This window comes from Thamnophis elegans, chromosome Z (genome assembly GCF_009769535.1).
Source record: "Thamnophis elegans isolate rThaEle1 chromosome Z, rThaEle1.pri, whole genome shotgun sequence".
Classification (NCBI taxonomy): Eukaryota; Metazoa; Chordata; class Lepidosauria; order Squamata; family Colubridae; genus Thamnophis; species Thamnophis elegans.
In genome coordinates, this window is record NC_045558.1 from 113,330,327 (window position 1) to 113,402,415 (window position 72,089).

At 39.3% G+C, this 72,089-nt stretch overlaps 2 protein-coding genes across 2 annotated transcripts; both read right to left on the reverse strand.

The window, feature by feature from the left end:
- Nucleotides 1-21,768: 21,768 nt before the first annotated feature.
- Nucleotides 21,769-41,845, reverse strand: LOC116521518 (vomeronasal type-2 receptor 26-like). The gene is made up of 5 exons (XM_032236180.1): nt 41,764-41,845; nt 28,397-29,229; nt 27,277-27,477; nt 25,987-25,996; nt 21,769-22,667 (listed from the first exon to the last, which is right to left on the reverse strand). Exons 1-5 carry the CDS (start codon nt 41,843-41,845, stop codon nt 21,769-21,771), a joined length of 2,025 nt encoding a protein of 674 aa, XP_032092071.1.
- Nucleotides 41,846-45,455: 3,610 nt separating this feature from the next.
- LOC116521519 (vomeronasal type-2 receptor 26-like) lies at nt 45,456-52,594 on the reverse strand. Its single transcript, XM_032236182.1, has 6 exons — nt 52,428-52,594; nt 50,841-51,132; nt 49,912-49,977; nt 47,989-48,216; nt 46,875-47,001; nt 45,456-46,369 (listed from the first exon to the last, which is right to left on the reverse strand). The coding sequence occupies exons 1-6, from the start codon at nt 52,592-52,594 to the stop codon at nt 45,456-45,458; spliced, it is 1,794 nt and encodes a 597-aa protein (XP_032092073.1).
- Nucleotides 52,595-72,089: the final 19,495 nt, after the last annotated feature.

A 72,089-nucleotide genomic window follows, 5' to 3' on the forward strand; every position in this document is an offset into this window, starting at 1 on the left:
AGGAACTAATGCTGCGACTGAACGTGTTTTTTCTACGGTAAATCAAGTGTGGACATCAGAAAAATCACAATTAAGTGTTGAGACTTTGAAAGCCATTTTATGTGTCAAATATAATTTAACAAATTCATGTGAAAAATTTCATGACCTTTTAAACAATGACAGCAATCTACTAAAAAAAATTCACTCAAGTGAGAAATATGCCAAAGAGTAAAATTATTCTGTACATAATTTTTGTCAATATATTTAATAAATATAAATGTAAATAAACGTATTATATTTGTACTGTACATAATTTTTGTCAATATATTTAATAAATATAAATGTAAATAAACATATTATATTTGTAAATTGTAGTTATGTTGAAATAAAAAAATATTACAATACTATTTTTGTGATGCATGAAAATTTTTGTTGCTCCGTATAAAATTTTTAATCAAGCCCTCCCCCCGTCCCCCCCCCCCCCCCGGTCAAAGGTGTCCCTCTTTTCCAATCTGAAAATCTGGTCACCTTATAGTAACCCCAGCAGACACGTGGCTGTACCAATACTATTCTCGGTGCCAGCACCATCTTGGTTTTCTTTTCTGCACATGTGCAGAACAATCTTCATGGAAAAATGTACACCCCCCTTTTTACTGTTGTCTGTATGCGGACCATTTTAAATGCAAATGCCCCATCCACTCGCCCCACCCAGTCACTCCTCACCTCCCAGGTGGCTTCCCTGTCTAAGCTGTCACATGGTGCCTATCCCTGCACCCCAATTGAGTTGCCTCCTCCTCCTGCCTACAGGTAAGTCTCTCTAGCCCCCCCCCGCAGCTTGCTGTGCCCCCCACCATCTCTACCGGCCTCGTAACCTTCCCTTCCCCCACCCCTTCCAGGATCCCCATTTTGGCTGCCAGCAGGCTTTAGGGAGGCCTGCAATGCCCAAAATAGAGCATGGGAGGGGGGCTGTACCCATTTTTGCTCCCAGCAGGCTTTAGGGAGGACCAGAAACCTGGCAATATACGCAGCTTTAGGGGATGCTTTGAAACAGCACAGTAATCCAGTGCTGGAAGCCTCATCTAGTCAACACCCTGCTGCAGCAGGAGACCTTGGTTATTTTAGTACCTCTAACAGAGGAGAAATTCCCAGAAATCCCCAGGCATTGCCAACCTCTCCCCCCTAGTAAAAAAAAAAACCCTAGAGCAAAAACTTCATGCAGGATTAAAAATAATAGAAAGGGGGGCTGCTGTGCTTAATGGACTGCTAAATTGGCAAATGGAAGGCTAAATTGGCCATGCCCACCCAGTCACATGACCACCAAAACACTCCCATCCGGTCACATGATTGCCAAGCCACACCCACAAAATAAGCCACGTCCACAGAACTGGTAGTAAACAATTTTGAAACCCACCACTGCCTGGAACAGGTCCTTCCACATATATAATGCTTAGATAAAACATAGCACAACAAAGTCAACTGTTCATAAGAGCCTGCTATACTGAATCTTGGAGGATTAAATTAAAAATACAAAATAATAAAAATACAGATTTTTTTCAATTAGTGTACTCACATTTGATATACTTAGTAAAAATAAGTTCTCTTTTAAAAACAACTGAACTTTGTTTAGAAACTTCTCTGAACTTAAACCACCTACTTATGACAGCTACTAGAACTACGCTGCAAAAAAGAAGATAATCACTGAATTGTAGCAAAGAGTTTCCTTTATCATTTATTAATCATATTTTTATAAAACAGATGACATTGTCTTATTATTGATGCTATACTATTGAGATGGGGGGGGGGAGAAATACATCACTTGGTTTAGGACACATATTTCTTTTTATTCATATAAGGTCATTGGAAACTCAGAAAAGATAAATATTAGGGGAGAACTACTAAAGCTATATTTCAAGATTCTGAAAACTATATTCAAAAGCCTGGAAGCGTCCGTCTGATTGAAACATCTTTTGTGGCAGTGACTGGGAAAAACTGCTGAGCATTTTGCCAGTAATAGAGGAAATAGGACAAGAATAAAAGAGAATTGTAATTGGAATCTAGTAAATTGAGAAGTAGCCTGTCTGGAATTTCCTTCATGGTGCAGAACTTGATACACACAATCTGTTTTTAGTACAAACAATACAAAGAAGCCCAGAAGAAAAGAAATTAGATTGCTTGTAGGTGAAATGAAGCCTTTTAACGATAACCTAGGACTTCCAGACAGAAACACTTATTTTGGCTTTACAAGCCTATTTTTGTTTTAAAAAGCATATTTTTAAGAAAATGCTTTCAGGGAAGGTTTTTGGAGTCTCATAGTAATTATAACATAACTGTCTATTTTTGATTCTCAAGTAATGTATGTTTCCTTTATGGATATGAGTAGGGAAGAACATGCTATCCTCAAAAATTGATTGATTATGATTACGTTAACTGATGCTTGTTAATCTTATTAGGTTAACACTGCAAATTGCCCAGAATATACAGAAATAGTGCATCAAATGATAGTAATATTATTAAGTTTAATGCATCATGCAATGCAGTCTAATGATATATTTATATATCAAATTTATATGGCAGCCCTTCTCACAAGAATTGACTCTGTATAACAATAAATAAAAACAGTAAATTGATTAACAATAAATATTTAAAACCAATTTATATACATTTATAAAAGTCCTTAACAATGAAAAAAAACACTTAACTAATGTAAAATATAAAAACCTCACCAAAACAACAGAACATCCACCACAACGGAGCCAAATAAGAATATCTCTGGTTCCTTAGGACTCTCAGGCCTTTTGCTATAACAAAGTCTTAAGGAATTTCCAGCATGATTGCAGGGCTGGGGTTAACCTGATTTTGTGGAGGAAAAATAATTGATAGGACAGATGCCAATGCAGAGAATTCATGTCTCTTGGGATCCACTAAATGTAGGTCCCTGGATGAGACTAATGGCAACATGGCTTCCATTGCCAGATCTAATGGGATGGACAAATGTAAGTGGGGAGAGGCCAGTGATGGGTTACGGATCCTGTTGCAACTGGTATGATGCAACAGGGCCCGCTGTCCACCACATAAACGCGTGCAGCGTGCGTATGCGTCCTTACCTCTTGCAACGCCTCTGCGAGCCTCTGCGATGCTCCAGCTGCTTGGCGGGGCATCATGCAGGTGCCGTGCGCTCCGTGTATGTGTGCAGAAGTGCCAAAGAGCTCAAATACAGGTAAGGAGCTCGGGTGGGCCATCTAGAGCACCGTACCGGAACAGTACCCGGTGCGCTGAGCAGGCACCGGTACTCCCATACTGGGGCGTACCACCTGCAACCCACCACTGGGAGAGGCAGTTCCTCAGCTAGCATATGCCATGATGTTCTTTAAGATTAAAATCAGCATTTGAATTGGATCCAGAAGCAAGTTGGCAGTTAACGCAGCCCACAGAGCAGAGATGCAACATGTGCTCTTATGAGAGCATATGTAAGTGTCCACATCACTGCACCCTGAACCAGTTGAAGTTTCTGGATACCTTACAAGGACAGTCTCATGTAGAGTTCATTAGAAGAGTCCAATTTAAAGGTACCTAGGGCGTGAGTGACTAGGAGTACTGCAAAAAGGAGATTCTGAAACTATGTGGGACAAATGTTAAGAAGTGCCATAATAACACATATTCACAAATCATTACGACTGTTTATTGGTTACAGCTTAAAATGCAGTGTCAGAATCTTATTACACGAAAGGGGGGGGGATAAGATTTTTTCTGCCAGAGGCAGAAGAAAAAGGAAGCATGTGGTCAAAAACTGCAAACAAAGGAATTATGTAGGAAACAGGGTCTGCCAGAAATCTAAAGTTTAAAATTGGTAGGACAGGAGGACTCCAGGCTAACAAGAAAAAGTTGACGGGAATATTGAAGTCTCTATGTCTATGGGTTCAGCCTTGTAGCTTGCTAACCAGGGCAAGTGGATGCTGTGCTCATTTTAGAAGCTCTACTCTTATCTTACTTACCTTCAGTTCATCCTATCACTTATCACAGAGGAAATCCAAAACTGTGTTTGTCTGTTCCAGTTAAATTTCCTAACCTAGTCGGTGTTAGTTGGGGGGCAGAGATCGACCCTAGGCCCCTAACATATGGGGTGCTGCAGGGTTCGGTCTTGTCCCCCCTACTTTTTAACATCTACATGAAACCGCTGGGCGAGATCATTCGGCGGCACGGGATAAAATACCACCAGTATGCGGACGATACTCAGTTGTATCTATCCGCCCCGTGCCAACTCAATGAAGCGGTGGACGTGATGAACCAGGGCCTTGAAGCTGTTAGGGACTGGATGAGGGCTAACAAGCTTGTGCTCAACCCAGATAAGACCGAGTGGCTGTTGTGTTTCCCTCCCACTAATTCGGCAAGTATTCCATCTCTCAGGCTGGGGGGTCAAATATTATGCCCCTCAGACAGGGTCCGCAACTTGGGAGTCCTCCTGGACCCACAGCTGACTTTTGAACACCATCTGTCAGCTGTGAGCAGGGGGGCATTTGCCCAGGTTCGCCTGGTGCACCAGTTGCGCCCCTACCTGAACCGGGAGGCTCTCACAACAGTCACTCGTGCCCTTGTGACCTCTAGGCTGGAGTACTGCAATGTGCTCTACATGGGGCTGCCCTTGAAGAGTATCCGGCGACTTCAGCTAGTCCAGAATGCGGCCGCGCGAGCGATTGTGGGTGCACCTCGCTTCACCCACATAACACCTATCCTCCACGAGCTGCACTGGTTTCCGGTCGATCTCCGGGTACGCTTCAAGGTGCTACTTATCACCTTCAAAGCCCTTCATGGTAGTGGATCTGGGTACTTGAGAGACCGCCTACTGCCAATTACCTCCACCCGACCAATTAGATCCCATAGATTAGGCCTCCTCCGAGTCCCATCTGCTGGTCAATGTCGACTGGCAACTACGCGGAGGAGAGCCTTCTCGGTGGCAGCTCCGACCCTATGGAACGATCTCCCCGTGGAGATTCGTACCCTCACCACCCTCCAGACCTTCCGCACAGCCCTTAAAAACTGGCTATCCCGTCAGGCCTGGGATTAAAGACTGTAACCCACCTGAATAGTATGAATGTCGTGCTTTTAATGATGTATTGTCTTATGTGTCAATTGTTTGTTTCCCTCCCTTTTCGAGTTGTAAGCCGCCCTGAGTCCCCCCAGGGAAAAGGGCGGCATATAAATAAATTACTCTAAACTCTAAACTCTAAACTCTATTCCAGTTTTTCCTTTTCTTCTGATACCAAGTCTTGATGTACAAATGGTTTTTATAATATCTCCCTTGCAATATTAGTGCTTATATCAGTGTTTCTCAACGTTGGCAGTTCTAAATCATGTGGATTTCAACCCCTAGAATTCCTTATCCAGCATTGGATTATGTAGTCAGGGACTAGGATATGTCAAATTTATATTGCCCATTTTAGTTGCTTTAGGCATGCACCCTTCTCCCTTGGCCATTGCCCTCCATGACCATTTTGGCATAGGCAAGTGGAGAAACCAAATAATTGGCTGTTGTAATGCTTATAATGTCCATGAAATGCCTGATAGGCATTAGATAGGATCCTTAATAAATAAAGTAAAATAAAAGCCTATTTTTACATACAGTACCTGCTTAGCAAGACCTGCTTTTGTCTTGTGTTACATACAATATAACATTCAGTATGTAATATTCAGATTTTCTATTGCTTCAGCCAGCAAAAGGTTTCACATGGTAGCTTTTTTATGGATGCTATTATTTTGGAGGACATGTGTGCCATTTTTCTTGCTTCAATGTAATTTTGAATTCTCTACGGATTGTTGCCAGGTGCTGCCAGTTGTGGCCACTCATTGCAATTTTCTTGAAGTTTGAGATAACTTGGAATTTGGTAGAATGGACAAATGCACTTTCTCACTTTGCAAACGACAAATGACAAGGACAGCCAAAGGTCATGAGCCAATGCCATTTATTGCCAGCATAGATATTCCTTGGTGATGTTTGTTAATTGTCCTTTTCTGTTTAGGCCCATGCTTTCTGTATGCAGCAAATAATAAAGGGATGAAATCCTCCTGGTTTGGCCCAGTTTAGCCAAACCGGTAGGGATAATTGACCCTGGTTTTGCGAACTGATAGTAAAAAAAAGCTTCCGAGGATCGCATGGCTCAGCTGTGAACTTCGCAATCGTCGGAAGCTTCCCCCACCCCACTTTTTAAAGCATTTTTCCTTTTATTCACCTGATCCGGAAGGAAAAAAATGCTTTAAAAAGTGAAAAAAAAAATGGCCACGCCCACCCAGTAACATGACCCCTCACTAAGCCATTTCCACAGAACTGGTGGGAAAAAAATTAGATTTCACCACTGAAATAATCCCCCTGTAATCTATCAATCAAGCTATTTCTGACATATATGTAGTACTTGTCTGGAAGAGTGCTAAAATTGTGTTAAAAAAAAACTAGCTAGGCCAGGCACATAATTAATGGATACTCCATGAAATGGGAAAGTGCTTGAAAGATAGAACTCCCTCATTCTTCAGGCAGCATTCCAACTGCTGGGTATGCAATCTGTCAGCTGGGCTAATATTTTTTTTAACATGGATTTAATGTATTTCCAGAAGAGTGCAGGTCAGGTGCTTAAACAGATTTAGCTCAGAATAATAATATATTGGTGTGCAGAAATTGCTGAAAGGAGAGGTCAGCAGCATGGAGAATGTCTGCACCTGTTCACATGAGTACATTATGTACAAATGTATGATGATCTATTAATCAGACAACTTGAAGGTAGTTAAATCTCTCTCATAGGCACCTGTCCCACACATAGTCACTCAATATGGTCCACTATATTTTTCAAAGTAGTTTTTTTTTTCCTGGTAGCAGATATCATTGGGCTGAAGGGGAAATGCAGTGGGAGAATTCACTAATTGCTAATTCATTGAATTGTTGCATATTAAAACTGAAAGGGTGGTATCATCATTGAGACAGAACAGGACCTGATCACTGGGGCTAGCTAGGCCAGGCACATAATGAATGTTTAAATTATAGTTTAAATTATACAGTATGTCAGGGACTGAAAGAATAAATGTTAACATAACTTTGAGAAACATCCATAAGAAAATGGTTGTTTAATATTCATTATAGCACAGTGTATGTGTTTACTGTGTGTTTATATGTAGATATAGTACAAGGGAAACAGAAGCTGTTTATATCAGAAAAAAAGCTTTTGAGATCTTTGACATCTAAAGAAATCCATAGTACTGTATATACTCGAGTATAAGCCTAGTTTTTCAGCCCACTTTTGGGGCTGAAAAAAGCCGCCTCGGCTTATACTCGAGTCAGTGAAAAATTTGCCCGAAATGGAGGAGAAAAAGGGGCGGGGCCATGCCGCTGGGTGACACTCGTGAATGGCCCAGTGCCCCTGTGAGTTTCCCCTCCCTCTGTGTCAGTTTGCCGCGCAGCGCGCACCGCACCATCCCCCCTCCTCACGTTCTAATGTAATGCAGGGCTGTCTTACGATTCCCCTTCCTCCCCCTCCTGCCGCTCTGCAACGATGTCCCACCTCCTCCTTGTTATGGCAAGCAGCCACATAGCGATGTCCCACCTCCTCTGGTACAGTGATCCAATGATAGGAATCACTGTGCCGTGTGTCATAGGAGGCGGGACATCGCTCCCGCGGCTGCACGGGACATCATCATCACAGCGGGACGTCAGCATCATGAGGTGAGTGAAGTATTTCATTGAATACACCGCTAGTTTACTGTTTTTCTTTGAAATAAATATTCAAAAACATTATTGGTATCTATTTTTATTTTTGAAATTTACCGGTAGCTGCTGCATTTCCCACCCTAGGCTTATACTCGAGTCAATAACTTTTCCAGTTTTTTGTGGTAAAATTAGGTGCCTCGGCTTATATTCGGGTCGGCCTATACTCGAGTATATACGGTACCTTGCGAGGAAAATTCCTCTGCTATATGGGTATTGTCAAGGAACATTACTGATTAAAAAATACACTCTTTCATAAAATTAAGTTGCATTAAAATCTGATGTTTGCCTCATGCCTAGATTGGTCAGAACACCTAAGTGTGCAATGCAGAATTGATTACAGTGGGCTGCATTGTGTTGGCAGGTGTGTGTGTGCATAAGTTAAACTGAACTATGCTTTACCTTTGTACATAACTCTTTGTGCAACAACACTTCTGTGTCTCTTCTAACAGCAGCTGTCACATTACTTATTGCTTTCATTAAACAACAAAGCAAGAGAAGGAACAGCTGTGGCCAGGGGATTTGAGAATTGGTCTCTGGGCTACTAATCAACTCCTTGTCAAAGTTCTATCCAAACTTAGTTTGCAACTCTGACTCAAGACATAATTGAGTATCTGGTTGTATGGGCTTCTCAATTATAGCTAATTATAGGATCTTGATTTGGAATGCACTATTGGGAGAAGCCACTTTGGGAATTGGCACTAAATAGTGAGAGTGATATTCAGATAAACAAGGTCACAAAAAGGCCATTCACTAAGTTAGAAAGTTCTGAATTGCTGTTTCAATACAAAAAATATACAATTAACATTGTTTGATTTAGTATTTTCTCTTTTGATTCTATTAGGCCTCTGATATGATGAGGGCACTGGATATTTTGAGCTCTTTAAATGCAAATCATGTCCTAAAGCAACAGGCATTTTTTGATATTAATAGCAAGACTCATAAAATCCAATTACATGTATATATAAGAGTGTTTTCTTTCCACAATAATTTAATGATTTTTCCCATCCCACTTTCTCTCCCTCTTCATGCAAAGATGGCTCTGTTGTGGAAAATACATATTATACAGCCATGAATAAAAAGTCACTTTATCTGTTTTCTCTGCCAATTCTCTATATGCTTATAGACAATTATATTCATTACTTTTAAAAGTCATATTAACTGACTAAATATTGATTTTAAAAAGTTGTCAGCTAGCACATGATAGTAACTTTTCTCTGTCACTCTGGCCTATTCAAAAGGCAGTTAGAGGTTCTTTATATAATGCAAAGGATACTACTAATGGCCTCTGGAAGATCCCTTTTCTCTCCTAATTTTGGAGCAAGAAATACATAGAGAAATAATCATTTGTTGTCACAGAAATGTGTCAAAATTGAGGCCTGGCACGTATAATAAATTGATTTATGTAACAAAATGCATGTTTCTGTTCCATGGAAAACAAAAGAATCCTTTCTAAAATTTTATATTTGTGTAGTCTTATTTTCTCAGTGATGGTAACCAGCTCAAAATGGTTCTCTAGATGGAAATCTGAAGTTTTCATATTGAATTTAATTTATAGACAATTTGCAAATTCTACATAAATGTGATTACTTAGCTTTGTTCTATATTCAACTGGGTAGTAAAATGACTGATATTTTCCCAACTGAGAGGCTTTAGAAAGAGATGTAACTTGTAGATAGGAAACAAATAAATTCATCACACAGATGAAAATACATTTGTGATTACACATGTGCTATAGAAAGAATACACTATCATTTTCAGATGGCTATTGTTGTTAGACTGATGAAAAAGTTATGAACCAGAACAATATTTATCCATTAAGAAAACTGGGAAAAAACCCAAACACCATTTAACACTTGTTAAACGTAAAAATCCTTATAATTCAGCTATGTTAAGACCTTTACAAAAATCTGTTTTATTTTGTTTTATTCTTCTCTTACATTTAATTGCTCTATCTTGTTTGCAAAATAATAGTTGCCTTCTTCAACAAATAAAAAAAACACTATTCACACCTCTCTTTACCTATGTATACTATTCAGAAATAAGTTTGATCACACCCTTGAATGTTTTAATTTGTTGCATAAACTGTATAAGACAGACATGAGTAGGGGTGGACTAGAAGACATCCAAGTTTCCCTCTAACTATTGTACTCTGTTCTATATAGTTCACTGAAATGATATAGCACTACTGTAGTGGGAGAAAAGTTACACATTTATTTCCTTCTTCAAAAGGCATTATTTGTACCTAAACAGTTCTGGAAACACACAATTTACATTTGTCCATCCTGCTGAATGATAATATACCAAGTTTGTTTTTGATTCATCTTGTGGTGTGAACTCCATCACAATAATTTTTGAACCATCGTTTACAAATTAAGTGACTACATATATTACTATTTGCAATTCACCTTTGTTAGACATGCCCTTGGTGTATTAGCAGTGTTTTGTTCCCAACTTTTCTTAATGACTGACAAAGGAGGGATTTTTTAAAAAGTGAAATCTTTTAGATTATTAGTGTCTCGTCTCCCCCCGCCGAACTCTATTCTTTTATAAGGATCAGAAATTTAATGGGGCTCTCTGTCTGTCTTTCCTCCTTGTCCAGCCTCAAATGTCCTTTATATCCATCTTTTTTGCGTCCTGCATTAGGCAGCTGGAAGTGTCACTCTGGAAAGCAGAGAAGCCTACTCCATGAGTAGACAGAACTCCCAGGAAGGGTGGAGGGAAGGAGGGAAGCATGCTGAAAAGTGCAGATGCTCCGCCCTTGTGAATGGCGTTGCTTGTCCAAGTGAGCTGCTGTAACGTCACAAGCATCTCACTTCCCTGGTGTTCAGCTGCAGGAAGGTGTAAAATAATAATTCTCTGAGTTGTCCACTCCCTTTGCCCTTTTTGGGAATAAATCATCTTGTCCTGAGTCCTGAGATCTACTCTGAAGCATTAATCACTCTCATTCACTCTCTTCTTAGTGATAGGATGTTTAAGGATCGGTTCAGGCTAAATTTAGATTGACTGAATAACAGAATAACAGAGTTGGAAAGGACATAGGAGGACTTCTAGTCCAACCCCCTGCTTAAGTAGAGAACCCTATTCCATTTCAGACAAATGGCTATTCTTCTTAAAAACCTCCAGTGTTGGAGCACCCATAACTTCTGGAGGCAAGTTGTTTTAACATTCAGGAAATGTTTCAGTTCAAGGTTGCTACTCTCCTCGATTAGTTTCCATCCATTACTTCTTGTCTATCTTCAGGTGTTTCGAAGAACAGATTGATCCTCTCTTCTTTATGGCAGCCCCTTAAATATTGGAACATTGGTTTTTCAGATTTTGAAATTTTGATGTATAATAATCATAATGGTTCATGAACATCTATACTAGATATATTCCAGACTTCTGTTGTGTGGGCTAAAATAAACCCTTTTTTCTATCATTCCCACTGAAGACATTTTTCATTTAGAATTAATGAAGGAATCTCTACCCACGTAATAAAAGATATCATTGAAACAGGCTGTGGCTATGCTAAATTCCTCAAACTCAAGGAGAAAATGCCATCCCAAGTGAGTTATAAGCATTTTGCCTTCTTTTGCAAAATCTTTTAGATCCCACATTTGAGCAAGAGCTGAAGATTTCTGGAAAAAACAAACACCACCCTTTAAGTTTGAGGGCCTTAAATCCCAGGTATCTTCAATTCAAGCTGGCAAAGATAACCAATCTGAAGCCCCGAAAAGCTCACAAATTGCAATAAACAAAAAGTTTTTTAGTTTGTCCTGAGGGAGGATAATCTTTCAATAGCTGAGGATCACACTTAACATTTGTTGGAATAAAATTTGTTAGGGGGGTTGTATTACAAAAAGGAATAGGCCTAAAGTCAGCTGTATTTTTCTCCAGATTTGGAATGAAACCCCCCCATTTTTAATGATATAAACTTGTTAAGTTTATTTTAAAACTCACACTACAATATATTGGTTTTGCTGCTATAAAATGAGAGAAAATTCTGTGTGGTGGTCTCTCATGAGGAATAAGACACTCAGGAAAGATGTCTCGGGATGAGAGCTCAGAACTGATTCTGTGACTTTCTTTTATTAGCACATTCATTAGCATACAATGTTATCACTTAGGCGACCAGAGTTGCCTATGGCCAGTTATTTTTAGGATTCATTCATCCTGTTTTCCACATTCCCATGCGCTTTCATTGTTTCGTGTACACTATGGCACATCCTGTGGGAGCATTTTTCTGTCATTATTCCCACATCTCCTCCTTTTTTATATTATCAATGGAGACCTCCTCTAAGTTCAGACGGGCCTCGGTTTCCATGGCCAGAGCGTCCGCCCTATTAGAGGGAAAGAGGGTTTTGCACACTTGTAGCAGGGATGGGATGCATTGGATACAACAACAAAGTAACACCAGCAATACAATGATGGTTATTATCACAGGAATCAGTGATCTCAACCAGGAGCCATCAGGTAGCCAGGACCACAAAGCCCCCCATAAGTCGATGGTACCAGAGCCATCACTATGCAGGGGGTTGTTACATACCAAGAACTCCATTTTTTCCACTGTGGCAGAAATATTAGGTTGATTATCATGAATGTACATACAACAATGTGAATGAATCAAAGCACAAACACCACCTTTTTCAGCCAAAATAATATCCAAAGCAAAACGATTCTGCAATGTTACACTACGTATTTCCCCCAGTTCCTGATTAATTAATTTTAGAGCAGTAATAGTTTCATTAAACATAACAACAGTCCAATTATTTAACAAATGCAAATCTCTATAATTCATTGCAACACCTAGTGGAGGGAGAACACCTCTAGAAAATTGAGTCCAGGATGATCCTCCCAACGTCAGGGGGGATTCGGAGAAGGTGTCTCGTTTATTTTGAATTCTTCCACTAGGTAATTCTTTCATAGCATATATAGCCGGGGCCAACAATCCCAACGTACATACCCCTTGCCAATTTCTTGGAGTCTGTCAGTAAGCCCTTCTACCACATATGAGCCACATATTAGGTATGTCATAAGTTCCTTTTTTCGAGGAGTTGGCAAACTGTACCATGGCCTGCATTTGACTGCAAGTCCAGTATTTATTGACTCCATCTGGCGCTGTTGTATTGATGGCATTACAACAAGTAGCCAATCCATTCCACGGAATCAGAGTCTTACAATTAGTGTAGTTGCCAAGATATGTTGCATTCCTCCATCGGCCTGTGCTGGAAAAACAGTAATGAGCAGGTTCCTGCACACGGGTGGCTACAGCATATGTCATGTCGAGCAAACTTTGCGTTCTAGGCCAGGTAGCTTGTTTCCATCCTGTTTCATTAAAGGGAATAGCGTGTAACACCATGCCACCTTTGCTATCAGCCGGGATATGTAAGCAAATCCAACAATTAGTTAAATTAAAAAGTTGTGACACCTTCTTCAAGTCCTGTAAATAAGAATTGGGACCCCAGGCCCCCAAGTCATGTGTACTACACCAAGGGAACGTCAGCAGACACCATGTAAGGCCGGACACAGCGAGCAGGTGTCCAGATAATTTCACCATGGTCTTCAACTGCGGCGTAACCACGGCCCCAAGTAATGAGGGAGGCAGGACCTTTCCAGGACGGGTCTGGCAGATGTCGGTAGTGCACTTGTGGACGTGGAGTGTCTGCGGGAGAAGCAGAAAAATGCCTGCTGGCGGCTGTGAGACCCGGGGTGCCGGTAACATTAAGAAAGTTGAGAGTGTAAAGAGTAAGATTTAAAACATTTTGTATTCCAGGTAAGCCGGGATTATTTTCCCCTTTACTTTTGGAGTGTCCCGCAAGAGCAGTTTTTAAAGTTTGATTAGCTCGTTCCTCAATGGCTTGACCAGTGGAATTATAAGGAATACCAAATTTATGGATAATGGACCAGCGATGGCAGAACGCCGCAAAGGCGGAACTAGTGTAAGCCGGGCCATTATCAGTTTTCAGCTCTGTTGGGTTACCCAAAATACAGAAAGTCCAAATACAATGATTAATAACATGTTTGTTGGGGGGTGGCCATAATAAAGCCTGAATGGGTGTCAATGGAAACATGTAAATATTTCCAAGGGGCAAATGGCAAATATTGAGTCACGTCCATTTGCCACAATTGACAACTTTGTGTCCTCCGAGGCTTGACACCTTGGGGAACTGCATGTGCTTGAAGGCTACAGGTAGGACATTGTTGAATAATGGCTGAAGCCTCCTGAGCTGAAAGAGAAAATTGTTTCATAAGAACTTTTTTATTCTGATGAAAATAGGCATGACTATCCCATGGAGTAATTGGGGAAAGGACTAAAATGGAGGAGGCTGCAGAAGCAGCTCCATCCGCCCGGGCATTGCCCTCTTGAAGAATGCCTGGAAAAGGCAAGTGGCTACAAAAATGGGCGGGGAAGAAGGGACAAACACAACGTTGCAAAAGGAGTTGAAGGGTAAGAAAAAGGCTTAGGAGAGAGTTGTCCAAAGAGGGAGAAACATAGGAATCAGGCAAAGGAATAAGAACACGATACACATAAAGGCTATCCAAAATCAAATTAAAGGGTAAATGGGGAAAAGTCTGAAAAGCCAAAATTGTAGCGGCAAGTTCAGCACGTTGAGCAGAGGATTGAGGCGGGGTGATTTTTGTGTGCCAGGATCCATCCTGTTGCCACACACAAGAACCATATGTTTTTCCCCCATCCACAAAAAGCATCAACGTATCCAAGAGAGGGGAGGTTACCAAGGAAGTAGATAGGGAAAGGGGAACGTTAAGGAAAAGTTGAAAACGGGGATCAGAAAATAAATGACAAGACACAAAACCCGACCAATCGGCCAAGGAAAGTTGTAAGACATCAGATGTGGCCAAAAGGGGTTCCCAAACTGTAAGAGAAATGGGGACATACAAACCAGCAAGATCAAAACCAATAAGGCATTTAGCCCGAAAGCGGGCTTTATTTATTAAAAGAGCCATTAAATGAGGCTGGGAACTGATGGACTTACGTGGGGTATGAGGGAGGTGTAACCATTCTACAATGTAAACTTTTTTGTCATGGCATTGTATAAGCGCCCCAGTGGTAACGGAGGAGTAGCAAAGATTGCCAATGAGAGTGGGTGGTCTGGTAGAGCTCGATCCACCCAACAGGTGGTCATTGACTCATTTATTAAACTAAACACTTGCTCCTGGGCCAGAGTAAGAATTACAATAGAGGAGGAGCCTAAAGGTCCCTTTAATGCCATAAATAATGGGGCTAATTGCGTGGTGGTAAGAGCCAAAAAGGGTCTTACAAAATTTATGGTGCCTAAAATTTGCTGCAAGGCAACCAAAGTCAAAGGCGAGGGTATTTTGATAGAGGGTAGTACCGGAGATGAGTACGAGGCCAAAACCTTATGGTCTAAGTAGGAAAAAGGTTCATGGGTCTGAATCTTGTCTGGGGCTACTTGAAGACCAAACGTGGCCAATAATGTAACAAGCTCCGATAGCACAAGTTGTACTGTACTCTTTGGGCCAGGAGCCGCAACCAAAATGTCATCCATATAATGGTAAACCAAAAAAGTAGGATGAGATTTATGGAAAGGTTGTAATGCAAAATCCACAAAAGCCTGACACATAGTAGGACTATTAAGCATTCCCTGTGGAAGAACTGTCCACTGATAGTGAGGAGTGGGATGGGACATATTAAGCTGGGGCAAAGAAAATGCAAAAAGTTGTTTATCCTCACTATGGAGGGGAATGATTAAAAAAACAATCCTTAAGATCAATTACAACAAGATCATAATTACAAGGAATTAAATTTGGATTTGGCATCCCACATTGGAGGGGGCCCATAGGTTTAATAACATTATTCACAGCTCGGAGGTCATGAATCAATCTCCACTTTCCTGATTTTTTCTTTACCACAAAAACAGGAGTATTATATGGACTAGTGATGGGTTCCACATGACCCAATGCCAATTGTTCTTTTATCAAATTATCTAAGGCCTGTAATTTTTCTTTTGTCAAAGGCCATTGATCAATCCAAACAGGGGTTGAAGACAAAAGAGTCAATTTCATCAAGTGGGGCATTATTAATCCTCCAATATTAATTTAGCATCAAATTGAAAAAGTAGGTCCCTACCCCACAAGTTAGTATGAAGCGGCAAAACCACTGGTTTGAATTTCGCCGAGATGCCTTTCGTAACGCGTTGTGCCGTAAGCCAATCTCGACTAATTCTTGCAGGTCGGGTCCCTCCTATTCCCCTAACTGCCGGTGAGGCTTCCAATGGCCATGAGGAAGGCCATTCGGTGGTCCTTATGACAGAAACGTCAGCACTGAAGTCTACAAGACCAGAAAATAGGGTGCCATTAATTAATAGTGGCATCATAGGCTTATTGGGTGTGATTTTTTGTGTCAAAGCATTTTTCTGTCATTATTCCCACAATTCTGCCACCCATTTTTCAGCGCTGGTGGGCAAGGTTCAGAGTTGCAAAAAAGTTTCAAGGGAGTTCTATTCACCTTGGGCCTCAAGTTGCCATATCCTGTTTTTTTATTTCTTATGATGCATAAACAAATCCACTGGATTTGTAAACCATGCTTTATGGCTCAGTATGTCATATGAACCAGGCTACTACAATTTGATCTGCAAAACCATATGTGAACTCAGTTAGTGCCCATGTAGACTAGACGAGATGCCTCAATAATGTCAACTGGTAAAGTATTTTTATATCACCTGGTTTTCTGAACCTATTAAGAAGAAATATGGCATATACCTGGCATTTGTTCCCTTAAAAAAGCTTGAGAACTTTTTACTGTAAGATGAGGGCCCAGATTGTTGGAGGCAATACAAAGTCGTAAACAGCTTAGAAAGGACTGTAAAGCACTGTGAAGTGGTATATATAAACCTAAGTGCTATTGATATCTTCCTTCTACAGGTCTTGCACTCCATGAAGCTATTCTTACAACTAAAAGTGAAGGCGGTCACGAATGCACTGAAAAAGCCACTGCCATTGCTGCCCTGTTCTTTGTGCCAGCTGTGCAGACACATCCCATTGCCTGCTGTGCCGCTTCACTGAAACTTGCCTGGTTAAGCCCTCTGGTGCAGCAGGCAATGGGATGCATGTGCACCAGGGATGGGTTTCAGGGGGTACACCCTGGTATGTGCGTACTTGTTTGCCAAATTTAGCGTTTCTTCCGGTACCTGTTCTTCTAGAGGCTGCATGCTGGAACACTCCCTCCCATTGCCTGCTCCCTTGCTCACTCCCCTGCCCATCAGTTGCCGCTCGCTTGCCCTGCCTGTCCATGCTTGCCCCGCCAATAGCCACCTTGTTACCAATAGGAGGTGGGAAATCCATGCAGAGGGAGGAAAATGCATGCATTCCCCATCCTCTCCATTGGAAATGAGGCAGCTGTCAGAGAGAAGAGGGCAGCACATGCCACGTGAAGAAGGAACAGGAGGAGAGGATTTGACTGTTGCACAAGCCCATGGGTGCGTGCTGCCCTCTTCTCCCTGATAGCCGCCTGGTTAAAAACCCACCCCCCACATCATTTTTAGCGAGTGGGCTGAGCAAGCATTTAGCGGGTGGGTGGGGTGAGCGAGCAGTGACTGGGTGACCAGGTGGGTGGACGGGGTCAACCAGAGGTTGCCACTGGTTCAGCAAACCAGGCCCGGACTTTTCCTGATAAAGTTTGTAAGAGTTTGTTAAGAGATGTTTCACCATTGTTCCTTCCCAACCCTGCAGTCCTTAACATCTTAGAAGCAGAAGGAGATGGAATCACCCCCCTGTAATCAGATGAATTTCATTCATTGGCCTCTTGCTTTCCAGGTTCAAAGGATCACTGGATTTTTCCTAGTCCTTGATCTAGGTGTACCTTGTGTCAATTTCACCCATTCCTGGATCAGAAAACCCTACTCTTGGTTACTTATGCCCCAAACACTTCCCAACTGGGGGTGCAGTGCATTCTACTTGGGGCTATCCTTGAAGAGTATCCAAAACATCAACTGGTACAAAATGCATTCACAAAAGCAGTTATGTTTGTCTGGGGTAGAACATACATTACACCTTTGCTGCATGAGGTGCAGTGGTTATCAGTATCCAATTCAAAATGCTAATGTTGAGCTATAAGACCTATATGGCATGGGACCAGGTTATTTGAGGGATTGCTTTCCCCCAATTTCATCTGTTTGGCCTATAAGAATGAGCATGTTATGGGAGCTACATTTGGTAGGATTTAGATGGTTGGCCTTTAAATTGGATTTGAAATCAGACTGTTTTAGCTCTTTTAATAGTTTTTTTTAATGTTTTAGTTTTTGCCATTGATAAAGATTTAGATATTTATTGTTTTAGTCTTCTTGTATACTATCCAGAATTACTTGCTTATGAGATGGACAGCTATATAATTTAGATGAATAAAATAAACATACTTCCAAGTGAATTGTAATATGCCTGGTTTAAAATACTGAACACTAAGCTTATCTATGCTATCCCTTGAGTACTTTGTATTGTGCTTTTCAGAGCAACCCAGAGAACAGGTGTGGAGCATGATTATGAAGACTACTATGTTTTGTCTTTTTCATTTCTTTCAGCCAGTGAATTGCTTTTGAAGGTGGTCTCCTTGCAAAATGCATATGGTTTCTGGAGTCTGAACACCCGTTTGCTCAGCAGAGTGAAGCAGAGACTTTGACAAGTAAACCTTCCCAAATAAATGACTTAGGAAGCTCAGATAGTCCCATAAATATTGGGTTTACTGCCTTCATCAAGGGAGAAAGCATCTATTTCACATAGATACTATACCTATTTATGGGAGAATAGACAATAACTTTGACAGAATGAGTGGGCATTATTCTGCTCAACAACCCTCCCCTTATGTACAGTTTGGGCAACAATTCTCATCATTCTTTGGTTGAATGTTCATGACATAAAGCAGAGGGATATCTGAGAGTATTGGAAGAAAAGGCCTTGGAATGCTCCAGGAGAGAGATGTGTGTGCAACTAGAGGATCTGTCCATCCATCCATCCATCCATCCATCCATCCATCCATCCATCCATCTCATATTGTTGTTCTTTTGACATGAGACTCAATGAAGTAAGTACAATTAAAATCAAAATAATTTAAGAAAATAATGATGACAATGATGGCTATTATCAGGGAAAATGAATACAGTGATATTACAATCTATATATTTCTGTTTTTACAGTCTCAGGTTAATAGCAGTGTTTTATAGCTATTCATATGTCATTTTATGAAAGGGAAGTATTTTGAGGGGAATAAAGAGAGGGGCATCAAAGATAATATCTTGGCTTTATAGTTAGTGGATAACATTTGACAACAGAAAACAAAACCCGAGTTTTCTATTCAGTGATTATTAGATGGTTCTGGTTTCATACAAAGAAACTTCTAAAACTGACACCAGATTCAGATTGGATATGTCCTATGACATGATCACACCAAAGGGACAAAATAGGTATTCATATTTTATTATTTTTTCTTTATTAATATTCCCCTATTATTAGGCTGGGACCTTAGCACAAGAATATAGCATTTAGGGAAACAAACGCCACACAGTAGCCCAGCATTGGTTGAGAAGATGCAGAAAATCTCCATGGCCACCATTTATTTCCCTCTTGTATTCAAATTATTGACACAAATGGCAGCCAAACACTGCAAAAGACCACCATGCTGAAAACAATGAATTTAGATTCATTAAAATTGGCAGGTAGCTTCCTAGCAAAAAAAGCAGCAATGAAACTAGTAATGACCAAAAGACCCAAATAACCTAGCACACAGTCAAACAAACAAACAAACAAACAAACAAACAAACAAACAAACCCAGTTTGTTCATCACAAGCTTCCAACCCAGCATCAAAACATTAAAAACCTAACATATAAGTATCTTTAAAAGAATAAAAATAGAAACATTTTAATGTTTTTTTTTTTTTTGCCAAAGCCTCTTCAAGCCACCAGGGACTTAACTGATGCAAGGACATCAATTGTTGGGGATTTTTAGCCTTCTTTTGAGAGACCCTGTTGCCTTCAATTGTAGTTTGAAATGTTCTATGCGTGTGTGTTTATAATAGTGGAAATAGAACCTTAACGATGATCCATGAGTCAGGTATTATGACTATAAGGTAAAGGAGATTTATTGATTGGTAATATTACATGGCCAGGCAAACCTAGCCCTTAGCTACCTAGATCCTACCACAAGGAGAATCTCAGTATACTCTATGTATGTGTGTGCCTGGAAAGAACAAAGAGGCCTCAGATTAGTAATTTTATAAAACAAAGATCAATAAGAGTGATAGACAGATATTTTGCATGGCATCTGAAAGAGTCTATTTGTACAGGGACTGCATGTGAGATTCAGAGGCTTGATTTATGCAGTGCCACAATGATTGCATGCAAATATGAAGGATCTTTCAGATATTCTACTAAATATTACGAATTGAGGTTGGCAATCTCAAGTAGACATGATTCTACTGCCCCTTGCAGGTGCATTGAATGTAATAAAGCACAAAGCCCAATTTTATTAATGTTCTGTACAATAAAATTATATGGATGCAAATAGATATATCATGATAATCTTTATGATGACATTATCTATCCAGTTGATTCTGACTCTTGGCAATTTGATGGCGATTCTATGGGCCAGGTCTCTCCACATTTTCTGACCTTGCACTATTTCTTTGACTTTTTCTATGCTCAGTTGGTATCAGCTTTGCTAGTGTCCAGCCACCGTGCTCTTTGATGGATCCTTTTATTGCTAAATCTTTCAAACAAATTAATTGAAAATTATATATATATATATATATATATATATATATATATATATATATATATATGTGTGTGTGTGTGTGTGTGTGTGTGTGTGTGTGTGTGTGTGTGTGTGTGTGTGTGTGTGTGTGTGTGTCTATATATATATATATATATATATATATATATATATATATATATATATATATATATATATATATATATATATATATATATATATATATATATATGAACTCTAGGGAGAGGGAAAATGTGGAGTCCTGGAAACACATCTCTGATTCCCTGGAATCACCTAGTTACAACCAGGGATCTCTGGAACATAAGAGGGATGGAATTAATCTAATGTTGTGAGGGAGAATGTTCCATAATGCAGGCAACAAGGCAGAGAAGTCCTGCAGCCTGGGTCTACAAAATGTAAGTCTTTGGCAGATGATATCTGCAGCAGGCTTTATCGGCTGAATCTAATGAGGTGGGCTGGTATACTCAGAAATAGCACCAGAAGAGATGCATTAGAGGTTTCTCTTCCATTAGTCCAGACTTTCTCTTCCATTATGCCAATCATGAGAATATAAAACACATGACCAGAGATATACTAGATTTGAATCAAAGAATAAAAACTAAAAGAAATATTAAGATATGAAAAAAATATTGTAGGTGTTCAGCATTTCAGTATTTCTATCCCATTTCTACTAATCAGCATTCTGTGGCTATTGGTATCAAACCGGAACCGTAAATGCCCAGTTTCAAGCCATTACTTATTGAAGCCATGAAACTGGCCATTATCCCTCAGACCAGTTTACCTCATATGAATCTTGTGGGATAAAATTAAGGATTTATTTATTTCCTCTATATAGAGGAGTATGCTGTATATACTTGTTAACTTTTGGCAGAAAATTTCAACATTTTCCAAAGGAGAGCTAAAAAGTTATACCAAGAACACTATTTCATTTATATGTTAGGACTAATCCATCATATTTCCTACCTTACTTTTGAAACTCATAACAAGGCTGAAAGTTACCAAAACTGGGAAAAGAAGCAAAAAAAGGAACATGTCCAGATGTTTAGATCAAAAAAGTTAACATTTTTTTTTGTTCTGCCAGCCTACTAAATTATCTACATGTAGGTGTTTTGTTTAAAGTTAAGCACTTGCTGGAATATGTCTGCTATAACTTTAACTTTCTATCATATAAATATTTGTTAATTGTTTGTTTCTTGGGTTAAATATTTTCAGTCCAATTTAAAAATTCAGGGGGGAAATCAGAAGAAAATGACTTGTTTTCTAGATGTTTGGCTTTATTATTTTGCTTTTGGTTTTTTAAATTTACTTCTTCCTTATTAATTGTCCTCTGTTGTTCAGTTCAGGCCTGAATAAAATTATGTAGCATTTAGGGAAAAAAATGCAACTGAACAACCCAGCACTTGAAGTTAAGATAGAAAAGACTTCAACAGCCACCACATATTTTCCTTTGGTACTCAAGTACATTGGGCCAAATGACAACCAAACACTGCAAAAGATCAACATGCTGAATGTAATAAATTTTGCTTCATTGAAACTATCAGGTAACTTCCTGGCAAAGAAAGCCACAGACAAGCTGACAGTGGCCAGAAAACTCATGTAGCTCAATACAAGGCAAAACATGGTAGTAGAGCCCTCATTGCATTCCAGAATGATTTCTTCATGGAGAGAGTTTAAATCCCTATCTGGGAATGGTGGGGAAGTAAATAGCCAAAGAGAACAAATGCAGACTTGGATAGAGGTGCAGGAAATGACGATAATATTTCCAAGCTTTCTCCCTACCCATTTTTTTATCTTGGATCCAGGCTTGGTAGCCACAAAGGCTAGAACAACAATAATTGTTTTGGCCAGAACACTGGAAAGGGCCAGAGAGAAGACAATGCCAAAGGCTGTTTGTCGGAGAATACATGTGGTAGATGTTGGTTTTCCAATGAAGAGGAGAGAGCAAAGGAAGCAAAGAAAGAGAGAGAAGAGAAGAATATAGGTGAGGTTTCTATTGTTTGCTTTGACTATAGGAGTGTCCTGGTGTTTCCAAAAAGTTTTAAGGACCCAAACTGTTGTCAGAGCAAAAGCAATTGAAGAGAAAGCTAAAGTTTTCCCCAAAGAATGTTCATGCGAGAAGTAGTTTAAAATCTTGGGAATACATTGAGTTTTGTCTGTAGATGAATATTGATCTTCTATGCAGTCATTACAGAAATCCATATCTGAAAAAAAGTATAATAATGGGGGTTTGAAAGAACATAATGATTTGATTATCATTCATTTTTCTTTCTTTTTTTTTAAATTTTAAAAGTGCACCACAGCCTTTATTGAGAGGAGTTCCAGCCCCACTTCATTCACCTCTTCATGCGGCTGGAGGGATGCCAGCTCCCTCACCCAGACTGCAGAGAAACGGCGACTGCAGGGTCACTAGGCAGTGCCAAGGAGCACCTTCAGCAGCAAAGGAGGTGCTGGCATTTTGGTGCCCAAATTTTTCTTTTTTGATATCTCCAGTTTACAGGTGTTTTCTTTCTGAATTTATTATTTTGAATTCATGTTTTTCTTCCAAGAGGTATAATTGTTATCTATTTTTTTCTCCAACCTTTATTCTCATAACAACTTTATTAGTAGGATGGTTTGAAAGAAGATAATTGTCAAAATAAGTTGTGGAATTGAAATTAAAAATAGTTTTTTCCACTCATAGTGATACTAGTTTGATTTAGTAATTTTTGTATATCATGGCAATCTTAGATTCTAGGATTGAAAATTGAAGAACTTCATATGCAGGGCTATTTATAATATTATAATATTCATTCTCAATACATTGACACTTTTGAAGCATATGATATCTCCTGTTTTCATGGGAATTTGGGAAAACCATACATGAAGTCTTATTTTTGCAAAGTTGTCACTTACCTTTGTAAAAGGAAACTTTTCCTTCTGGACATGGAATACAAACATAACAGCAAAATGGCTCCCCTTCCTTTTTTTCTCTGGTGTTACCAGGATGGCAGTGGTCATTACACAGAGAAATGGGTGGCTCCTATCCAAAATGTCCATAAATACATTTTTAGAATTGGGGAAGTTTTGAAAATTATGGTTTTAGAAGATAAAAAGGACACCATATCACAACTATTCCTGACTTTGTATTTGTTGCTAAACATAGTTAAATCTCTAGGAACAAACTATAAATGATCAGTTAATGAATGGTGCAACATGTCAATTATTGGAAGTTCATACATCTGAGAATGTGGCTATAACAGACACATTACTGAATGCAGATTAAAGTAATAAAAACTAGGTCATTCAAGGGGAATCAAATTCAAAGTATTTTTGAACTGTTTATCCAGTTTAGCTCATTTCCCTGCTAAAAATATCTCCAACTGCAGTTTGTTTTAAATAATTTAAAAATGCATTTAGCTGTAGGAGAAGGAAGAGCCAACATCACAACGTTACATCGTGCGAACTCGAAGGTCCGAATCCGCCAATGACACCTTTGCCCCTGGACGGTCCAGCATCCCCTAAACCATCCCAAAGAGACGGTGACTGGGAAGACAAGACCTTGCTGGTCACAGGGACACCGCAAAGTCCCTAATAGACCCAAGGGAAGCACTTCCAACTGGCAGCAAACAGGCAGCCCCCAGGCTGACATAGTTGGAGATGGCTCCGGAAAGAAAGAGAAGTGAAAGTGTTCCATCTGGTGAGGGTTTTTTTTCTTTTAGAAGATAGCCCTAGGAAACTTCTTTTTTTAAGCTAAATTAGTCCCTTAAGTAAGAACAAAGCGGCAAATTTAATCCCTATTGGACTGACTTAGAAAGTTTTTTGCTCTTGCCTGTAACGATATTTTGTGGATTGAGGTGATTGCAATGTTTCCTGTTTCTCTGTTTGAGGTGAAGGGATTGATCATTTTTCCTCTATTTCTTTTTACTACCTTAACTTTTTTGGCTTAAATTAATTTTTTTTACTTTAATAAACTTCTCCTTCTATTTGTTATAATATTATATTAAAGATACTTAAGGAAAAAGTTTTAAAAAATAGTTGAATCTGCCACTTGGAAGCCTAAGTCTGAAGTTTCTTTTGATGTAACAATGTATCCTTTGCTCATTCCTATTTGACTACACTGACTTTGCAACAGAAGGGTTTGGAATTTCTTTTTAAAACCTGATAAAGACTCAAGGTCACAAATAGTCTACTGTTGGTGCTTGTTTTGGCAAAAGTTGGAAAAGGAAAGAAAAAGATAAGAACCTTTCTTTTTTGAAAACCATAAAAGAACGTCTGCTTAAAATTTAAAATAAAAATAGATATATTCTTCAAAAAATTGTGACAGGCTAGAGTGGCAGAAATTACCAAATTCCTTTTTTTCTTTTTCTTTATATTTCTTTTTACCCTAAAAAATGGATCAATACTCAGATGAAGAAAACTTGATAATTCAAAACATTTTGGCTGGACTCCAAAACATCTTAGAAGGATTTGAGAGATTTGACAAGAAATGTGACAGACTATGGGGTATCACAAAAAAGATAATGGGGTTGGAGCCCCAGAAATTAAAGAAGCGAATGAAAATATAGAAAACAAAGATAAGAAGTTAGATGAACTTATTAATGGAGTAAACATGAGTGAAGGTGGAAAGAAAAGGAAGCTGGAAAAGTGACTTTGATAATTTGGTGCTTCACACCAAACTCCAAGATGCAGGAGAAAAAGAAAGAGCAAAAAAGATGGAGTTAATAAAACAAATCTATCCAGAAATAAACCTGACAACCAAAGTTAAGCTTACATTAATAACAACTCAAGGACAATGAAACTACATGAGAGATCTTTTAAGCTACAAAGTGTGGAGAGAAGTCTCAAACCCTTGAAAGATCCTGAAAAGAGAATTGACACAACAGCTGGTGAGAGAGAAAAGACCATTTTGTTACTGGAAAGACACTGATTAATAATGCTAGTTGATGGAAAAAAAGCTAGTTAATTATTGATGATTAATAAGTAGAGATTTTAGTACTTGATAGACTGTTCTAGATTACCATTGAATGTTTATTCGCTAACATATAATTTACTATGATACTAATAGTGAAATGATAACCTTAGTTAGGATAAATAACCAGGCTAAAAATTGTAATTTGAGATCTGGTGAAAAAATGTACAAATCTTATAAATTTTTGTTTAGCACTTGTTGTGAAGATATAAATAATTTGAGTTAGAAGAGAAGAGATGTGATACAAATAATGAAATGCTAATGTATACTTTTGGTGATTGTTAAGTAGAAATGTTAATGTCTCTTAGATTGTCTTAGATGTTTAATGTTTATTTTCTTAGCACGTAATTAACAAACTTGGGATTGAGGGAAAAGACCTATAAATCTTATTGATAAATCATTGTTTAAAGATGGCTATAAAGGTATAATCTTGTGTGGGCCTGTGGAGAGGTGAGATAAACAGTAAATAATTTTAGTTAACTACAATAATAAGAAAGAAATGTTAATGGATAATATTTAATGATACATACAGGTGTGTTATGGGTGGGAGGGGAAATGCTTAGATATCTTACTTAACTGAATCTGTTTCACAATATGTCATAAAGGTGTAATGTTATTGGAGATTTATTGAAACTGCAAATGAATGCCAGTAGGTGGTTGTTTCTACATGGGGCTGCCCCTGAAAAGTGTTCGGAGACTACAGTTGGTCCAGAATGCAGCTGCGCGAACAATATTGGGTGTACCTAGATACACCCATGTTACACCCATCCTCCGCGAGCTGCACTGGCTTCCTATTGGTCTCCGAATGTGCTTCAAGGTGCTAGTCATCACTTTTAAAGCCCTACATGGCTTAGGACCTGGATATCTGAGAGACCACCTCCTGCCACATACCTCCCAACGGCTGATAAGATCTCACAGGCTGGGCCTTCTCCGGGTGCCATCGACCGGACAATGCTGGCTGGCGGCCCCTCGGGGGAGGGCCTTCTCTGTAGCTGCTCCGCCCTGTGGAACGATCTACCCGTAGAGATCCGGACCCTTCCCACTCTCTCGGCCTTCCGAAAAGCCATTAAAACCTGGCTATTCTGGCAGGCCTGGGGCTGTTGACTTCACGAACAAGGTCCAGCCCCACCTAGATGGAATGTATGGTGTGTTGTTTTTAAATTTGCTTCTCTTTTTTATTTTTAACTTTTATCTTGTTTCTGTAAGCTGCCCGGAGTCCTACGGGATTGGGCGGCATATAAATTTATTAAATTACTAATTAATTACTAATTTAAATATAAATGATTCTAGATAAAAACATATTTAAATAATGGTAATTAAATGAGAATTGCGGTACAGGGATAGTAAAATACATAATTTTTCTTTCTTGATTTAAAATGTACAATTCAATTTGAATGAAGTATATGTAAGGATTGTGGAAGAAACACACGGAATTTATTTGTATCCAATCGATACGCTTTCTACAAGATGTAACGAAAGATGATTCTTTTCTTTTTGTGTTTTTGTTTAATTAAAACAATTAAAAAAAATTAAAAATGCATCTAGCTGTCCAAGACTTCTATAGATTTTCTGATCTGAGGAGGCTTCCAAGTTCAGCAAAGCTAGAAGGATTTTACAGATTATAATTTGAAAGCGATGTCACTTTCTAAAAGAATAATGGTCCTCTCTAGTACACATAATGTATTTTTCCTGATGCAAAAATTATTATAAATTATTTATAAGAATAACCAGTTTTTTTCTATCCAAAAACTAAATTTGAAAGTAGATTGGAACGGATTGGTATAATTACTCTTTCCCCAAACAATCGTGTGAGTTTCTCACTGATAATTGTGAATAAAAAACCATTGTTTTTTTCCTCTTACCTGATTAAATCTTCTATGCCACACAATTTTTTCATCTTGGATTAATAACTTTTTGCTAAGAGGATCCATCTTTCCAACTATAACTCGATTAAAAGTTTCATTGGGGAAAGTTATCCAATTTGTGATGTCAAAATCTACTATTAATTCTCCATTTTCATCAAAATGCACTATTTCTCCAGCACTGTTGTTGAATGAGATTCTCTTTAGAAAAGAATGGGCCTATCTTTTCAAAAAGGAAACAAGAATGTATTATAATTCATTCATTGTGAAACTGATTAGTATTTATTGCAGAGCTATTTATAGTGTTTAATATCACCAAAAGGAGCTATCTCATAACTCATTTGAACCTGATTGATGATAAACTTGATGGGAAATTGAAAAGAAGTGGTAGTGGCAAATAACTTTTGTATTATTAAACTTATTTATTGAACTTCAGATGGTTTAGTATTATAATTAATATTTGTTTATTTATGAAACAAATGTATATAACTGACATATTCACACAGTGTCTCATTTAAATATTACTACTTTGTAGTATTACATAAATACTAAATAGCAATATGACCATACACTATATTTCAAAAAGAAAGCTATATTGTAAAAAGGAAACAAACAAAAAAAACCTATTGTGGAAACTATTTGAAACTAGAAAAGAAAAAAAAGAGGAAAACAAATCTTAGGAAATTTCTTAAAAATCCAGCATAACCCATACCAACCAGAAACAAAAACAACCAAGAATCTAAATGGTATGAAAGTCTATTTTTCTTTAGGGTGAACAAATTAGTACATTTATATCATATACTTCAATTTTGTCAATGTATGATTCTGAAGTATCCAAAGAGTATGATAAAAATAAAAATTAAGATAGTGCATACATAATAAGTGTGGTAGCATACCATGTTCCTATTTTTAAATAATGAATATATCTATGTACCATATGGAATTATATTGTCTGGTCTTGCTTTTTCTTTGGTGCAAAGTTTCTGTATTATTGTCAAAATGGCTACATGGAAGTATCCGTTTTGTTACCTGGAATCGGGTTCAACTTGAGAGAGATTCCTCTTCACTATTATTATAAATTATATATAAAAATAAAGCTGGTCTTTTGAAGTAACATTACCTGCCATGGCTGAAAGCTCAAAACTTCCAAACTTTTTTGAGCAACTTTCGATCTGGATTTTGACCTAGAACCATATATAGCATGTAATACATGGGCAACAGCATAGGCAGCATTGTAGACGTTATAGCTGTGTCCAGTCATTTTCATTTCAAAGAAAGTCCCAGGAAGTCTCTCTAACTTTTCTTCTCCTGTGCAAACTTTCTTGGGCTCTTCCCCTTTAATTACACTGTGATTTTTTATTGAACAACTAAAAGCATTTTCCCAAAAGTCCTGAATAAAGCCATCTTCTGTTTCCCATGAAGGATTTATGTTTTCAAGGAATGCTTTAAATCCCAGTATTTCATTTGAATGAACTGAGAATGATATAGCACCGTGGAAGAATTGGATATCCCAGTTCTTTTGATAGGCACTTAATCGGAAATCCCACTGTTCTGTCACAATCCATACTTTCCCTAGGTTTGAATCAAAGACCGCCATGTGAAGATACCAGCTCAAATTTAGCATGGAAGGAGGTGCACCATGGACAATAAAAACATTTGCTTTGCTTTCCATGAAAGAAGGAAATTTATCCAAGTCATCTAAGAACAAGTCTAATATATCAGCAACGTATGTCCATTTGGGTGTTCTTTTGATAAAGGCAGAACAGATGCTATTTGAAGAAAGCATCGGAACCAATGTTTGGAAAAATCTTTCTCCATTGTCATCATCCACTGCAAAGAGTCCAACCCAAGTCCATTTGAAATGTATCAGCAAGTGGACAATCCCAGAATACTGTTGAATTTCATTTGGAACCATTTGGTACAAGGAAGCAAGCAGCGTTTTGTCATTCATTCCTGAGACAAAAGATCCATATGTAATCTAAAAACAATTATTCAGTATTTTTGTTTAATGTAATAATTATTGTACCACTGTTGCATTTTAAAAGCACTTCTGAACATGCATTGTGGTTGCTAGACATTTCTGAGAGTGAAGTGATATTTTAATTTTAAATCCTGAAAAAACTTCAAAATGGTATAAAGCTTGAATTTTAAGATGGATTTGTTTTAGCTTGAGGCCCCTGAGTCATTTGATCCCAGGAGTTTCTCTGCTCCTATTCAGGTACTTTAAGTTTACCTAGTTTACCTTTTGCTCAATTAAGGATCTACAATCCTGGGCTAAATTACAGCAACTTTAGTAATCCATTCTCTGCCTGAATAGTCAATTGAAGAAGATGCCTTAACTTTCTGGAAAAAAAATCATTTAGTGTCAGATGTCATTGTGGACAAGCTAACAAAACCCACTTCCTGTTATTTCTACTCATTCTTTGGAATTACAGGGAACAAATTTCAATTCCATGTACTTGAAAACATCCACAAGAATAGTTCCCTCCTAATCTTTCACACACAAAGTGTGATAAACTCTCATAGATATTACAAACAGCCACATAAAGATGCATTTACTGTGCCTTCTTCAACTGCACTATTCAGAAACAGTTTTACCACTTCATATGCCACTTATAAGAACTAACAAAATATGTTTAGCTTGGTGTAACTCCTTTAAATACCATTCTATTTTCTTCCTTAATTGTATTTCTGCATATTTTGTCAATATTAATTTTTTATCTACCATAATGTGTCATCTATGATCACAACATTTTTAATTATAAGCTTTTATTAGAGAGGTTGCACATTCCCTCTGTTCCCCATCCAACGCTACCTGTGGAATTTTGTAAATAGATAAAATTGTGGCCAGATAGGAAGATGTTTCAGAATCAAGTCCACCGATGACAGCTATCAACTGGTCTTTAACATCACATGTGTAGTTAGGGACAAATCTCTTTTTTGCAGAAAGTAGGCGAAAGATAGTGTTATACGTGAGCTGTCCATTGTAGTAATTGTCAAAGATGTTAAAACCCAATGTGACATTAGGAAGAAGCATGGAATTCATATTGATCTCTTTTATGGCAAATACAAGAGCCAGAATGTGCTGATAGTTTTTTGGCATCACACTGAAAAGTTACATTAGATACTGTTTTCCCCATGCTTTTAACATATAAATGTCATTTAAACATGTTTTCATGCTTTAGCAAAATTCAAACAAAGTATCTTATGACAGTACAATAACTAACAAATGTAGAAAATTTTGATTTTAGTGCATGAAAGAAAATATACTCTGAAAAAAGTAAAGCCTAATTTGTGTGTATTTTCCATAAGTAAGGCCTAAGAGATTTTCTCTATAACATTTCATATGCTGGATTTTAAGCTGTGAAACAGAGAACCTGTTCTACATCCTATTCAAATTAGAATCACATTCACATATGATATAAATTCTGCTTAGTGGCTTCATACATAAGGCAGTTTTATCATTTGAAAACCATGCTCAGTGCATTGAGAATGTTATAAAATGGAGGAAGCCAGAGAAGCAAGCTTATGTTTTTCCTTTTTGAAACTGTAAAATATACCTAAAGTTGCAGAAAAAGCAATTAAATCTAGAACAAATACAGTGCTCTCTCTTTACCCCTTCCCTGCCTTTCCAGCATTTGACTTCCCATCTATTCCTTGGATGCTGTAATGAAATATATTCTATTTATGGAATGAAAAGAAGAGAGCAGAATTTGGCCAAATACAGACCACGAGTTCTTTGTTAAGATGAAAACTAGGAAGTGACTTTTTCTAAACCAAACACAAAAAAACAGCTATTCAGTGATTCAGATATTAGTTCCATTGGAAAAATGGAACAGGTATGTTGCAACTTCAAAGTATAGCTGATCGCTGATTGCTAACAGTTCAGAAATGGAACTGTCATGTCATCGGTGACCCATTGATAGAATCTAATCACTTGAATGTGTTCTGATATAAAAAAATAAAATCAGGCATGCAAAAGTCTGGTGAATCAGGCAACTTACAAATAATTGTAATAAATACATTTAAAAATGATTATAAGTCTGGTGGTACTAATAAAATTGTCATTAGGGCATTGTTTTAGTGATGAAAGTACAATCACTTATTAATTGCATAAAAATTAAAGAAAGAAAAAAGCTATGGAAGTAATCAGCAGAGTTTCAGATGAGACAGCATAATAAAGCCTTTATGACATACTGAACTAGACAAAATTAAAGTGCAAAGTTTCAGAAAATGATTGACTGACTGAATGAAAAACTTGAAAATTAAGAAGATGGTGATAAAAAAAATCTGTCAAGCAAACATCAAAGTATGAAAAGCATTAATAAGTGCAAATAGAAATGATGTCTTCACAAAACATTTAAAATAAAACAGGTGTGATTCTTCAATAATAAGGACAGATTTCACTGAAAAGGCAGAAATCTAGATTCTATACAAATTCATCCATTTTTCTTCTGCTCAGGGTGAGATAGAAATGGCTTACATGGCTTCTTTCATACTAATCTCTGAGGGCTTTTCTCTAAAATCGATTGATAAGTGGAGGAAAAAGACCTGGGAAACAATCTCTCCAACAGCAAGGTTTCCTGGCTGATAGAACTCATGTAAAATTATGACTGGATCACTTAACCTGCATGCACTGGAGGGAGTCCTGCTGGAAAAGTAATTTATATTGAACACAACTGGATATAGTGAAAAGAATGAAACAATGGTGATGAGACCCAATGATACTTTGCAGATGAGCATTCTGTTGATTTCTTCATCAGTATGAAGAACTACTATTGCTACTAGGCTAGTAGTTTAATAAGGGGGAAGCATGCAGATAATGATAGTGAAAGATAATGGGACTGCAGGTGCTGAAGTTGTTGACATCTAGAGAAATATTGTCTTTTAACAAAGGCTTTATGGGGATCTGTCTAAAATATTATTTCTCAAAATATGAAGCAGAAAATGGTAATTGTCACATACATTAGCTTCAACTAAGGTAACTATTTTATGAATGTATTGGAGACAGTTACATACATAGTACGTAATACATACATACATACATACATACATACATACATACATACATACATACATACATACATACCAGGGGTGGGCTGGCCTCGTTTAAAAGTGTGGCACCAACGGCTAACATTCCTCTTTTGAAAAGAATCTTTCTCTCAAAGAGTCTTTTCAAAAGGGTTTGTTGCCGAGACGCCTCGTTTCGTGCTTCACACCTTCCCTTCGCCTTCCAGGAGCTTGCTGCTTCCCCCACAGGTAAGCAACCAAGCCCTGGCGGCAAGACTCGGGATGCTAGCAGCGGGACTTCGGGTGGGCGGTGGCGACGGCAGCGGTGGTAGCGGCGGTAGGAAGCTGGGGGGGGGATAGGGGTGGTTAGTAGCAGCGGTAGCGGCCTAGGTTTCGCCTCCAGGCCTTCCCTCGCGAAAGCCGCGGCCTCGCGTATGCCACGTGGCTGCCTCCGGGAGGTGGGGATGGCGGCGGCCTCCCTTGCGAAAGCCGCGGCCTCGCATATGCTGCGTGGCCACCTCCAGGTGCTGCGGGCGGCGACAGCCTCCCTTGCGAAAGCCGCGGCCTCATGTACGCCGTGCGGCTGCCATCAGGTGAGGGGCCGGCGGCAGCTGCCTAGCTTTCACAAGGGAAGTCCTCCAGGCCTTCCCTCGTGAAAGCCGCGGCCTCGTGTACGCCGTGTGGCCACGTTCGGGTGGGGGGGGGTGGCGGCGGCCTCCCTTTCGAAAGCCGTGGCCTCGCATACGCCACGTGGCCGCTTTCGGGTGTGGGGGGGTGGCAGCGGCCTCCCTTGCGAAAGCCGCGGCCTCGCGTACGCCGCGTGGCCGCTTTCGGGTGTGTGTGTGGGGGGCGGCGGCCTCCCTTGCGAAAGCCGCGGCCTCGCGTACGCCGCGTGGCCGCTTTCGGGTGGGGGGTGGTGGCGGTGGCCTCCCTTGCGAAAGCCGCGGCCTCGCGTGGATCATAAGATCATAAATACGAATCTGTTGCCAAAACATCAAAATTCTGATAGCGTGGCCATGAGAATGCTGCAACGGTCGCTAAGTGTGGAAATGGTCATTAAGTGTGAATAATGGTCATCAGTCACTGTTTTCAATGCCATTGTAACTTTGGTCACTATACCACCTTTCTGGCCACAGTTCTTAAGTGAATAACTGCAGCTGATAAGTTAGTAACATAAATAAGTGAATCTGGTTTCCCCATTTGACTTTGTCGAAAGGTCACAAAAGGCAATTACATGACCCCAGGACACTGAAACCATCATAAATACGAATCTGTTGCCAAACATCAAAATTCTGATCGCGTGGCCATGAGAATGCTGCAACGGTCGCTAAGTGTGAAAATGGTCGCTAAGTGTGAAAAATGGTCATCAGTCACTGTTTTCAATGCCATTGTAACTTTGGTCACTATACCACCTTTCTGGCCACAGTTCTTAAGTGAATAAATGTAGCTGATAAGTTAGTAACATAAGTAAGTGAATCTGGTTTCCCCATTTGACTTTGTCAAAAGGTCACAAAAGGCAATTAAAATGACCCAGGACACTGAAACCATCATAAATACGAATCTGTTGCCAAACATCAAAATTTTGATCGCGTGACCATGAGAATGCTGCAACGGTCGCTAAGTGTGAAAATGGTCGCTAAGTGTATGTATCCTAGAAAATCAGATTTAGTGTGTTTCACCCTCATTGTTTAGGTAATTCTGAGGTGGTTGATGGTTCTGTGAATGCCTGTCCTTTAAAATTGCCCGCAATGCCTTGATGGTTTTTATTCCAGTGGCTTTGTCTTTCCTGTCCTTAGGCTTAGGGAAAAAAACCTGGTTTCATTCGCAGTCTTTGGGGGGGGGGGAATTCTTATTTTTTTGTGTTTTCCATCATAGTTTGTGTGTGTGTGTGTAATGTCCCGCAGTTATCTACACATTAATAATTATCTAGTAATATTTCCTTATACATTTTAGGGACCTTTCTTTACATAATTGGTGTTTTCTTTCATACTTTTGGCTTTCTAATTCCTGTTTCCGTTAGTTGGCAATAGCTAAAACCAATCCCACGTGAAAAAGTATTCAAAACCTTCTTGATTTTAATTGTCAATTTATTTATTCCTGCACATTGTAATATTTATTCATTTACATATCTCTGTTTTTCCACTGTTGTGCAAACACATCCCACGTAATCTACCTTTACGATTGCTTCTAACCACTAACTTCTGAATAGCTTCTTGGACCGACCTAAGTACTAATTCATAATTTCATATGCATTCATATATTTGGAACTGAGAACTAAATTTCAGAAAAAGGAAATCTGTATTGCTCTGGGAATATGACATTCATTCTTGAACTATCTTCTTGGATGAAAGACTATATCTTTCCTGTTTGTTTATATCTTTCCTGTTTCTCATCCTTCCTGAAAAGACTGTACATTGTTGGTTGAAAGCAGAGGTCCCTTCTTGTTACCTACAGAGTCCTCAACTTACAACCACAATTGAGTCCAATATTGTTTTATTTCTTTGGCAGCAGTTAGATCTACTTAGCACAATGAAGAAGAGGCAACAGAGTTTGACCGCTTTCTTCTCCAAAAAGCCAAGAGTTGATGAATCAGCTGATCCAAAGCAGTCACCAGCACCGCCAGCCGCACCAGAACCGCCAGCCGCACCAGCACCGCCAGCCGCGCCAGCACCACCAGCTGCGCCAGCACCACCAGCTGCGCCAGCACCACCAGCTGCGCCAGCACCACCAGCTGCGCCAGCACCTCCAGCTGCACCAGCACCACCAGCTGCACCAGCACCACCAGCTGCACCAGCACCTCCAGCTGCACCAGCACCACCAGCTGCACCAGCACCAGCAGCTGCACCAGCACCGCCAGCCGCACCAGCACCGCCAGCACAACCACTACCACCAGTTGAGGTCGGAGAAAGCAGCCAGTCCATCGACTCCACTGCAGTTTCACAACTTCCTGACTGCTGGAATTTGCAGCAATACACACACTTCAAGGAGAGGTTTGATGGACTGGAAGTATCCAACAAGAAGCTGGGTTGTGCATACTGTGCAAAACCCATGTTCGCGTTGGAGAAAGGTATTCATATTTCCAAAGAGTGGAAACATTTCCAGGTGTCACCATCAGGGAAAAGCAAGGATGTACAACAAGCATCGCTGAGAAAAAAATTAAGGGAACATTTTCAGTCAAAGGCACACCTTATTTGCGTGGAGACCAGTAAGCAACAGGAGCAGGAAGCTTTCACCAAATCCCTGGATAAGCCAACTGAGAAACAATTATCCAGTACCTGCACAATATTTTCCACCGTTTACGATCTGGCGCAGAGATGTAATCCATTCTCAGACATCGAAGCGCAAGTAAATTTGCTGAATACGCTTGGAGTGGATGTTGGAGTTGGCTTGCATTCACGAAGATCTGCAGTAAAAATTGTTGACTTCATTGCGAAACAGATCAAGACCACCGTGTTTTCAACGATTATTGCAAATAATCGAAAGGTGTGCCTAATAATTGATGAAGCCTCAACACTTTCAATGAGAGCAGTGCTGATAGTTTTTGTTAGAGTTGAGGATCCAGAATGCCCAGCAACCATCTTCGCTGAGTTTCTGGAATTAGAGAGACAACATGCGGAGACCATATATTCCGCAGCAATGGAAAGCTTGCACAAAGTTGGATTCACCACCGAATATCTACGGAAGAACTTAATCGCTTTCTGCTCCGATGGCGCCAACGTTATGCTTGGAAGAAAATCTGGAGTCAGCGCCAGAATAACTCAAGAATTCCCAAACATCATCATCTGGCACTGCTTGAACCACCGCCTGCAACTTGTGCTGGATGATGCAATAAGAGAAGTGAAGCAGGTCAACCACTTCAAGATCTTCCTGGATAAAGTGCACACCATCTTCCACAAATCCTGCAAGAGCCAGAAGGACCTATTCCAAATTTCTGCGCAATTGGGCATCGAAATAGTGAAGATTGGCAGAGTTTTGGGACCAAGATGGGCTGCCTGTAGTTTAAGGGCAACCATGGCTGTGTGGCGTGCTTATCCAGCGCTATATCAGTTTTTTCAACGCAACGAAAGGTTCCCAGGCATGGCTTCCCGCTTTCAAAATTTAAATTTTTTGCAGGATTTGGCCCTGATGATTGACATCCTACTTCAGATTGCTGCACTGTCAGATTCCCTACAGGAGAGAGCGACAAACATCATCGTGGCCGAAAAGCTAGTGTTGCGAACAATCGGTGGTGTTGAACTGCTACTACAGAGAAAGGGCGAATATGAGAAAGAACTTGAGAAATGGTTAGAAACACAAGCCTACCAAAACATGAATTTAGCTCCAAATCAACGGTTTGTTGCCCTTCCCCGTGAAAAACTTTTGGAAAGCATCATCACCAATTTAAAGAAAAGGCTGATGGATTGCAACCATCTAAGAACAGGTAGCCTATTGCCAGCAGCACAAAAGTTACACTTTATCACCTATTTGGAGCCAGATTGCTGGGACATGGAAGATGTAGTCGTTCCATGGGCTGATGGAGAGGAAGCATTGGTTGAATTTCGCCGTATTTTTAATTATGAAATTGATTTGAACGACTACAGGGATTTTTTGGAAAATGTGCTGAAAAATCCAAAGAACTACAAAATTCCTGACACTGTCAGAAGAGCTAGAGACATTGTCAGGACAATTGCTGTTAGTTCAGCAGAGGCGGAAAGGGGGTTCCCAAAAATGAACCTCATATGTTCACAGCAAAGAACAAGCCTAATCATTCCAAACATCAGTAACCTGATGGTGATAAGTGTTGTTGGCATACCTGTTGAGAGATGGGACCCAATTCCTACAGTGAAAGTTTGGCTCAGAGCGCACCACCACACGGCTGATGATCCACGCGTAAAGACGAAGAAAGCTACAAGAGAGGAATCGGGAAGCCTAAGAACAGTATGGAGATATCAACAACCAGAAAAGCAATAAGACAAGTAAGTACTTGAGTGTATCTCTTTCATTGTGTTATTCTTATGTAAGGTGTAAGTGCCAGCAATTAAGGCGTTTCTTTCTGTGTCTCTCCTTTGTGCAGGTTTTCGGAGCCAAGCAAAGCCAATCAACCTCAACCTAACTGTAATACGGTAGTGTGCAGAAGACCGGCAAGCCAGCGATGCTTCCCCTGTAAGTACCTGTCTTTATTGCTGGGTGTGGTGTGCTCTGTCTTGTCTTCCTCCTTGAGATAGTGAAGTGCCAGCAATCAAGGCGTTTCTTTCTGTGTCTCTCCTTTGTGCAGGTTTTTGGAGCCAAGCAAAGCCAATCAACCTCAACCTAACTGTAATACGGTGGTGTGCAGAAGACCGGCAAGCCAGCGATGCTTCCCTTGTAAGTACCTGTCTTTATTGCTGGGTGTGGTGTATTCTCTGTTGTCTTCCTCCTTGAGATAGTGAAGTGCCAGCAATCAAGGCGTTTCTTTCTGTGTCTCTCCTTTGTGCAGGTTTTTGGAGCCAAGCAAAGCCAATCAACCTCAACCTAACTGTAATACGGTGGTGTGCAGAAGACCGGCAAGCCAGCGATGCTTCCCCTGTAAGTACCTGTCTTTATTGCCTGGTGTGGTGTGCTCTCTGTTGTCTTCCTCCTTGAGATAGTGAAGTGCCAGCAATCAAGGCGTTTCTTTCTGTGTCTCTCCTTTGTGCAGGTTTTCGGAGCCAAGCAAAGCCAATCAACCTCAACCCAACTGTAATACGGTAGTGTGCAGAAGACCGGCAAGCCAGCGATGCTTCCCCTGTAAGTACCTGTCTTTATTGCTGGGTGTGGTGTATTCTCTGTTGTCTTCCTCCTTGAGATAGTGAAGTGCCAGCAATCAAGGCGTTTCTTTCTGTGTCTCTCCTTTGTGCAGGTTTTTGGAGCAAGATGGTGAGGTGGTAGTGCAGAAGACGCAAAAAAGGAGAGTAATTTTCCCTTTCTATTATTTTATGTGCTGGTTTCATCCCAATGCAGTGCATGCAATTAAAGTCTTGCTTTCTGTGTCTGTCCTTTGTGCAGGTTTTTGGAGCAAGATGGTGAGGTGGTGATGCAGAAGATGCAAAAAAGGAGAGTAATTTTCCTTTTCTATTATTTTGTGTGCTGGTTTCATCTCAATGCAGTGCATGCAATTAAGGCGTTTCTTTCTGTGTCTGTCCTTTGTGCAGGTTTTTGGAGCAAGATGGTGAGGTGGTGGTGCAGAAGACGCAAAAAGGGAGAGTAATTTTCCTTTTCTATTATTTTGTGTGCTGGTTTCATCCCAATGCAGTGCATGCAATTAAAGTCTTGCTTTCTGTGTCTTCTCTTTGTGCAGCCCATTCATTGGAGTCCGTGATTCTGAAGACTGGCAAGAACAGGCATCTTCCATCTGTAAGTAGATCTTTTATTGTTTTTGTACTTAATTTAATCATATTGTAGTTGGGGGAAAGAATTCAGTGACATCGTCTTGGACACTCCCATCTGGTCACATGGGTGGCAAGCCACTCCCATCCGGTCACATGGGTGGCAAGCCACTCCCATCCGGTCACATGGGCGGCAAGCCACTCCCATCCGGTCACATGGGCAGCAAGCCACTCCCATCCTGTCACATGGGCGGCAAGCCACTCCCATCCGGTCACATGGGTGGCAAGCCACTCCCATCCGGTCACATGGGTGGCAAGCCACTCCCATCCAGTCACATGGGTGGCAAGCCACTCCCACAAAGGAGGCCACGCCCACAGAGTAGGTTCGAACAATTTTTGAAACCCACCCCTGATACATACATACATACATACATACATACATACATACATACAGGTACATCTATGCATGTATCTTAATTCCTACATAAATTGTTTATTAGATGACCCTGCATTGTCTCATTATTAGTTGATCTTTGTTGTTCAGTTCAGACCTGAATACAATTATGTAGCATTTAGGGAAAAAGATGCAACTCAGAAGCCCAGCACTCAATATTAAGATAGAGAAGACTTCAACAGCCACCACATATTTTCCTTTGGTACTCAAATACATTGGGCCAAATGACAACCAAACACTGCAAAAGATCAAGATACTGAAAGTGATAAATTTGGCTTCATTTAAACTGTCAGGTAACTTCCTGGCAAAGAAAGCCACAGACAAGCTGACCATAGACAGAAAACTAATGTAGTCCAAGACAGGGCAAAACATGGTAGTAGAGCCCTCATTGCATTCCAGAATGATTTCTTTATAGAGAGAGTTTAAGTCCCTATCTGGGAATGGTGGGGAAGTAAATAGCCAAAGAGAACAAATGCAGACTTGGATAGAGGTGCAGGAAATGACGATAATATTTCCAAGCTTTCTCCCTACCCATTTTTTTATCTTGGATCCAGGCTTAGTAGCCACAAAGGCTAGAACAACAATAATTGTTTTGGCCAAAACATGGAAAGAGCCAAAGAGAAGACAATACCAAAGGCTGTTTGTTGGAGAATACACGTGGTAGATGTTGGTTTTCCAATGAAGAGGAGAGAGCAAAGGAAGCAAAGGAAGAGAGAGAAGAGTGTAGATGCGATTTCTATTGTTTGCTTTGACTATAGGAGTGTCCTAGTGTTTCCAAAATCTTCTAAGGACCCAAACTGTTGTCAGAGCAAAAGCAATTGAAAATCCCATTAAAGTGATTCCTGATTGCTCTCCATAGGACGGGTAGTTTAAAAGTTTTGGGATGCATTGGTTCTATTGAAAATTTGAATATTCATCTCCTTGACAGTCAGTGCAGAAATCCATATCTGGAAATAGAAGGAAAATGTACATTTTAAATGAGAAGAATATAATGTGGAACAGTCTAGGAAGGATATGAAGATTTCAATGCCTTATTGAAAAGTGAAAAGGGGATTCTTCATTTTAAATATATTTCTTTATCCCAGTTTTTAAAAATAAATTGAAGCTGGCTTATATGGTTCTCTTCATCCTGACAATTCCAGGATGTCCTACGTGTAAAGTCTCTAATACTGCAATGCGCAGTTTGGGTGGAACAATGACCCGGTCCCCCCATAGCAAACAGCCATTAATAACAGACTATTCATCTCTTTTACAATAATACATTTTGAAATCAGACCCAACAGGCCCCTTGGGCCACCCCCTCCACACCCAGTCCAAATCTTGCTTGATTGTGAGTCTCTTGCAGAGTGGCAGGCAACGTCACTAGATGAGACAGGACCAGTATCTAAGCAATCAATGAGAAGGACTGGCATCTTGGGGGTAGGGTCTGCAAGTAGTTCCGTCAGTGGGGAGTGACTCAAAGCATCAGCATGCCCCAAGGTTAAGCCAGGTCGATGGATGAGGTGATAGATGTAGGTCATGAGGAAAATAGTCCATCTGGTCATTTGCGGCAACAATGACACAGGAGTAGGTCGGTCCCCAGCCAGCAAGCCCAGTAGTGATTTATGGTCCGTGACGAGTTCAAAATCATGGCCATAGAGTATTCATGGAACATTTTTACACCAGGCCCTGCAGCCAAGGCCTCACGGTCCAGCTGATAGTAGTTCTGTTCAGCAGCGGACAAGGTCCTTGAGTAAGAGGCAATGGGTGCCTCGATTCCATTGGGCATGTGTTGGCTGAGGACGGTTTCGATGCCAAATGAGAAAGCGCCGCAAGTTAACACAAGTGGCAGGGTCTGGCTGTACTGAACCAGAAATGTATCTACTGACAGTAGTCTCTTTACTGCAGCAAATGCACTGCTTGGGCTCTGCCCCAGGACCACTTCATGTTCTTTGCCAGGAGACAATGTAAGGGCTCAGCAATGGTGGCTTTCTGTTTAAGAAAGGATTGCCTGAAACTCGGTCTGATTGCAAGGTGTAGGGGCATCCTGGATTCCTTTAATTTTTTTAAAGGTCAGGTGAATCCCAGAGCTGTCGATGAGGTACCCTAGGAATTCAATCCTTGGCACCTTAATTTGGCATTTTTCTTTTTTTGAGATGGAGGCCTTTGTCTCTAATTCCGATTAAAACAGTTCTTAAATGTTTGAAAAATTGCTCCTCATTTGCAGATGATACCAAGAGGGAATCCCCTGCAAAAGCCATTCCATGATGCTTTGGAACAATCCAGGGGCGATACTAACTCCACATTGCAGGTGGTTACATTTGAATGCACCCCTGTGCATCACAATGGATTGGGCCTATGCCATAGCACCATATACAGACAATTGTTGGTATGCCTGCACCATGTCTAATTTAAAGAATACTTTGCCGGGGCCTAAGGAATGTAATAAATGCTGTACAATGGGTACAGGGTAAGCGCTGTGTTGTAACGCTTTATTGATTGTGCACTTGTAGTCCGTACAGATGTGGACAGACCCATCAGATTTGACAGGTGTCGCTATAGCGTGTGTGATCTACCAGCTCTAGGATTCCCTGGACTATGAGCTTGTCAATTTCCAGATCAATTTTAGGGTGGAGAGTGAAAGGTATTCTCCTGGGTTTTAGCCTGAGGGGGCTATGTTGGGGTCCAAATTAAAAGAGATTGGGGTCCCCACATACTTACCTAGACCGGTGCCGAAGACATCCTCAAATTCCTTAAAGAATTCTTCAGTGCTCTCATCTTTCAAGGCGTTGATGGCAGTCATTTCTAGGCCCAGGGCTTTGAACCAGTCAAGCTCCAGGAGGCTCTATAGGTCACCGCTGACCATCGTCACTGGAAGCTGGCTGCTGAAGTTTTTGAATTGCACTTGGAAAGTGCCCCATTGCCCACGATGGGAACTAGGTTCCCCTAGTAATCATGAAGGCGGATGTCAGTGGCACGTAGATGCTGCTGCCTCAGGCTAGGGATTGCCTGCTTGAGTGTAGACCATGGCATGATGGTCAGTGATGACCCCATGTTGATCTCCATCTCACATGGAGAGCCCTCGATGAGTACTGTGACCTTCAGCTTTTTTGGCCACCTTGTGCGGACTTGGCCGATTGAGGTGTGGCTGGTGTTGCCCTCTGAGCACTGGGTGGCAGCTGTCATGCCCCTTTATTGGGCCTCTGCTGGTGGTTAGGTCGGCTTCTGGGATTCCAGGTCGTCGTGGGGTGCTCGCTTCTGCAAACCTTGGTGATGTGCTCCTTTCACTCACAACGCTGGCAGATGATGTCGTGAAAATGGCATGACGATCTGGCATGGTCTCCACCGCAGCTTGTGCAAGGCAAGAAACGTGGTTTGAATTTGTGTGTCAGATTGGTGTGGGCACTACGCATGGGGCAGCTGTCATCTTTGCTTCCTGAGCCCTTGGCCTCTGTAGCCTAGTGATGTACGCATGTGCTCTTTCATGCATCTTGTGAAGTGCTTTGGTGCTGCAGGATTTCTGTAGACTTAACAGCAGATTCGGATGCCCTGGATTCATTCAAGGCAATTTGCAGAGTGAGATTAGATTTGGCAAGTAATCTCCTCTGTAAGTTAATGTCCTGCACACTGCATATGATGCGGTCAAGTATGAGTTCATCTAGTTCTCTGAACTCATAATATGCTAGCGCCGCAACATACTCGTTGATCAATTCGCCTTCCTTCTGATTGCAAATATTAAATTTGTGCTGGTGGATGTGCTTAGGCGGCTTGGGAGTGTAGTGGGTCCTCAGCATCTGTTGGAGCACTGACCAAGCGACTGATTTGAGTGGTGTTGGCTCAGATAGATCTTTGGCTGTTTCAAACACTTCCCTGTCTACAGTAACCCAGGAACATGTTCTTCTTTCTGCCTTCAGATAGGCCCATGAAGTCATTGCCTTCGAGGAAGCAGTCGAACCTCAGCATATACAATTCCCAGTGCTCGGTGACTGGGTCACACGGAGTCGGTGGGGTGTGCATGGCCATTTTGTGTTCTGAGGGCATTTTGAGTTTGCAGCTCAAAAATGGCTGCTCAAAGCCATGCTGAGCTCCGGGCTGGATTTACTTGCTGGATTGCTATGCTCTTTTTGGTTCGCCGAGTTGCCTTCCAATCCCACCCTCATCGCCAGTGTTAGATTGGGTAAAGGAAAGGCACACTCAGGCTAAAGGCAACAACAGCTCTTTATTGTAACAGAACAACTATGTACAATCCAGCAAAGGTTCAGTCTGACAGCAGCCCTTTTATAGGGAGCTGTCAGACCCTTCGACCAATGAGATTGAACCTTTTTTCCCGCCGGAACAGAGGACCTTGGTGGAAACCATTATGACAGTTGCTAGTATCTAACACCACCCAAACACAAAGCCCATATTGCACAAACTCCAAAACTTCAAAAACAGAATCCTATAAGAATTGTTCCTTTTATCTAGTTTGTTGTTCAGCTGACCCAGAAACAAACTGCTCAATGTCACTTTGCAAACCTCCTTCCGTTCAGACTATCTTCTTTAATTCCAATAAGAATCATAATTATTTATGTGTGGTCACTTAGCTAAAGGGAAAGTCTGGAAAATGAGACAGCCTTGGTTATTTTGTAAGATGGGCCAGAACATGGATTTTGGATAAAATAGACTTCTGGTTTCTAGGATGCCCAATCTCAATTAAGTGAACTTGTGGACAACAAGTTCACTTAATGAGATTAATTTGCTTAACACCATGGTGATTTGTTTAACAACCACTGCAAAAAATGTTATAAAATTGGATCAGCCACATACCCACTTAACAACTGGCACAACTTACAGTTATGAATTGAGGAATATCTGTGTGAAAAATGAGTTCAAACAAATCCCTCTTTATTTTCTGCATTTGTATATTTGTGGGTGTATGGTTTATAAATGATCTTTCATTAATAATGATTCCCAAAGCAGAATAAAAGTGCTATATCTCCCTAAATACATAGATCCAGTAATACTGCAAATAAAAGGAAAGTAAAATTATTTAACCCACTGTTGTGGCCCACCAACTGCCAGCACGGCTGATGGCAGATTTGGACAATTAGGTGGTTGGGAAGAAACTATGCCAGAGGGAAAGGTACTGAACTGGAGAAGCTGGGAGATTGCTCAGAATGCATGCATGCTCTTTCTGAGAAGACTTGCCTGGAACAGGAGGGGCCATCATCAGCATTGGCTTTTGAGTAGCTGCCACCAGGCACATTGAAATCCACACCTTTTAAAGTTGTCAATACTGCTGAAGAATCCCTGACCCCCTCCAAAGAAACCCCCATTGAAGATACTTTTCAAAAGGCAACTGGTCTGTTTTTTTCCTTGAGAAAGAAGATGACTTCTCATCCTAGAAGCTTCATTCGTTCTTGCAGGATGGGGGGCATGGGGATGGGGGGGCATGGGGATGGGGGAAGGAGGGATGGAAAGATCATGTTTCTTTGCAGTCATCTGGTCTTAGCACTCTTCCTGAGAGATGTTGAGGCCACTTGGAAGGTTTATCTGTTTATCCCTCAGGGTCACCTGCATCAGAGTGCAAATGGGGTGGAATCTTGGAACTGATGAAAGGACTGCATTGGAGATAGGAGATAAGAGACAAGTGGTATCTCCCTTTCTGTTGAAAGATTCCTCCTCCACTCCCTTTTTAAGCAGTTTTATGCCTTCCCTGTTGTTTAGAAACATTTTTTTTCCTGAATCATAGAAAGAACAATTACAACAATGAAATTGCTTTATTTCTTTCCTTTGCTTACTTAACATGAATTGTAATTCTTGTGACAAAATGACATGAGTCAATTAAGAGAAAATTGAGAAATTTTAATATATTTTCCTTGTGGACCCTTTTCAGGTTAATAGTACTTTTGGATGAACATAGTTAATATATACATTAATACAATTTCCTTTCAGGTACTCTATTTCAATGTGGAAAGATTGGGAGAACACTTTGTTGGAGATCTAATCCTTGTTTCCTCTCCATAGTTAGTGTTGCCTGAGGAGAGTGTTATAGTAAATAAACTTTTGCACTGCATTGAAATCACATAAAATAAACAATCTCAAAACAAACCATAAAATAATATTATACAGATACATTGTACATCTTTTCATATTTAATGGACCACCATATCTATTATCTTACACCCGAGGAAGCTTCAGGAACTTGTTAGAAGTCAGCCACTTTAGCCAAGTAAACTTTATTGTACAAACCAGAAAACAATGTCTTCATAAAATACTGAATTTAACTCAGAGACATTTTATTTTGTTGTCTTTCACTTTTGAATGCATCACAGTTTTTTCATTTGGCAAAATAATCTGACCCAACAAGCAGGCAAAGGTCAAGATAGATTAAAAATATTGAATCTTCCATTTTTAAATTAAGTTTCTTATAATCAATTTCCATAGCCTGTATTTTTCCTTGTTAGATGGTCCTTCTTATTCAGATCAGGTCTCAGGACAATTATGTAACACTTGGGGAGGAAAATACAACCAAGTAGCCCAGCACTGGAACTCAGTAAAGTGAAGATTTCCACAGCCACCATATATTTTCCCTTTGAACTTATATATGTTGGAACAAAACATATCCAAACACTGCAAAATACTAACATGCTGAAAGTGATGAATTTGGCTTCATTGAAACTATTGGGCAACTTCCTGGCCAGGAAAGCCATAATAAAGCTGACAATAGCCAGACATCCTAGATAGCTCAGAATACAATAAAACATAACAACTGAACCTTTGTTACACTCAAGTATAATTTCTTCAGTTAAGAAGATCATGTCCATATCTGGGTAAGGGCAAGCTATACAAAGCCAGGAAATACAAATTCCTATCTGAATTAGGGAGCTGAAAAGGACAATGTAATTTGACATTTTTTTCCCTACCCATTTCTTTATAGCTGATCCTGGCTTAGTGGCCATAAAAGCCAGAACTACAGTGATGGTTTTTGCCAATACACAAGAGATAGCTACTGAGAAAATGATAGCAAAAACTATTTGTTGTAAAGGGCAGATCACTTCCCCAGGACGGCCGATAAACAGCAATGAAGAGAGGAAGCAAAGCAGAAGGGAAATTAGGAGAAGATAAGAGAGATCCCGATTGTTGGCTTTGACTATGGGAGTATTCCTGTGCTTAATAAAGATTCCAAGCACTGCAGTTGCGAGCAGAGCAAAAGAACAAGCTGAAAGGGCCAAACTGATACCCAAAGCTTCATCATAAGTCAAAAAGTTTAAACGTTTTGTCAGGCATTTATCTTGAGCTCTGTTAGGGTACTGATCTTCTGGGCACTTGAAACAGTCGTCAATATCTGAAGAATAGAACAGATTACATTTCAAAATCCGTCAAGCATACTACAGTTATTTCATTTCTATAGTCAAGATTAGACAGAGATTTATATTGAATCCTCATAATATTCTACAGGCTTTTCTCTATAGAATTTAAGATGGACAGCTAGGAGGCCAGGTACTTAAGTCATTCATTTGTGCATAATATAATCCACACATTTGTATATTCACCCTTTTCTCAGTTTTACCATGCATGGTCTAATTTTTGTTTTAAACCTTGTGTGATATGTTCTTATCTTTTGAGTCAGGCTTGACTCCTGGTAACCCCAGGAACAATTCCATGCAATTTTCTTGGTAATATTGTTCAGAGGTTTTTCCTAGCACAGAGAGAATGACTGATTCAGAATCATCTATCAAATTTTCATACCTAAAGTTCACAGTCTTTCAGGTTCTTTGGGGTTCTAATCCAGCACCTTAAATCATTACACCAAACTGTCTCTTAATAAAAAGGGAAGGAAAAATAGTTACCTTTCTGATCTGAGATCTTTCCAGCTGGACATGGAATACAGTCATAGCAACAAAATGGCTTTCCTTCTTGCTTTTTCCTGCTGTAACCTGGATGACAGTTTTCATTGCAGATAGCAGATGGTGGCACCTATGTATAAATAGAAAACTGTAGAAGTTTATTAATTCTTGAAACAGTATTTGGTTCTTATGTCCTGTAGGAATGCTCTTATTTTGGCATGGTCTGCATTATCTATGTGCTTTTATTTATTTGACCCTTCCTTTACCTTAAGCTAGATATCTCAAATGTCAATTGAATATTTCAGATACAGTATTCCTTCCACTTCATTTTTCAACCTCCCCCTACAAATCTCCCTTTCCATAATCAGGATTTCCTATTCCTAATAGCTGCTTTGGCAGTTGATAGGAAAAGTAGATGTAGTGAGTGATAATCAGATTTGTAGCTCTGTTTTATGATTTGGTGGAAAAAAATACAACCAAACTATGATTTCTGAAATACTTTCCCAGTCTCTTAGTATTTCTATTTTAACAGAATCATATTCTATTAAATATAATCATATTCTGTCATTATCTTGCCTGAACAATTTATAATTTTGTGTAAAAGTAAATTCAGTAGGTGAATATAAGGTACAAGGATAAAAGCACTGAATAAATTAGAATGGTATTGTTCTTGAATCTAAACTCTTATTAACGAATGTTGAAATTCACTCTGATGCTAATAAGTACAATGTTTTTCTATTACATTAAAAATAATCTTCAAATGTATGTGTGGTTGTTTATCTATTATCTATCTATCTATCTATCTATCTATCATCTATCTATCTATCTATCTATTTCTTCTTCATCATCATCATCATCATCTTCATCATCATTCTTTTTAATTTCTACGCTGCCCATCTCAAGATGATTCTGGACAGCATAGAAATTTATGTATTTTATTGATGCACAAGTGCTACTGTATATTCTTGTGGTTTCTTGTTGTAACTCATTTCCCCATCACTGTACACCAGTGGTTCCCAACATGGGGCTCATGTGCTAAAGGATAAATGTCAAGCATCAATTTTGCAATACTTTCTCCATATGAATTTATATCTTAGAACATATACTTTTGTCTAACCTTCTTAAACTCTTTGTGCCATACAATAAGATCTTCATTAATAACAAATGGTTTGTTGGGTGAAGCCTCTGGATCAATCCTTCCAACCTTGATATTTAAATAGGACTTGTTTGGAAAACCAATCAAATTTGTTATGTCATAACCGGATCTTAATTCACCATTTTCATTGAAAGACACATGGTCCCCAACACTGTTGTTAAATGAGATTCTGCTTAGGTAATGATGTAACTGATTTGGAAGAAATAAAATATTCAGGGTTTGGTAGACAATTACTTCTTTGGTTGCTCTTATGCTTGTCCTATGGATCTATCTCTGACTCTTTCTATATCTACATCTTTATACATCACAACATATGTCTCACTAAAAATTTATTTTTTTGTAAACATATTTTTATTTCCATTTTCATAACATACAATCACATATATACTATACATAGCCAATATCATATAGTATTAAATAATGATTACATCAGTTCCTCTTGTCCTCAACGCCCCCAAAAGATTAACACCCATTATTAGCTCTTCTACTCTCCATACACCTCTTTCTTTTATCTCTCTCTTACTTGCTATCTTCCCTCCATCTTCCTTTCCTACTCTACTTCCCCTTCCTTTCTCCTTCTCCTCTCTCTACATTCCACTCCTCCTTATCATCATCATCCTCATCTTCCCTCCTTACCGTCTCTCCTATCCCTCTCTTCCCACCTTTCTTCTCCCTTCTGCTTCCCACTCTTCCTCTCATTGGTGTATTTCTGCTTCCATACTACTCTATTTCCTCTTCCTTTCTCCTTCTACTCTCTCCCCTTACCACTCCTCCTTGTACACCTCATCTTCCCCCTTCACCCTCACCCTCACTAAAAATTTATTGTAGAAATGAAGAATCTAAGGCTCTCTATGAAAGTTGGTGGAATTCCATTTCTAATAATTTTAGCAAACATAACTCATGATGAGGTCTGATGGGAGTTTTGGTCCTACCTACTACCGGTACATAAGGAATGGGAACAGAAGTTCCCCATTTGTATTCTAGATTTTGTATCACATTCTACAGTATTTATTATTTCATTTATTATTTATTATTCATGCTGGATAGTTATCTACAAATTGGAAAATAAACAAAATAACTAATAGGGCATTTTGAATGTTTTCTTACTTTCCAAGGATCTAGATTCAGAAAGTCCATTTCCACTCTATCTGTAGTTGGTTTCAGCCTAAATCTGGATGACTTCAAGTTATGTAAAACATGAGCAATGGCATAGACAGAATTGTAGATGCTGTAACTTTGACCAGTCATACTTATTTGAAAAAAAGACTTTGGTAGGTTTTCTACACTTCCGTCCCAAACACACTTTTTTTTGTTTTCCTGGTGCATATTAAAACAGGGTATCAAACACTCATTCTGCCAAACGAACTTGGTTCGTTTGCTATCTTCTTTTGGCCAGTGTACATTAAGGAGCTCAAGAAAAGGCTGAAATCCTGGGACTTCATTAATTTGAATTGCAAAGGATAAAGAACCATGGAAAATTTCTATTGCCATCTTTTTGAGAAATGTTGGTGATCCAAAGTCCCAATGAGCGGTGATAAGCCACACTTTGCCCAAACTTACTTCTCCCAACTGTAACATATTTTTGAAGCTCCACATTGTTTGAGTATCTGAATACATGACAATTACATTAGTTGTGATATTTTGGAGAAAATGGGTCATACTTTCAATATGTTGTGTCAAATCAACAATGTGGACTAAATCAATTAAGGGTTGTATTCTTCCTGTGAAAGCTGCACAAATTCCATTTTGGGAAAACATTGATAACATAGTTGCCATAACCTTCTCTCCTTTATCTGAATTTGTTACAACAATTCCAACCCAAGTCCATTGGAAATGGAGGAGCAACTGAACAATTCCATGAAACTGCTGTGCTTCACCAGGTACCATACGATAGAAGTACGGTATCCTGTCGCCAGCATCCTTCTCTATAGCAAAAAAGCAATAAGCAACCTAATTTAAAAAGAAGCATTAAAAAAACAATCAGGTAAACAGTTTATTTATCTTCTAAATTCTCCTATAAAAATCTACAAAGTTCATGCATCTCTCTGTTTCATTTAATTAAATTTTATTGCTGTTGTGTATACAAAATTAGACATTTCTATTTTCTTAATAAATATTACAATGCAGAAATTTTATTTTGTTTTTGATATTTAAAAAAATAGAGTAAAAAGAGGATTTGAACTGGAGTACTTGTCCCTTATAATTTGTGATGGTTTTTTATGTCTTATCTTGACTATTTAATTAAATACAATAATGGTGAAGCATTTTTATGTTGCTTGGTTTTATTTTTTTATTCCCATGAATGTGGAGAGTGTGTGTGTGTGTATAAAGCATTTCATAATTAATGTTTAGTTTTAGTTTTCTGTAGACAAACAACAGAATGAATATTCATTTGGGGAAAAATCTGACTTGAACTTTTTGAAGTGTCACTGTTACATATTTGATGCATTTGAAAACTACAGAGTAAATGAAATATGAGACATCAAAACAAACCTTGACAGGTTTGCATTTATTTAAATGCTTTTAAAAACATATAGTATGTAAATGTGTTATTTGTATTTATTAATATTTGCCATACATGTATATGAACCTGAAATCTCTTTAGAATTTTCCATTTTTATACATAAGCCATAAAAAGAATTTCAATGGCTATAAAGGGAATTTTAGATAAATAATTAGGTCTCAGCAACTGATTGTAAATCAATTTTTTTCATATTATTTTTTCTTGGTTTTTCTTGGTTTTGTGATGCCTTACAAAGGACTAAGAAAGAGTATGAAGTAGGACATCAGACTTTCTTGTGTACACATCCTACCTGTGGAATCTTGTAGGTGATTAAGATATTGGCCATCAGAAGTGAGTTTTCGGAGTCAGATTCTCCAATGACAACTGGTAACATATTCCATTTCTCACAACTATAATTAGGGATAGTCTTTTCTTGATTGGATAGAAGCTTCAAAGTATTCAGATATATCATTCTTGCATCAATATAGCTATTAGAGATGTGGAATCCAAGGCTAATGTTTGGTAAGATGTTTGGATTCCTATTGATCTCCTTGACTGCATATACTAAGGAAAGTATATGTTGATTGTTTATGGGCATTTCACTGGAATGAGAAGTTGTATTCTTTATCAAATCGTCAGAGATAAAATAGACAAAGAAAACAAGGAGAAGAAACAAAGAGATGAAAATTGCAGTCAAAAATGGGGGGTATTTACATAAATTAGAAAAATGCAGAGAAGAATGAATGAGAGAGCAGACACAAACAATTGCAATATCAAGAATGTTATCTTAAGGTATATTGATAATATGTAACTCAGCCTATGCATGTTTCAGATTGGCATGTTTAAATTACCTTTGTTCTCTTTACATTTGTAATGCAAAATGTAATGATTAAAGACTACTATCCCACAAACTGAATCTTGGAGATGATAATATTCCCTCCAACATATTCTTTGGTATCCATCAAACTCTCTTCCCTATCTAATTTTATTTTAAAATGCTTTTAGTTAAAAGTGTATATGTATAACAAAGCACAAAGCAAACAAACCCCTGGCTTCAAAGTATCCCAAAGGTGTTTTTTCAAAAGGCAACTGAACTCTTTTTTCCTTGAGGAAGAAGACATTTCACTTCTCATCTGTCAGTTGTGGCTTAAAAATAGTGTTAACTCATGCAGCATTCCTGACCTGTTCTCGAGTTGCCATAGGCAGGGGGATGGGGAATCTAACATTGTAGCTGCATTGAGGAACTTGCACTTCATTCAAAACAAAGCACATTCCAGCTGGCCACATCAAGGTCATATCCACACAGATCCACAGTGGCTGGAGGGAGTGATCTCTACAACCTGCGAAATTGTTTCATTGGAGAATGTGACTGATTCCTTGGGGGGGGAAACAGGGTCAGAACGAGGGCATGAATTAAATTGAGGTCAGAGTTGGCTTCACTTTGTCTGTGCTGACATGAAGCTTCTAATAAATAACTGGATTTCTTTTAAAGCTTGGCTTGAGGCTATTGATTTAATTAGGGCATTAGTCGGAATCCTGACAGATAGTTTTTCCAACAAGGATTCAGAATTCCATACTTGAACCCAGAGATATTCTTATAAAACAAAATGGGAGTGATGATAGTTCTGAGTTTGCTTTCATGTTTTTTGATATGATTGATGTGATTTCTCCAGTCAATGATTTTGTGAGATTGCCCATAAGATGCCTTCTAAATAGTGAACATGTGCACTAGTCTTCAACCTTGGAGATTTCACCCTTACAAATTATGGGTGTATTTATTACCTTGAGAATTTACTACTCCACTAAACAAAATGTTAAGGAACACACAGATAGATAGATAGATAGATAGATAGATAGATAGATAGATAGATAGATAGATAGATAGATAGATACTTACACTGGTGATTCAAAAAGCCATGGATTTGGATACTGGTTGAAGTCTATTGTATCTGAGAATGGATAGGACTGAGAAGTAACCCCACCAATGATAAAGCCACCCATCTGATAATATTCTTGTGGTTGCTTAAAGGGGTTGCTCAGTTTGCATATAATGCCATACGACATGCCTAGAGATACAAACAACAACCACACCGAAAGCATAAAAAATATCATGCCCATCCCTATGGCTGATATTGATCTTTTCCCCACCCCTGCAAATTCTTCTTTTATTTTAAATGAGATGATAGTGCCCACCAAGCTGCAATGTTTCCTTCTTCCTTCCCTTACTATCTATATCTGTTTATAGATACGCTTCATTAGCTTTTAAAATTTTCACTTTTAAAAAGTATGTGAGTTTGGGGGAGAGATTGAAGTTGAATCATAGTGATTTGAGATAATGACAGCTTTTATCATCAGCTCTCCAAAGAATATTTGTTGGAAACCAATATGTCACGTGAAATGTTTAAATGTTCAAGATAGTATGCTATTCTGTTACTCTTATACTAAAGTAATGTTTACATATTATAAGAATTACAACAAGATCATCATATATAGGGAAGTAAAATGTATTTGGTGATTTTGTCAGTTGTGACCTTACCAAAAAGTTCAGCTTATTCATGGCTACATTTAAGAATAAATAGAACAAAGAAATGAATGAAGGTAGAAAAAATTAAAAACCATTTTAATATTAATTAAATTTAATTTGATTAAGTATAGTCAATGTATTTCTGATTTATTATATCTTAAATATCCTAATTCCTTCATCTTAAAAATTAAAATTTTATATTAATTTTGGATAGTTTGGGGTCACATTCAAGCTGCATGGTATATGCATACACAATAATAGTATGTGAGAAAGACCTTAGGAGACAGGAGGAAGAGACACTGAGGTTATTCAAGTGGTTTATCACTCTGGTGGACATAAATATAACTGCAGAAATGATTAAATATTTAGAAACTAAGGACTCTTTGCAATTTCCTCCAAATATTGAAGATTAGTAAACTCCTATTGGCATTGAGTTTCAAAGTGGTTGGACTATTAAATAACTTACTTTCCTACATGTTGCTTGACTCTCTTCAGGCAGTCAAACTAAAACACTTTTTCATTTCGTATACGCCTGGCTTTTGATATTATGCTATGCTTTAAGGGATTTCACAATCAGTTAAAATGGTCTGAAATACATAGAAAAACCTTTTAACTGATATAATATCGCCTGTATATGAACAGAAATTTATAATTTCACCAACATGTCAGTGCTGACTTTCTACTTTAGTTATAATGAAAATGAATCACATTTCATATTCATACATAATTGTTCTGATACTTTGGTATATATTGCTTTTCAGCTTGCCTATGGAACATTTTCTTCAGTAAATAGAGACAAAAATGTATTTCCGTTCTTATACCAAATGGTCGCAAATGAAATGCATCAATACACTGGGATTATTCGATTACTTCAGCAGTTTGGATGGAATTGGATTGGGAACTTGGCTGTGGATGATGACTATGGGGACATGTTCTTGCAGAAAATTGAACCATTGCTTTCCCAAAACAACATTTGTTATGCTTTTGTACTTAGAACACCACAGAAGGCATATGTAGATGAATATATACAGTTGATTGCAATGGAGTTAAGATATGATCAACTCTTTATGGATGATAAAGTCAAAGTGTGTTTAATCTATTCCCTTATTCCAGCCATGCAAAATCTGAGAATGATTATCTTGGTATCATCTTTTACTTCATTGCCATCTTTGGGTAAAGTATGGATTTTATATCCCATTGGAATTTTGAATCACTGTCCATTCAGAGACTTTGGAACACACTGATTTTCCATGGTGCTCTGTTATTCTCAGTTCGCTCAAAAGAGCCCCCTGGATTCCAAGAATTTCTTCACACTGTAAGGCCATTTTGGGCAAAAGAAGACAATTTCATTCAGAATTTTTGGGAGCAGGCATTTGACTGCCCATTACACACTTCTAGTTTAAATGAAAATAGCAACCTATTATGCACTGGGAATGAGAATTTAGAGAATCTGCCAATATATTATTGAATATTATAGTATATTATTTGAAATGAGCATGAGTGGTCATAGTTACAACATTTATAATGCAGTATTTGTTATGGTACATTTTTTGCATGCATTGTCCAGATCTAGAAGTAGAAATGCAATAGGAACAGAACAATTAATATTTCAGAGTTTAAAAGCATGGCAGGTATTTTATTTTGTTTCTAACATAGAAAATTGTTTGTTTAATTGCATTGTGTAGTGATGCTTCTGATAATGACATTACATAGCAGTCTTATACCAATTAATTCTGTTCAATAAAAATTATTTCCTTTTGCAGAGAATAAAAGCTTTTGTATTAGTAGCTTTATTGCAGGGATATTTCTTTCCTAATTAGGAAACAATATAACTATTAATTTAAAAGATTATCTTTGGTTTAGAAGGAAGTGTTCTATGGAATTACTGTCTTTTTCCAGAGTTTGCCATTGTTGTTTTCCATTAGAGCTGTAGTTTTACATGTTAATTGGTTTTGAATTCCATAGAAAACATGCCAAACTATGAAGTAATGTTGAAATGGGAAATAATCAGAGGTGGGTTCCTACCAGCTTGCACCGGCTTGATGGAACCAGTAGTGAAAATGGCAACAGGGTCTCCAAATTGGTGGGGATGACATGCTTGTCACGCCCCCGTACTGGTTCCCTGTTCACCACAACATCTTTTATTGACCTTTCAAAATGTTCTGTGCATGCGCAGACCTATTTATAGGCAACTGGGCACATGCACACACTGAACCAGCAGTAATGCTGGCAGAAACTCACTCCTGGAACCAATAATATATTAAGCTTTACAGAGAAGTGGGACAAAAGACTTACTAGAAAATAATCAGACAACTAGAAATTGTTATATGGGATAATATCATAAAATATTTTTGTTATTTTTGTTATTTGGAGGTTTAGTACGCAGTAAGCTTATACCATGCCTTCTAAAGTTTGAGTTTTAAAGTTTGGGTTCTAAAGTTTGGGTTATTAATAAAAAGTTAGGTTATTAAATGTAGATGATCCATCTATATCAATGAAGACTGGCCACTTTGTCATGGTATTTGAGAAGCACTATTTGAATATTTATTGTGGAGTGCATTCAGATTTATGCAACTAAAAAATTGCACATTTTGTAATTAGTCCTATTTAAGGTCAGCTAGTGACCTTAGACCAGTCATTCTCTTTCAGTCCTAGAAAAGATGCAAGGGCAAACAAATTCTGGACATCTTGCCCAAAACACTGCAGTGTTGTTCAGGCAACAGGCAACACTGATTTGAAGATGCTCATAATCCTCATTTTCATTTTTCAAAGCAGGATAGTTTGAAATAATTTTTCGTGATTTCAAATCTTGCTCTTAATTTCTTTTATTTCTTTAAAAAATATAGTTTCTTGAAAAGCATCATGTTCAACAACAGTATGGGAGACACTATTACATTTGACGAAAGGAGAGAACTGATTATGGGTTTTGATATTATAAATTGGATTACTTTTCCCAATACTTCCTTTTCTCGAATCAAGGTTGGAATATTTGAACCTTGGGCTCCATCATGCAGAGAATTAACTCTTAATGACAATCAAATTATATGGCACAGAAGCTTTAACCAGGTGAGAAGAAGCTGTAGATTCTCAACTAATAACAAAAATGCTCTTTCAAGCAAATACTTGTCAAATACAGGGCAGTAATTGAAGAACGTGATTTTTTTGGTCTTTTGGGGCATTTTTTTTGTTAATTTTTTTTAAAAAAATTAAAATTCAAGACAATAGCAATAGCAATAGCAGTAGACTTATATACCGCTTCATAGGCCTTTCAGGCCTCTCTAAGCGGTTTACAGAGAGTCAGCATATTGCCCCCAACAATCTGGGTCCTCATTTTACCCACCTCGGAAGGATGGAAGGCTGAGTCAACCCTGAGCCGGTGAGATTTGAACCGCTGACCTGCTGATCTAGCAGTAGCCTGCAGTGCTGCATTTAACCACTGCGCCACCTTGGCTCCAAAAATGTTTTTAAAGAAACAATCAAAGGAAAAATATAACCAAACAAGGCATTTTAAAAATGCATAAAGAACTAACACATATACACAAATTATTCATACCACTTGCGAAATAGCCCCCCAAATTTGAAACTACTAATTCTATTTCCAAATTATTAATCTGTTATCAAAATACTATATTAATGACTAAATAATTAACCAGAATAACAACAACAGCAACAATAAACCGAATCAACCATCAGCACCAGTAAATAATATTTGTTACATTTTTAAATGTTAATTTGACTGACTTTCATGTTTAATGAATAAAAGACAACAACAACAACAACAACAACAACAACAACAACAACAACAGTTGAATGACTGTGGAAAAAGAAGTTGTGTGTTGTCCCAATTGTAATTGGAGCCCTTGGAGTAATACCCAAAGGGCTACCTCGCTATTTGGAAATTTTAAATTTATCAGACTTGAACGTTCTGATTCTACAAAAAAAACACCCTACTTGGAACAGCTTATATCCTCCGATGTTACCTTAACAGTTCCTAGGTTCTTGGTTAGGAATCGAGCTGTTGAGCTACCAACCAGCCCCAAAGGATTTGAATCTCACCAAAGATTAACATTATTACTATTATTATTATTATTAATAATAATAATAATAATAATAATAATAATAATATTAATCTGATTATAAATTGCGGCACAATTCAGTAGCACAAATGATCCATTGAAATTTGTGCAAAAATTATAATATTAAAACAGCAACAAACTGGTGGGAACATCAGCCTGAAAAGTCACCGAAAATCAGATGGTCAAGATCTTGTGGGATTTTCGCATACAAACAGACAAAATACTGGCACATAATACACCAGACATCACACTGGTTGAGAAAAATAACGTCACAATCATAGACATTGCAATACCAGGTGATAGCAGGGTAGCTGAGAAGGAACATGAAAAAATTGCAAAATACCAGGACTTAAAAATTGAAATTCAACAACTATGGCACAAACCAGCAGTGGTAATTCCAGTGGTAATTGGCACACTGGGTGCTATTCCAAAAGCACTGGAATTACATTTAAAACAGTTAAAAATGGACAAAATCACCATCAGTCAAATGCAAAAAGCCGCACTGCTTGGATCTGCACGCATATTACGAAAATACGTTACAACGTCCTAGGCCCCTGGGTGGGGCCTGACTAGTAACCAATGCCAAATCCGGCGAAACAACTGGCCGCTGTGATACAATTGTATAATAATAATAATAATAATAATAATAATAATAATAATAATAGTAGTAGTAGTAGTAGTAGTAGTAGTAGTAGTTGTTGTTGTTGTTGTTGTTTCAAAATCCTCTTTTAACAAACTGCTATTGTAATCAACTTGTAGGATATTTACCATGGCTTCTTATCTATCTCTAATTGTTCCAAGAGATAACACTGATCTGTCCTGGATCAGATATTCATGTTTGTTTCTTATTACCATCTGTTATCAATTGTTTCCTGATTAAATATGTCCAAATGAAAAAAAAGTACAAATGAAATCATTTTCCAGTTAAGTGTGATAAATTCCTCTCCCAATCTTCTTTGAACCTCTTACAAAAAACTAATTTATCACTTATCCATTCAATCAGTTTTCTACTATTGTAAAAGATTACAGCTGAACATTGATGACTCCATGGTAAGTTTATGGCAAATGCATCCAGTTGTGCTTGGTATATACAAATTGCCAATGAAAATATGCATAGTCCTACAATCAGTCATTTAACAATCTTTAAAATTTACTACGGATTAAAAAAAAAGCTGGTGGACACAGAGGTGGGGATGGAGGAGGTGGGGGCGAGGAGGAACCGCAGAGGCAAAAGGTGAAGAGGGTGTTTGCAGCCCTGGTTCCATCTCCCAGCAGCCCCAGGAGGAAACAGCGAAGAGGGGTGGAGGGGGTGTTTCAAGAGGCCCCCTCCCCTTTTGGAACTCCACAAGCCAGGCCCGCAGCGGCAAGAGGATCCGCTCCGCTTCTATCGCCCCCCCCCCCCGCTCCAGAGAAGCCGGCCGGGCAAGTCTCTGCAGCCCCAGTTCCGTCTCATAGCAGCCCCAGGAGGAAACGGGCCAGCCCTGCTTCCCTCCCCTTTCTGGCAGTGGAGGACAGCATTCCGCTCCCTCTTCCAAGTCCCGAGTGTCCAGCCTTTTGCCTCCATGGCTCTCGCTCCAGCCTTGTCTGGGCTCGCCCTCGTCAGGCCTGCCGGAGCTCTGGGAGAAAGCGGCGGGAGTGGAATGCTGTCCTCCACTGCCAGAAAGTCCAGGGAGGGAAGCGGGGCTGGTCCTCTTGCCGCTGCGGGCCTGGCTTGCGGAGTGCCAAAAGGGGAGGGGGCGTCTTGGGACATCCCCCACCCCAGCCCTCTTCGCCTTTTGCCTTCACGGCTCTCGCTCCAGCCTGCTGCCGGGGGGGGGGGGGGGTTGCCTCACCAGCCAGAAGCTTCACCGCACGTCACTGGACCATGATTTGAAGAGTTTTAGTTACTTTCCAGCAAATAATGCACATTTGGCAGAATTGATTATTTTTAATGAACACATGTTTGAATTAGCAATCATGTGATTCACTTTACAAAATTTTTTAAAAATGACCACAAAATTGAATTTTTTACATAGTGTCTTAACTTCCAAGTTATGACACCTCATTGTGGTTGTAAGTCAGGACCTACTTGTAGTAGAGTATGACATTTTGATTTTAAATATTTTGGCTGCAAAAGAATCTGGATTGCATTTACTCATGTTCAAAAAAACAAACTAACTAATGAACCCCTTAGGGCTAACCAAATATCTGTCAGGATCTTATGAAAACATAATTTTCTGCCATTCAGGAGGACTCCAAAAACATCCAAAAAAGTCAATGTCAAATTCCTTCCCATTAACTCCAGTTAGCTCATTTTCATTTTCTTCTGCTTCTTTATCCTGGTTGCAAGTTTCTTGTTTAAGAAAGCTATATTAATGCAAATATTTTATTCTCTGATTCTTTCTTATATATTATTGTTCAGGTGCTTCCTCTGTCTGTGAGCAATGACCACTGCTATCCAGGCTCCTGCAGAAAGAAAAAGGAAGGACAGAAATTTTGTTGCTATGATTGTGTGCCATGTTCAGAAGGACAGATCTCTGATGAAATAGGTAGGACAAAAAGATGTGAGGACTTTGGCTAACTGACCAGCAAAAATCCAGCCCAATTTCCAGTTTTATTTAAGGGTAACTATATGAACAACAGCAAAAACAAAGCAAGATAAAAAAGCCCTCTGCTCCTCTCTTCTCTCATCCCCCCCCCTCTATCTTATTTTCTCATTTATCACCTTGTCATGCATGCAGGTATACGTTCCATACATGCATTTGTATGGAATTCATTCATATGCCAAGGCAACACCACTTTTAAATGAATTGAATAATCTGGCCCTGTTTTATCCTTCCACTGTTGAAGAATAAATGTCTCTAAGCAATAAGAAAAGCATGTGGAATTGATTTTCAGTGATCAGCTATAAGTTTCCATTTAATGGGTAGTTCAAAAATATGTATAATCAAAAATGTTAAATTCTATTTCATGGTGAAAACAATATGAAGAACAAATTATTACATAAGATGCAGGGGTGGGTTTCAAAAATTGTTCGAACCTACTCTGTGGGCATGGCCTCCTTTGTGGGAGTGGCTTGCCACCCATGTGACTGGATGGGAGTGGCTTGCCACCCATGTGACCAGATGGGAGTGGCTTGCCGCCCATGTGACCGGATGGGAGTGGCTTGCCGCCCATGTGACCGGATGGGAGTGGCTTGCCACCCATGTGACCGGATGGGAGTGGCTTGCTGCCCATGTGACCAGATGGGAGTGGCTTGCCACCCACGTGACCAGATGGGAGTGTCCAAGACGATGTCACTGAATTCTTTCCCCCAACTACAATATGATTAAATTAAGTACAAAAACAATAAAAGATCTACTTACAGATGGAAGATGCCTGTTCTTGCCAGTCTTCAGAATCACGGACTCCAATGAATGGGCTGCACAAAGAGAAGACACAGAAAGCAAGACTTTAATTGCATGCACTGCATTGGGATGAAACCAGCACACAAAATAATAGAAAAGGAAAATTACTCTCCTTTTTTGCATCTTCTGCACCACCACCTCACCATCTTGCTCCAAAAACCTGCACAAAGGACAGACACAGAAAGCAAGACTTTAATTGCATGCACTGCATTGGGATGAAACCAGCACATAAAATAATAGAAAGGGAAAATTACTCTCCATTTTTGCGTCTTCTGCACCACCACCTCACCATCTTGCTCCAAAAACCTGCACAAAGGACAGACACAGAAAGCAAGACTTTAATTGCATGCACTGCATTGGGATGAAACCAGCACATAAAATAATAGAAAGGGAAAATTACTCTCCATTTTTGCGTCTTCTGCACCACCACCTCACCATCTTGCTCCAAAAACCTGCACAAAGGACAGACACAGAAAGCAAGACTTTAATTGCATGCACTGCATTGGGATGAAACCAGCACATAAAATAATAGAAAGGGAAAATTACTCTCCTTTTTTGCGTCTTCTGCACCACCACCTCACCATCTTGCTCCAAAAACCTGCACAAAGGACAGACACAGAAAGAAACGCCTTGATTGCTGGCACTTCACTATCTCAAGGAGGAAGACAAGACAGAGCACACCACACCCAGCAATAAAGACAGGTACTTACAGGGGAAGCATCGCTGGCTTGCCGGTCTTCTGCACACTACCGTATTACAGTTAGGTTGAGGTTGATTGGCTTTGCTTGGCTCCGAAAACCTGCACAAAGGAGAGACACAGAAAGAAACGCCTTAATTGCTGGCACTTACACCTTACATAAGAATAACACAATGAAAGAGATACACTCAAGTACTTACTTGTCTTATTGCTTTTCTGGTTGTTGATATCTCCATACTGTTCTTAGGCTTCCCGATTCCTCTCTTGTAGCTTTCTTCGTCTTTACGCGTGGATCATCAGCCGTGTGGTGGTGCGCTCTGAGCCAAACTTTCACTGTAGGAATTGGGTCCCATCTCTCAACAGGTATGCCAACAACACTTATCACCATCAGGTTACTGATGTTTGGAATGATTAGGCTTGTTCTTTGCTGTGAACATATGAGGTTCATTTTTGGGAACCCCCTTTCCGCCTCTGCTGAACTAACAGCAATTGTCCTGACAATGTCTCTAGCTCTTCTGACAGTGTCAGGAATTTTGTAGTTCTTTGGATTTTTCAGCACATTTTCCAAAAAATCCCTGTAGTCGTTCAAATCAATTTCATAATTAAAAATACGGCGAAATTCAACCAATGCTTCCTCTCCATCAGCCCATGGAACGACTACATCTTCCATGTCCCAGCAATCTGGCTCCAAATAGGTGATAAAGTGTAACTTTTGTGCTGCTGGCAATAGGCTACCTGTTCTTAGATGGTTGCAATCCATCAGCCTTTTCTTTAAATTGGTGATGATGCTTTCCAAAAGTTTTTCACGGGGAAGGGCAACAAACCGTTGATTTGGAGCTAAATTCATGTTTTGGTAGGCTTGTGTTTCTAACCATTTCTCAAGTTCTTTCTCATATTCGCCCTTTCTCTGTAGTAGCAGTTTAACACCACCGATTGTTCGCAACACTAGCTTTTCGGCCACGATGATGTTTGTCGCTCTCTCCTGTAGGGAATCTGACAGTGCAGCAATCTGAAGTAGGATGTCAATCATCAGGGCCAAATCCTGCAAAAAATTTAAATTTTGAAAGCGGGAAGCCATGCCTGGGAACCTTTCGTTGCGTTGAAAAAACTGATATAGCGCTGGATAAGCACGCCACACAGCCATGGTTGCCCTTAAACTACAGGCAGCCCATCTTGGTCCCAAAACTCTGCCAATCTTCACTATTTCGATGCCCAATTGCGCAGAAATTTGGAATAGGTCCTTCTGGCTCTTGCAGGATTTGTGGAAGATGGTGTGCACTTTATCCAGGAAGATCTTGAAGTGGTTGACCTGCTTCACTTCTCTTATTGCATCATCCAGCACAAGTTGCAGGCGGTGGTTCAAGCAGTGCCAGATGATGATGTTTGGGAATTCTTGAGTTATTCTGGCGCTGACTCCAGATTTTCTTCCAAGCATAACGTTGGCGCCATCGGAGCAGAAAGCGATTAAGTTCTTCCGTAGATATTCGGTGGTGAATCCAACTTTGTGCAAGCTTTCCATTGCTGCGGAATATATGGTCTCCGCATGTTGTCTCTCTAATTCCAGAAACTCAGCGAAGATGGTTGCTGGGCATTCTGGATCCTCAACTCTAACAAAAACTATCAGCACTGCTCTCATTGAAAGTGTTGAGGCTTCATCAATTATTAGGCACACCTTTCGATTATTTGCAATAATCGTTGAAAACACGGTGGTCTTGATCTGTTTCGCAATGAAGTCAACAATTTTTACTGCAGATCTTCGTGAATGCAAGCCAACTCCAACATCCACTCCAAGCGTATTCAGCAAATTTACTTGCGCTTCGATGTCTGAGAATGGATTACATCTCTGCGCCAGATCGTAAACGGTGGAAAATATTGTGCAGGTACTGGATAATTGTTTCTCAGTTGGCTTATCCAGGGATTTGGTGAAAGCTTCCTGCTCCTGTTGCTTACTGGTCTCCACGCAAATAAGGTGTGCCTTTGACTGAAAATGTTCCCTTAATTTTTTTTCTCAGCGATGCTTGTTGTACATCCTTGCTTTTCCCTGATGGTGACACCTGGAAATGTTTCCACTCTTTGGAAATATGAATACCTTTCTCCAACGCGAACATGGGTTTTGCACAGTATGCACAACCCAGCTTCTTGTTGGATACTTCCAGTCCATCAAACCTCTCCTTGAAGTGTGTGTATTGCTGCAAATTCCAGCAGTCAGGAAGTTGTGAAACTGCAGTGGAGTCGATGGACTGGCTGCTTTCTCCGACCTCAACTGGTGGTAGTGGTTGTGCTGGCGGTGCTGGTGCGGCTGGCGGTGCTGGTGCAGCTGCTGGTGCTGGTGCAGCTGGTGGTGCTGGTGCAGCTGGAGGTGCTGGTGCAGCTGGTGGTGCTGGCGCAGCTGGTGGTGCTGGCGCAGCTGGTGGTGCTGGCGCAGCTGGTGGTGCTGGCGCGGCTGGCGGTGCTGGTGCGGCTGGCGGTGCTGGTGCGGCTGGCGGTGCTGGTGCGGCTGGCAGTGCTGGTGACTGCTTTGGATCAGCTGATTCATCAACTCTTGGCTTTTTGGAGAAGAAAGCGGTCAAACTCTGTTGCCTCTTCTTCATTGTGCTAAGTAGATCTAACTGCTGCCAAAGAAATAAAACAATATTGGACTCAATTGTGGTTGTAAGTTGAGGACTCTGTAGGTAACAAGAAGGGACCTCTGCTTTCAACCAACAATGTACAGTCTTTTCAGGAAGGATGAGAAACAGGAAAGATATAAACAAACAGGAAAGATATAGTCTTTCATCCAAGAAGATAGTTCAAGAATGAATGTCATATTCCCAGAGCAATACAGATTTCCTTTTTCTGAAATTTAGTTCTCAGTTCCAAAAGACATGAATATATGAATGCATATGAAATTATGAATTAGTACTTAGGTCGGTCCAAGAAGCTATTCAGAAGTTAGTGGTTAGAAGCAATCGTAAAGGTAGATTACGTGGGATGTGTTTGCACAACAGTGGAAAAACAGAGATATGTAAATGAATAAATATTACAATGTGCAGGAATAAATAAATTGACAATTAAAATCAAGAAGGTTTTGAATACTTTTTCACGTGGGATTGGTTTTAGCTATTGCCAACCAACGGAAACAGGAATTAGAAAGCCAAAAGTATGAAAGAAAACACCAATTATGTAAAGAAAGGTCCCTAAAATGTATAAGGAAATATTACTAGATAATTATTAATGTGTAGATAACTGCGGGACATTACACACACACACACAAACTATGATGGAAAACACAAAAAAATAAGAATTCCCCCCCCCCCCAAAGACTGCGAATGAAACCAGGTTTTTTTCCCTAAGCCTAAGGACAGGAAAGACAAAGCCACTGGAATAAAAACCATCAAGGCATTGCGGGCAATTTTAAAGGACAGGCATTCACAGAACCATCAACCACCTCAGAATTACCTAAACAATGAGGGTGAAACACACTAAATCTGATTTTCTAGGATACATACACTTAGCGACCATTTTCACACTTAGCGACCGTTGCAGCATTCTCATGGTCACGCGATCAAAATTTTGATGTTTGGCAACAGATTCGTATTTATGATGGTTTCAGTGTCCTGGGTCATTTTAATTGCCTTTTGTGACCTTTTGACAAAGTCAAATGGGGAAACCAGATTCACTTACTTATGTTACTAACTTATCAGCTGCATTTATTCACTTAAGAACTGTGGCCAGAAAGGTGGTATAGTGACCAAAGTTACAATGGCATTGAAAACAGTGACTGATGACCATTTTTCACACTTAGCGACCATTTTCACACTTAGCGACCGTTGCAGCATTCTCATGGCCACGTGATCAGAATTTTGATGTTTGGCAACAGATTCGTATTTATGATGGTTTCAGTGTCCTGGGGTCATGTAATTGCCTTTTGTGACCTTTTGACAAAGTCAAATGGGGAAACCAGATTCACTTATTTATGTTACTAACTTATCAGCTGCAGTTATTCACTTAAGAACTGTGGCCAGAAAAGTGGTATAGTGACCAAAGTTACAATGGCATTGAAAACAGTGACTGATGACCATTTTTCACACTTAGCGACCATTTTCACACTTAGCGACCGTTGCAGCATTCTCATGGCCACGTGATCAGAATTTTGATGTTTGGCAACGGATTCGTATTTATGATGGTTTTAGTGTCCTGGGGTCATGTAATTGCCTTTTGTGACCTTTTGACAAAGTCAAATGGGGAAACCAGATTCACTTATTTATGTTACTAACTTATCAGCTGCAGTTATTCACTTAAGAACTGTGGCCAGAAAAGTGGTATAGTGACCAAAGTTACAATGGCATTGAAAACAGTGACTGATGACCATTTTTCACACTTAGCGACCATTTTCACACTTAGTGACCGTTGCAGCATTCTCATGGCCATGCGATCAGAATTTTGATGTTAGATCCCAAGGTTTCAGTAAAACTATTCAATCATAATTAGTTTCATGCATTAGGATTATTTCAAAGCACAAGCAATAATTCATATTGTAACCATTTCAAACTATGCCACACACAATAACTTAAAATGAAACCATTAATAATATTCCACACACAATAAGTTACAATAAAACTATTATAAAAAATTCAATGCACAATACATTTCAAAGTATTGAGTGTAGAATACTTTAAAATGGTTTATTTTAATTTATTTTGGATAGAATCTTTTTTTAAATAGTCTAAGACAATTTAAAAAAAGATTATATCCAAAATAAATTAAAGTAAACCATTTTAAAGTATTCTACACTCAACACTTATATGTAAAACTATTATAAAAAATTCTATGCATTAAATAAAATATTTTAAAATACATTAAAATAATAATTAAATAAAACCGGGCCACTTACCAGCAGCAGGCAGAATCAGCAGCACTCTGATGCGATGGATGGATCCTCGTCGCGATGGCAGGCAGCAGGAACAGGTAAGAAACCTGACTGGAGGGACAAGGCTAGGTAGGGTCACTTAGGTTGCCTGGCAGACTTAGCCAGGCAGGCGAGGGTAGAGGGGGGGTGGGGGGGCTTCCCTAGCGAAAACTAGGCCACCGCCGCCGCCCCCCCACCAGGAGACAGCCGCGCGGAGTATGCGAGGCTGCGGCTTTCGCAAGGGAAGGCCTAGAGGAGTTCCCTTGTGAAAGCTAGGTCGCCGCCGCCCCCCCACCACCAGGAGACAGCCGCGCGGAGTACGCGAGGCCGCAGATTTCGCAAGGGAAGGCCTGGAGGAGTTCCCTTGCGAAAGCAAGGTCACCGCCGCCCCCCCCAACAGGAGACAGCCGCGCGGAGTACGCGAGGCCGCGGCTTTCGCAAGGGAAGGCCTGGAGGACTTCCCTTGTGAAAGCTAGGCGGCTGCCGCCCCCCCCCCACCAGGAGACAGCCGCGCAGAGTATGCGAGGCCGCGGCTTTCGCAAGGGAAGGCCTGGAGGACTTCCCTTGCGAAAGCTAGGCGGCTGCCGCCAGCCCCCCCATGTGATGGCAGCCGCGCGGCATACGCGAGGCCGCGGCTTTTGCAAGGGATGCTGCCGCCACCCCTCCACCCGAAGGCGGCCACGCGGCGTACGCGAGGCTGCGGCTTTCGCAAGGGAGGCCGCCGCCACCCCCACCACCCGGAGGCGGCCACGTGGCGTATGCGAGGCCTGGTGAAACCTAGGCCGCTACCGCTGCTACTAACCACCCCTATCCCCCCCAGCTTCCTACCGCCGCTACCACCGCTGCCGTCGCCACCGCCCACCCAAAGTCCCACTGCTAGCGTCCCGAGTCTTGCCGCCAGGGCTTGGTTGCTTACCTGTGGGGGAAGCAGCAAGCTCCTGGAAGGCGAAGGGAAGGTGTGAAGCACGAAACGAGGCATCTTGGCAACAAACCCTTTTGAAAAGACTCTTTGAGAGAAAGATTCTTTTCAAAAGAGGAATGTTAGCCATTGGCGCCACACTTTTAAACGAGGCCAGCCCGCTCACTGATTGGCTGGACTCCAGCCAAACAGTGAGCGGCAGGCTGCGCTTAGTGCAGACGGGCGGGGGAATGCGCGACAGGGGCCAGGACCAGTACCGGCGTTCCCGGAAGTTCATTACTTCCGGGTTCGCCGACGAACCGGTTCGTGCGAACCGGTACGAACCGGTAGGAACCCACCCCCGATAAGATGGGAGAAAAGTATAATTCACTGAAGCATTAGTCTCTTTACATCTGGAATTGCATGGGAATTCAGTCTTTTCCAGTAAAAATACAGTTCTATATAATTACTGGTATAAAAATATAAAAGTAGTCTACGATCTATTAAAACTTGGGTGTTCTGATTGTTTTGATAATTTAGATAAAATAGGGTTCTCCAATTTTTCTCCCATCCATTACTTAAAATACCATATGAAATTGGTTTATTAATATAAAGTATTTCTACAAAATTGTAACCAGCTTAGTTTACAAATGAACAACTAAGCGTTCAACATCTCATCTGTGCATAACACAGGATCTCCGATTTAATTTATGTTATGAGAATAATGTATGCCATGGCATTAAAAAAATAACCCAAACCCTAACTCTAATGCTATAATCTGTCCACAAAATAGATATCAATTGTACAGTACTTATTTTATACTGGTAGAAACTTTGTTATATTGGAAAAATATCTCATTTTCTCTTTCTCTCTTTTTCCAGATATGGATTTCTGCATGAAATGTACAGAAAAGGAATATCCCAACAATATTAAAAATCAATGTATTCCCAAAGTGTTGACCTATCTCTCTTATAATGAACCTTTTGGAATTATCTTTGTTACATTGGCTATTGTTTTCTCTTTAATTACGGTCTTCATACTTGGAATATTTTGGAGGCATCAAGAGACTCTAATCGTCAAAGCCAACAACTTGAACCTCACTTCCTTTCCCTTCTTCTCTGCTTCCTCTGTTCCTTCCTCTTTATGGGAAGACCTGAAAAGTTGACTTGTCTTCTCCAACAAACAACTTTCACCATTATCTTCTCAGTGAGTCTTTCATCTGTATTGGCAAAAACCACAACTGTGATTCTGGCATTTATGGCAACTAAACTAGGATCTGGATTGAGGAAATGGGTAGGAAAAGGACTGTCCAATTCTATTGTTCTTTCAGGTTCTTTGATCCAGGTGGGGATTTGCACTGTTTGGCTGAGTACCTCTCCTCCTTTTCCAGATACAGATCTGCACTCACTGAAGGGAGAAATCATAATGGGATGCAATGAAGGCTCGGTGATCATGTTTTACTGTGTCCTGGGTTACATGGGCTTCCTGGCTAGTGTCAGCTTTAATATTGCTTTCCTAGCCAGAAAGCTTCCCAGCAGTTTGAATGAGGCCAAGTTCATCACTTTCAGCATGTTGGTCTTTTGCAGCGTTTGGTTGACGTTTGTTCCAACCTACTTGAGCACCAAAGGGAAATACATAGTAGCTGTGGAGATCTTCTCTATCTTATCCTCCAGTGCTGGCTTACTGGAGTGTATATTTTTTCCTAAATGCTACATCATTTTACTGAGATGAACAAGAAGGAATATTTAATAAGGAAAGAAATGTAATTTTTTTTTTGCATTTGGGTTTAATGAAACATCTTTAGATTTTTTGTAAAGTGCTTTTTGGGTTTTTTTTTTTTTGCATTAATTTATTTTTAAGGAATCTGGGAAGATCCCTCAACCTTGATTTACCTTTATTCATATACAAAACTTGATATGGAGAAAAATAAGTCTTTAAAAAGAGATTCGTTTCAAGATCAAAGAATGGATGTGCCCTATCCAATTTGATATGAATGATGATTAAATTTTGATTAACGTATGTGCACACATTGCCCAAATCTGAAAGAGTTGTCATATACAAATGCGGAATTTTTCTAGGTTTTGGATGGCCCATTGGATATTGAAAAAAAAGTTCAATTTGAAATATATTGGAGTTTTATATGATTTTCATAGGGATTCACTATGGGATAGTTTATGGGCCAGGTTCCTTCTTGGGCTACATATTAATGGGAATATCTATGCCCTGATTGCTATGTAATATTCAAATTTTCAAATAAATTCTCAGTACAGATACAGATATTAATTTTAATTAAATCATATGGTGCTACTTCTGTGCATGCTTTGAGGTTTAAAGCAATTATGAATTTAAAAAAACTTATTTTACTGTTCAAAATAAACAGGTATCTTTTTCAAATGCATTTCAGTTGGAATTAAATTAGAGAAAGAAGACAGACCTTCATTGGAATATGCTTTAATACACCATTAAAACAAAAACAGAATTTTCATTCTTTGAAAAATAAATAAATAAAATGACACTTGCAACAAAGATATCAACCTGTTTATCAGACACGTTGCTTTTGTCTGATGAGCAGATCAATATGTGGTCATGGAATTCTGATTAAATCTAGTATTTTTGCTCTTGATGTGCGTACATGTTGAAAAGGGCAGGGTTTTTCCCCCCATCCATTAAATGGACCAACTTTATTCATTTTCCTATTAAAATTTGTCTATGTTGTAGTATTAGAATGATATAATAATCCCCTCAGATAGATCTTCAGACAAATAAATTAAACCTAATCAGGAAAAATTTACAGATTTTTTGGGGAAAAAGGCTGTGCGAGAGAATATATATTTTATGTGAAAGATATAAACTGCTTTCAATTTTCGGTGTTTGAGAAGACTTCCAGAGGTACGCCAAGTATTGATTAATTGTTCTTACAGTCAGGAAATTTCTCCTTCATTCTAAACTGGATCTCTCTTTAATGATCTTCTACCCATAACTTCTTTCCTGCCCTCAGGTACTTTGGAGAATAAGCTGACTCCCTCTTCTCTATGACAGCCTCTCAAATACTAGTCATTAGTGCATTATATGGTTTATTCCAAACCAATTATCATCTTTATTAATTTTCACTGCACTCTTTCTTAGTTCACAATATCTATTTTATACAGTGGTATCCAGAAACTGGACATAGTAATCCAAGTTATTTGTGCAAAGTACCATATTTTTTAGAGTATAAGACACATCTTTTCCCGCCCTAAAAGAGGGTGAAAATTTGGGTGCATGTTATACACTGAATGTACCCCATTCACCCACCGGCCCCAACTCTTTGGCCTCTGCCCCCCAGCAATTTACCTCTTTGCAGCAAATAGGCTATAGCAATCCCTGCAGCCTAAAACAGCTGATGATTGGCAGAAATTGAAAGTGAAACTTGCTGTTTGCTCCACAAGGCAAATTGCTGGGGGGGGGGGGGCAGAGGCAGATTTTTTTTCTTGTGCTAATCAGGCTGTTTGCTGCAAGAATGTAAGTCAACAACTATAAATGCCTATAGAATGTACAAATTATTAGACCTATTTTTTAAAGACTGCTTTATTATTCCAGACAAATTAACAAAATGAAGAAGCTTTTTAAAATAAATGCTTAATCTGAAGAGGCTCGGTGCTATTGTTTTAAAAAGTGCTATTGTTTTAAATATTCAGAGAATAACTATACTTCCAGAAAGCGCATCAATTTTAGCAGCATCTGTACAGGTGTAGTCTGAAATATAACACTACAAACAGTGCATTTTGTGGTATGGTAGTACTATCCCTGTGTTGATCAGTGACATGCGGTGAGATTTATGGTTGGTGAGGCACTGATGTCACACACACACACACACACACACACACACAGACAGACAGACAGACAGAGGCAGATGTTTTCTGTAGATTTGATAAGAGTCCCATTTAGATAATTTATGAAGATGTTGAAGTGTACTGGGCCTAAGACAGAATCTTGACATATCTATGGTATGATGTTATGAGAAATATGAATTGTATGTTATTTCAAAATAACAATATTAAAATATGGAATGAAATTACAGATATGTTAAGTTGGAGGAATCTACAAGTATCTTTGATTTTCATGGGGAACCTATGATAATTAATGTATGCATGAAAATGAATTCAGTATACTAGATTTACTTTTTAGTTTTAATCACTGTTATCAATTTATTGTATATGAAGTTTGCCTTGTGTATCTGTTTGGAAATTTGATTAAAAAGACTCATAGCACTTTAATGTAAAAAAAAAATCAAAGCGAATTACAGCAATACACACTTTGAACCTTTTTCTCAAGAGAGATTACAAAATATAAATAATTTGAGAGGACTTGATTATTTCCCAATGGTTCAAATTATTAAGTTCCTTATAATTTCATCTTACTGCAAGTGCTTTTACCTATCTTCAAAATATATTTTGTTGAATAGGGTATAAAAGCTATAACTTGAAGAATCTCTATTCAAATCTTTATTTAATGTTCCAAGCTATTTTATTGCTATTATATACTTAATAGTTTCTTTTTTTCCTGTTTTTTTCTTCTCCTCTCTCCTATTTTTTTGTAGTACTGTGGCAACTGTCTTAGAGACCATATATGTAAATATAATGAAAAAAGCAATGGCATGTGGTAAGAGATAGGATATTTTTCTGTATAGGGACATCTATCTTTTTCAGGATGGAAAATGTTAACAGTGGGATGGAGTTGATGGAAATGATGCTTCTTGTACTCCTGTTCTGTATTACATGCAAAACATATGTGATAAATTGTAGCATACCAGATGACCCACTTCCTATAGCACATCAATTTGCTCAGCCAGGAAATGTTATCTTTGGGGCAATTGTTCCTCAAGCCTTCTTCTTTCATAACAGTCCTTCCTTCATAGAAGATCCCTCTCGGATATTGTTCAATGAAGTGATGTAAGAAATTGTATTTTTTTTCCTCTTCAAACTAGCAAGTGCAAAATAATTGAGGGGGGGGAGCGTTAAACAGCAGGATTATAGTGATAAATCTTTGAAAAACTTTCACATCAATAATGTCATTGGGAATTTTCTATTAATTGTTTAATTGGATTTTTC

Coding starts and splice junctions, on each gene's coding strand:
- LOC116521518 (XM_032236180.1), bottom strand. CDS start 41,845: ATGACTGCCATCAACGCCTTGAAAGATGAGAGCACTGAAGAATTCTTT. Junction 29,230..41,763: donor TGTCTTCGGCACCGGTCTAG/GTAAGTATGTGG, acceptor CTTTTGTCTCAG/GAATGAATGACAAAACGCTG. Junction 27,478..28,396: donor TGAGCTTTCAGCCATGGCAG/GTAATGTTACTT, acceptor TCTTTTCTAAAG/AGAATCTCATTCAACAACAG.
- LOC116521519 (XM_032236182.1), bottom strand. CDS start 52,594: ATGTCGTATGGCATTATATGCAAACTGAGCAACCCCTTTAAGCAACCA. Junction 51,133..52,427: donor TGGCTTTTTGAATCACCAGT/GTAAGTATCTAT, acceptor TTCTCATTCCAG/TGAAATGCCCATAAACAATC. Junction 49,978..50,840: donor TCACCTACAAGATTCCACAG/GTAGGATGTGTA, acceptor TTTTTAAATTAG/GTTGCTTATTGCTTTTTTGC.